The sequence below is a fragment of the Castanea sativa genome, chromosome 10 (genome assembly GCF_040712315.1).
Source record: "Castanea sativa cultivar Marrone di Chiusa Pesio chromosome 10, ASM4071231v1".
NCBI classification, from domain to species: Eukaryota; Viridiplantae; Streptophyta; class Magnoliopsida; order Fagales; family Fagaceae; genus Castanea; species Castanea sativa.
The window spans coordinates 16,852,276-16,919,623 of record NC_134022.1 but is presented as its reverse complement, the minus strand read 5'-3'; the positions used below and the strand labels follow the sequence as shown (position 1 = coordinate 16,919,623).

Genomic DNA, 67,348 nt, shown 5'->3' with positions numbered 1-67,348 from the left:
GCGTGGAGACCAAATAAGGCCACGTCAAATTTGTCAAAGATCTGCGCATCCCCTTCAGCTTATCCCCGTCAGCTTCCTATGCCCGAGATGCAGTCGTCAGCTTCCTGTGTCGTCATCCAAGATGCAGTCGTCAGCTTCGGGGTGGAGCCGTAGACTTTACACTAATGCTGTCTCTCATAAGTGAAGCTGACGACTTTGTTTATGATCGTTGCCTTGTCATGTGTGAATATCAAAATTACCCTTATAAATCAATATCACAAAAAAAAAACACGAAAATACATGAAGTTTTACCATTTTTTCTATTAATAAAGAGAGAAAAAAAAGGATTGATAAGAAATAAAGTGGGGATTGAGAATGTTAAGATGAAAGTAATAAAATAAAAGAATAAAAATGATAATAGAAAATAGAAAGAAAATGGATGATATTTGCTACAACTGTGAGCTGAGTCACAAAAGAAAGTAAATTATTGCCACTACAAAGCTAAAAAAAGCATAACTACCGGCATTATCAAGAAAAACTCATGACTACAATATTTTTCTTGAGAGGCTAGAATTATTTTTGAAGTAATGCTACATCTACAACATTTTTTAAACAAATCATATACAACAATTTGTTCTTAGTGGTTTTAAATGAGATGTCAATATTAGACCCAAATTAGAATTAGTAACTGATTTTTGCTTATCACATAAGATTTGTTATGAAATTATTGTAAAAATGTTGTGAATGTAGCATTATTCTTATTTTTATTGAATTGGAATTCTTGTAATTCTCAAATTAGGGTGATTAATATTCTTATTAGGGTGGTCAAAATAGGTTAGTTTAGTATATATATACATTTTTTGGCAAGTCAGGGTGGTCCTGTGATCACCTTGAGATACATGTAGAGCCGCCCCTACCCACCACCACCAAGCCTTAGTCTCAAATTTTTGGAGTCGACCATCAATACTCAACATATCAATATGGGTCAGCCTCACGTATTTTTTTCTGTCATTTTGTTATATCTGAAGTAATACCCTCCATTACTTACTTTGCACGTCTTTTTTTACTACTCTATCAATGCTAGTTTTTATCCTTCTATACATTTTTTCTTTCCCTCAACGTGAATCAACTCAGTCATTCTCATCAGTGCATTCATCACTCTCATCTAAACATGATTGAACCATCTTAAGTGACTTTCCCTCGCTCATTCTTCCATTAATAAGGAATACTCATATCTTTAAGGGAATTTTAAATTAAATCTTTCCACGTATTTCCACTTATCCACTTTAATATTCTCATTTTAACCACACAAATTTTTTGAATACTTTGCTTCATATTAGCCGAATATTTACTTCTGAATGTGAAAATCAAAATCAAAATAAAATTTTCTTTTTGAAAATTTCAATGTTTTGGATATTTGAATAACCAAACAAACTGAAAATAAACCAAATCAAAAATTGAAAATTACAAATTTCACTATATAAATGAAAGAATTAAATTAGGGACAAAGCGAATAGCTAGCACTCACTTTAGAAATTTTTTTCTCACCCACACAACATGTGTCTTTGGCTTTGTAGATGAAGAACCATGAAAAACAAAGTGTCTTAGGAAGAAATTAAAATTCATTGGAGAGAGACCAATTTTGAAATTCTTTTTGACAAACCACCAATCTTATTTTTTTTTCAAAAACTCACCATCAAACCTCATATTTGAGAGCTTATTCATTAAAATAAATAAATGTTTGAGCTTGACTTATTTAATAATTGGTTCTAAACCAATGCTTGAGTTTGCATATCTACTAAAATATATATATATATATATATATATATATATATATATATATATGCAAACAAACATTTTTTTTGAAACAAGCTCTAGCTATTCATCAATAGCTTTAGTTCAATTATAGCCCTAGATAAATCTTACTAGACTCTTAAGCTCTTGATCCCCAAACCATAATTCTTCCCATACTTATAAAAGAGTTGTCACCAAGGGCTTCAATCACACCGGTATTGTCTAGTCTAACACCGCCGGTGAAGTTAATATCTCCTTCTCCGATTGTGATGTTTGTTTAAAATTATAGGTTCTACATTCGAGAATGGTTGCTCCTTGTTAAATGTCGTGGGTGACGGAGTTTAGGCCAAAAGTTTTGGTCGAGAAAGGAATATTCTGACATTGGTAGTTGAATTTCTTGGTCGTTAGTCCTTGAAATATGTAAGAATTATTTGAGTGAGAGAGATAGGATACTAAACTTTGGTAAAAGAATAATTATTTTGCTATTTTAGAGGTAGAATGAATTATTATATGTATATTAAATAAAAAATAGAGAATAAAAAATTGAATTCTCACTTTTCAAAAAATTAAGATAAAAATCCATTGTTCATTCCAAAATTTTAGTTTATGAGCTATTTTAGTTCTTAAAATTAATTGATCACTTTTAGATGTTAACAACTTTAAAGTAATCACAAATACTTATTAAATTATTGGCAATATACAAGTACTCAGTTTCTCAACAAAAAAAAAAAGTCCTCACCAATGTCAAAATATTTTATTTCAGTTATCAATTCAAAACGAATTTTGATATGGTATTAACAACATTGCTTCAACTGAAAAGGAATCAACTCCATTTGAAATGGATCTCTCATAATTTATTCATATTAAATATTACAATTTAAAAAGTGTACAATATAAAAAGTGTATGGACTTCTACATCAAATAAATTTTTAATTTTGAAATATACTCCCTTCAATTATAATGAAATATGAAGGATCTTATTTGACTTCAACCACTTGAATATGATAGTCTTAAGTAATTGCCCCTGCAAATATTTTCATTTGGGTAATTATTGTTTCTACCTCTTGGAGGTAGAAAGTTTCTTAGAATGGTCATACTTTCATACCAATTATCTACCATTTACATATGATATGAAAGAATGTAGAAATGTTGTGAAAGAGTTTATTGAAATTTCCATCTAGCACTAAACATGTGGCTCCTACACAAAGTGCTTAATGAATTATTGCAAGTGCACAATCAAGTATCTCACACAACTATAATTATTCGAAAACAATACTTTCAACAATATTTATTGAATAGCATGGAGAACTACTTTACCACTAATGTACTTTAGCAAGTACTATAATTTTTTTTTTTTTTTTTGTGAGTAGTTTATTACACACAAATTATTATACATACATTTACTTGCACACACATTAAAATTAGACTGAAAACATGACTTGAAGTCACTCTTTTCAAGTTGGAAATCGTGACTTCAAGTCACGATTCTAGTGCAATTTTTACATGTATGCAAATGCGTATGTAACAAGATGTGTGTATAAATTGCTTCCCTTTCTTTGTCAAACAAATCTTTTGCATATTCTCACCTTCAAACCATGTTTCATGTGAAGAACAATGGAAAAACTCGGTGAAACAGGATGACCTTCAACCATGTGAACATGATAATTCCAAAGGATGGTGCTTGCAATTATTTTCATTTGAATGAAGGTCATATTTTCATTTGAATGAAGGTCATATCCTTACCTAAACAAGTCCTTGGTCCCGCATTAAATGGTATGAACTTGAAAGATGGTACATGCACTATTCTTCCATGCTCTGAAATCCATCTCTCTGGCTTGAATTCCAAGCAATCTTGACCCCATATACTTTCCATCCTTCCCATTGAGTACAAAGAGAGAACCATTTTTGTATTTGGCTTGATAGAGTGACCGCTAGGAAGAATATCAGATTGCAATGAAGTTTTTTGATTGAAAGGTAAAGGTGGAAAAAGGCGTACGGATTCGCAAATCGCTCCGTGGAGATATACTAGCTTACTTAGCTCATCTATGTTCAAATCCTTCAACTTTCCGTTATCCAACAAATGCTCCTTGATTTCTTCTAAAATCTTGGCTTCCACTAATGGGTGTGTTGCAACAAGCCAAAAAAACCATGTGAGTCCAGAACTTACGGTGTCTCTCCCTGCTGCCAAGAGATTAAATGTAGTGTCCCTTAGAAACTTGTTGGATTTTGTAATATTACTGTTCATTTCTCCTTCTTGTTCCTCCATAACTATAGATGTAAACAAGTCCATTTTTAGTTCCTCCTTCTTCAGGGTTTCCTTTCGCTTGGTTGAGATGCATTCGTATACAAATTCATCCAAAACTTTCCAACCATGTAATAGCTTCTTCTCTGATCCAATTTGAAGCTTTCTTTGTAACTTCCACCATCTTTTTGGCACAAAGTGTCGATAAAATGAATATTCCTCCATTTCATTAAACGCTTTTGAATGTGCAACGATAGGGAATTCAATGGAGAGACAATTTGGATCGTGACCTAAAACCGTTAAGCAAACGCTATCAAAGGTGAATCGTTGAAAAACATCTTGTAAATCAACCTCAATTCCCAGACTTGAAACGTGGTCAAGAATTGGGATGAGGCCCTTTTCCACCTTTCCCTTGACAACTTCCTCAAAGAACACCTTATACTTGTTGTCGTTCAACAATGTATGAAATAGCCTCCTTTGATATCCCCACGAGTCATGATCAGAATTGAAAATCCCATCTCCCAAAGATTCAAAAGCCTCTTGAAACTCTGGCGCTTTTGGATAGTTAGAAAAGTTTTTGCTGCAAATGTTGTGGACGTTCATAGGATCGCTAGTGAGCATGAAGTTCATGCTAGTGAACCAAGGACCTTTAAACTCGAGAGTGCCCCATTATGTTTTAGGAGCCATGTAAAATACTCATGAACATTCGATAGATTTTGAAGAAGGCCTGGGAGCATTCCGACAAGAGGCCAATTTGTTATGGTTTGGGCTTTGCTCCATCTCCAATGACAAAGAAAAAGGAAAAATAAAAATATTGATACAAGTATCTCTGGAGTCAAAAGTAGCGTGGCCATTGGAGTTGATAGAAACTTTGTGGTTAATTTCATTAAGTCTTAGGCTGAGTTTGGATACAGCGTTTTGTGGCCACGTCCAGCGATTCTGCGTTTTTTTTTTTTTTTTTTTCAACGTGCATGAACAGTAACCGGTACTGTTCATGCACGGTATTTTACTGTGCGGGAGACCAATTTTACTGTTCACGTACTGTTTACGCACTGTTCATGGGACTCCAAGTACTTTATTCAGAAAAAATATTAAAACTGGGTCCCACAATACTATTCACACATTTAAAAATTATTTTGCTACAGTGTTTTCAGTTTTCAGTTTTCAGCAATAAGCTCTATTCAAAATTAGACTCCCAAAGGTGGATGGCTTTTATAAGCATGCAAATTGCTAAGGGTGGGTGTATTTATTTTACAGCCAACTGTAGGATGGTTAGGCTTGTGGTACGTAGTAGCATTAATTCAAGAATAGAAAACAATCATCCCATAATGGAATGAAAGTCCTCCATTACTTGTAGAAATCAATCAAAGAAGGCAAAAAAAAGGGGAAAGAAAGCAATTAAGGCCTATCAATAACATCACCAGTTATTTAATTAGAATAAGAAAAGGTTGCTTGTGTGAAAAGTTCATAGGTTGTTAGTCAATGATACAAGGGTCAAGCTTCAGTCTAGTGTCCAATAGTAATGGACTTATTGAGATGATGACATGTGTCCACTTTTGAATATGTGTCACCATCTAACCGGGTCCAGTGAACTGGATGCACTAGACCTAAACCAAGTCCATGATACAATGAGCATGTTCGATAGAGTACTAAAAAAAAGTGCCACACGGCAAAATGACATTTTTTTTTAAAAGTCAAATATATAAATAAGTGTAGTTGTTATTAATTTGTTTCGTTGGAAAATCTTCTAGATAATTTTTCACATTTTTCAATGTCAACGAAAAACTATCTTTAGTCAACGGAAAACTTTAATAAAATAAGGCTTATTTTCTATAGGTTGTTTTTCAAAAAAAATGGAAAATAATCTCTCTCTCGTGCGTATCTCCTATAAAAATATTGAGTACAAATTTGGTAAGAATGTTGTGTAAAAGCCTATATTTACAGCTTTCAATTATATACTGCCATGTCAGATTTGCTTAAAAGTAAGAATACAGCCTAAACCACCACCATCGCAGTCTTTTTTTTTTTTTTTTTTTGGCTGAATCCACCATCGCAGTCTTTAAGTCTTAACATATGATACACTCTGAAATCGGAATATTAAAATTAAAAAAAAAAAAAGTCCAGATGGAGCGGATACGACGTGGGCGACTGGGAGAAACCGCAGAGCCGTGGGTGACATCGTACCAAACAAATAACAATAATGGATCTCCTTTCCAAATTAATTCCTTTAATTATGTTATTTCTTCAACTACGTACATCATCAATTTTCTTTTGTGTATGTTTTTGAAAAATTAAAGGGGAAAAATATCTTATACTCCTTAGAATAAGAAGTTTAATTAAAATCATCCTTACGACCAAAACATATATAATTAGGTGGTTTTATTGTCTTTCCTTGACAAAAGAAAGCATTTTTTGCTTGTCTTGTGTTAATTCCGTTTAGAGGAGTACTGTGTTTCACTTTCACTGCATTAACATTAGTAGTTTCAAAACACTCAGTGATCGAGCTGGCCACCATGGATCTGACGGAAAACGAAAAGATTTTGCTTCTGAAGAAATTTCCTTCTGGGTACTCTGGAATGGAACACAAACTCATGCAACAGAGGCCTTGATAATGGTGGCATGGGTTCAGATTTGGTAGTCAACATTCTTGTCCGAAGATTTATTGTCACTTCCCCTCTCTGGCGTTAACTGTTTTTCTTTTCTTTCCTTATTTGTTTGTTTTTGTCTCTTTTTTTTTTTTTTAGATGAGATTGTGACCCAATGTGTTAGACTCTATTATAATCTTTAGACAAATCTGATGTGACAGGAAATTATTGGAGGGCGTAAATATAGGCTTTTATATCGAGTCTCTATTAAATTTAATCTCTAAACATTATCTTTCTTTTTTTTTGCCGTGGGAAACATAAATTTTTTGGCGCTTTCATTCTTTCTCACAGTAAGCTCTCACTTCTTCTCTCTTTCCTTTACTTTTTCTCTTCTCACACCTCACTGTCACTCCCTCTGCCTCGTCTCTCCTCTTCCCACAAATTAGTATCGTCAAAATATATTGATTAGGATGTTGCTATACATGAGAAGTTGCCACCAAAATATTAGGAGTGTGGTCGTCATATTATATTGATTAGAATGCTCCAATGTTGATTAGAATGCTATCAAATTATATTGATTAGAATCTATACTATTAATAATATGATTCTTGGTTTGGTTTTCAACTTTTTATGTACTAAAATACCCTTACACAAAAACTTAAACTCTCTAAATACCTCTATCATTTAGTTAAATAATTTTGAATTAAAAAACATAAGCCGATTAAAAGAATAATTTATTTTTTCTAAGTTTTAGGTTTTTTTTCTTTCTTTTATCTTCTTCATTCAGCCTAAAACTTAAGACACTACCTCTATCTCATTTTTAAACATTATTCCACATTACCTTATCTCTTTCTTAAAAAAAAAAAACAAAAACAAAAACAAAAACAAAATACACGGTTATCTTCTATACTATTAATAAGAGGATTCTCCTGTTTCGTCTTCAATTTTTGGCGTACCAAAATATCCTCATACAAACTCTGAAATAACATACCCTTTAATTTAATATTTTTTTCCTATAAAAAAGCAAAAAAAGTTAAAATAGTAATAGTATCTCACATACAAAAGGGAAAAAAATCGTTATTCTCACCACCTATTTGTATTCAAATTTCTGATTTCTATCTGTATTTGTTAATTTTTTAAATTCAAATACTTCAATTATCTTTATCAAGAAAAAAAAAATTTTTACTTTTTCCAAAAACAAAAAAAAAAACCCACTACCTCACGTAAAAACTACTCATTCTTACCCCGAAATTTCTATGGATTAAAAAAAAAAAAATCTTTAAAACATTCCAAATTTTTTTTTTTATCTAAATTCTATACAGTTATCACTAATCATCATTCATCCATACTAACGTATATCATCTTTCTTTTATTCAAACCTCAAATTTTTTACTTATCACAATTATTATCTCAATCAATAAATTCAAATGTCTCATTGGGTTTCAACTTTTTACGGTTCTCTATCTCATTTTCAAATATTATTTCATGTTACGTTACCTCCTTCTTAAAAAAACATACACAATTATTTATATATAACTTTTAAGTATTATAACACTAAACCAAGAAAATAAATAAATAAAAAGAACATTATTGCACACACAAAGCGTGTGTGATAGTCTAGTCTATATATATAAGTAAAACTGAGAGAAAATTTAATTAGATTTCAAATTGAAATTCAATAGAGTCTAATTTTGCTCCACGTGTTTCATCTAAAATTATTTTTAAAATGTTTGTGCTAAGTGAGTTAATTTAGTGTAAAAATTGGATTTTAATTAAAGTTTAATTTTGCCATATACATCCTATCTAATCTAAAGTTTTTTCAAAAAAAAAAAAATCTCAAGTTTTTAAATTTTTGTGCCAAATGATTTAATTTAGTGTAGAAAACGAGGAATCCAATATAAATAAATTATAAAAACATAATTTTTAAATGATTTTATATTTATGAGTCTTTTTTTGGATAGCTAAAAACAATTCAAGTTCATAAGTTATTTATATAATATACCAGGACTATGTACGGTCCATTACTAACTAAGTAATACACACACACACACACACACACACACACACACACACATATATATATATTAAAAAAACTTTTTTAAACCAAAGTTTTAAGAAAATTTAATTAGAATCAAAATTTGATTTTGTTTTTGTTAGCTTTCCATACAAATTAAATTGTTTAGATTTTTACTATTATTTTTCTCTGAACTAATGTGCATATTTTTTATACTGTTTCTATTCAGATATTTTGTATGCAAAGATATTAAAATTAACAAACTATAATTGAAATGAACAATCTCATGAACCTATTTCCATTCAATTTAGGAGATTCTATTTGACCAATTTATTATTTTATTTTGTGTTATATTTAGTATATTTAAGTATACATTTAATTCATAACTATCATTTGTTTTTTATTTTGGAATGTAGATGGATAACCCATCACTTCCTGCTCCCATAATGTGGGCAGCTACATTTGTCATTGCTCTGGGTTTTATTCTCTTAAAATGGTGTTTATAGTTATTTTGAATTATGAAAAGTATAGATATTTTGAATTATGAGCTTATGGAGCTTATATATATGAGAACTATATAGGTCATATATATATATATATATATATATATATATATATATATATATATATATATTGTATGTTACGGTCCATATCTATTGTGAAAATTTTAATTTGAAAACCAAATTCATACTTTTTTTTTAATGTTGATTACAAAAAGTTGGGTTTACATAAATTTCATATTATACACGTTTTAAATTATACAAGAAATGTTACCAAAAATTTGTGCATACCTAACACCAAAAAACATTCTCAAGCTTTTTTTCAAGGTCATTACCAAACACCAAAAAATGAGATAGTTTTCAAAAAAATGTTCTCCGAAAAATAACCTATTTTTCAGAAAACGTTAATGCTAAAACAAACAAAGCATTATTATCAATGAAAGTAGGGCATGCCTTCATGGGTTGCTACCCTGCCCAGACTACGATTTCTTTCCCTTTCTTTATAATATATTCAATTTGCACTGATCTACTACCATTTGATTCTTCCTTTTGAAGTTTCCTTTTTAATATAAGAAATACTACCCACTAACTAGGTGGATAGATAAATGGTGAAACTACTTCATTGGTCCTTCAATCAACTTCTATTAGTTTTTTTTTTCACCTATGTGTTTAACAGAGCAATGACACGGCATGTTTTAATGAGGGTGGCCACCATTTTATTATAAAAAAAAGTATGCATCACATATTCACAATACAGTGAATATACATGTCAGAAACTGGTCATCCCAAATATTTGGGTCTTTTAACGCATCAAACGCCATTATTAGAAACTAACCACAGAGAGAGAGAGAGAGAGAGAGAGAGAGTTTCATGCTAAAAGACCTTTTATGTGGTATTTGGTACGGGGTAATGTTTTAGGATCCCCAACAATGTTTAAAGATTCTCATGTTTGGTTGCAAATCACGCTAGGGAATCAGATGCCAAGGGAATCTGGATTCTCCCCTTAAATCCCTCTCAGTAGGAATGTCGATTCCCTTTAAAACAGGTGGGAATCTAGATTCCGAAGCTTAATGGAAATTTTATTTTATATAAATTGACAATTTTAATCATTTTTCCTTATCATTTAAGCAATTAAGATAAAATATAAAACAAATCATCAATATCTTTTCTCTTATCTTTATATTTTCCCTCCAAAATAATATAAACAAATAGACAACTATATTGATATATTCTTTAACAAAGTTTTTAGATTTCACGTGTAGAAAAGAAAAAAGTTGTCAGGTTGTTTTGTTATGGATTAAACTCTTTTAAAAATTATTATTAAGAATAAAAATATTGAAGAATTTAAATAGTTATTTTTGTATTGTACTTTTCATTTTGAAATGTTAGACTATAATTTTAATGAATTTGTCATAATTAATAGTTTATATTTGGTTTTTCATTATTTATTTAGAGGAAGATTTTTTTTTTAAAGGACTTGGTAGTTCACATTCAAATCTAAGGATAGAATCGAAAAAATAAATAATTCATTTAAGATTCCTGGGAATAAACCAAATATTATCATCTCACATTCCTAATGAAACCAAACATAGGAATAACTACATTCCTAGAAATCTGAATGCTAGGAGTAATGTGGATTCCCCATACCAAACGCCACATTAATGGGATTGTACTAGAGGTATGTCCATTAACAGGAGCCAAGAACATCTCGTGATCTGTCTCCAAAACAACAAGAATATTGCCATTGTTGCCTTTTCTTTCTTTCATTTGTTTGCTTTCCCGACCAAAAGTGAAAAGTAATAAATTGTAATATGAGATCTATATTGTACTTTGTAATTTGTAAATTGGAAAACAAATGACAATATATAAAAGAATCTTTATAGAGTTGGCAATTATCGTGGCTGAATCTTCAAATTAAGGCTCGAGAGAAAAAAGAACTCCAAGCCCAAGGAGGAAGGTCTTTTAAATTAGGGAATCTGCTTTTTATAAAGGAGAATGGGACCGATTTTCCAAAGGCATGCTTCTTTCTCTAGAAATTTTCATTTTCAATGCATTTCAGCCTTGGATGAAAACGACTAGAATGGGTTTGACAGATAATTTTCCATTTTCACGTCCTTTCGTTTCTTCTTCTTTCTCCTACTAATCTGCTGTGAGGAGATTTGAGCCTAATGCTTCCAGTGCACTGGACTCGGTCGGATGATGACACATTTCACAATCTCAACAAGTCCAATGTCATTGGACATTAGACTAATCCAAATCCATCTACAGTAGTATTTCTTGTGCCAAAAAGCAAAAATAGGGGCAAGCTTTCTGGCTTTAAATTGCAAATTTGGGATTTGATTAGTTTAAGTTGCTGTGATGTGTACCTTTTTTTAATAATAAAATGGTGGCCACTTTACCTTAAAACATGCTATGTCATTGCTCCGTTAGATACACAGGCAAAAAACCAACAGAAATTAAAGTAGGGATTAATAGTGCTTATTTTTTAAACTATAGGGACCAATAGTGCTCATTTTAAATTTTAGGAACCAAAAACGCTTAGTTGGCAAACTTTATGGACCAATAATGTAATTTCACCTGTATAAAACAAATGAATCAATATTCATGCTTATGGGAAAGAGTAAGATATGGGTTTGTTTAGAAAGCATATTGGTTAGAAAGTATATTGTAGGAAAGCATGATTACATCTTGGCTTTTAGGATAAACTAGTAATGGGTCTACGCGATGTATAGATAATGCAATAAGATCCTATGTGAGAAGGTTATATAGAATATTCAAAAAAAATTTAAGTAATAACATCAACAAATGTTGTGATAACATGAAGAAGTTTTTGTTAAGTTAATGATGAAATACAAAATTAAAGGGATGAAGAATTTAGACTATAGAGTAAATTAGAAATTAGTTATTATGTGGTATAATAAGTTTATTTATTTATTTATTATTTTTGTTGAGAAAATGTGGTATAATAAGTTGATTGTTTGTTTAATCATAATTTTTGTTACTTTAATGGATTGGAGTTAGTATAGTTTTTTTTTTATTTTTTTTATATCATATTAATGCTTAATTGTCTTATAGAAATATCATAGAAATTTATGATGTCACATTTATGTTATTGAAGAATAATAGTAGTAGGTTAAACAATTCATGAAAATAGTAATATTATACTAATAGAATTTTATTATAATCCAAACTATGTAAATAAGGTCAGGTGGAAAGCTAATTGAAAAATTACTCTAACAAAGCGCTACATGGTAGAATGACATATTCTCCCACATCATGAAGTCTTTGTTTTCTTATATAATTTTTTTAAACCATATATATATTATTAGAAAAATTTATAGAGCGATAATATGACTAAATGTGAATAACCAATTTCAAAACAAAAATGATTGCTAACTCTTTCTTTTATAGGTAAATACAATCAACAGCTCTGTGATTTGGACTAATGTTAGCAAGGTTTAAGATATTTCAAAATTGATCAACTTGATCCATAAACAGTTACTCATTTTTCTGTTATCTGTCTCGGTGATTAGGGACTGTTGAGGACAAATTTTTCACGCCACATGGTTTTATTTCATTTGCAACCTGCACCACATCAACATTATCATGGATTTTGGGAAAATCTAATTTAAAGCCCAAAAGAGCCCATATTTACACAAAATGGTGTAGAAGCCCATGGTTCAATACCCATGGCATTATTATCTCATCAAAACCCATGGTTCAAGCTCATGGCATATCATCTCATTTTTAGCTCATGATCCAAGCTCATGAGTCTCATCGGGGGAATTTTGGGAGTCGTGGTTTGGAGGGTCAAGAAACATGTTCAGTAAAGCTCCAGTGATTCAAAGTTGATAAAGGAAAACATGTTGCTTGGCATGTCTTCCCCAATTCCTTGAACTCTGACAGGTCAGTGTGCAATAGGTAATATTAGTAAGCCTCTCATATCACATAACACTTAAAATGATAAAATTCCTCATGCTATTTACATAAAAAATTAATGTTCATCATATAATATAAGTTTCAAAATGCAATCATATTATTTCATATAAATTATATTATTATTTTTATTTAAATCAATCCCAAGCACATGGCTAAATCTATATTAATATCTCATATCTAGCATTAAATGCTCTTCTTGCTCTGCAAGATTTGGTCAAAACACAAAGAGACCATAATTACATCTCTAAAACTTCATCAAATATCAACTAACTAGTCTATTGCTTACCAAAATTATATATGGACTAAACTTATAATTTTCCAAAAAAGAAAACTTAGCCAAAAATACCAATAATAGTTCCAGCAGAAACTGCCTTAACTCTGGCAAAAGCGACACCAGCTCTAGCAAAAACTGCAGTAACTCCAGCAGCAACTGCAATAGCTCCAGCAACAACTTAAGTAGTTGACACATGTCCTAAAATGACATCACTTACTCATTAATGGTCAATCCCAGCAACTACATGCTATACCAAAAGAAGTTAGGATCCCTTAAAAACAAATTCCTACCACTTTAAACTTAGATCCTTAGCCTCCAGTTGCAGTACCAGAAATATGAAGGTCCCATAAAGGTTATCTTACCATTTTCAGTCAAACCATAAATTTAATACAAAATATTTTTTTCCAGCAGAAGATATCATTCAGATGACATCATCCAGCAGCTACTGCTGTAGAGCTGACAACTGTGACTAACAGCTGTAACAGCAACTCCAGCAGCATTAAAGTCTCAGAATTTCTTCTTTTAGCTAAAACTAAAAAAACCAACTAAGGAAATCACTTGTTTTGCCAAAAACCTTTTCTTATTTGCTAATTTTTCTCTTCAACTAATTCTAATCTAGTTACATACTTGGCTCTATATGAAGAGAACCAAGACACACACGATCCATCCCTCTCTCACCCCCTCATTTTGAAACTTCATTCACTTTGCTGCCCATATCTCTAAACATTTTCATACTTCTTCATATCTCTTACAAAATTTCTCTTCTTAGATAACAACACAACACACATATAACAATACACCATTATCCATTACCCATCTTTCTCACACTCTATTATTCTGAAATATCATCATTTTGTTGCTCATAAACACATTTCCATCTCTTTCTCTATTTCTCTTACAATACCTCTCTTCTTAGAAAGCAACATAACCCATGACAAAACATAAGAAACCACTCTATCAGCAACTATAAGCTCATGTATTTACTATATTTAACCTTCATATTATCTATCTCATACTTCCATATATTTTACAAACACTTTTCTCACAAACTAAACATACATACTTATCACATATATTTCTAATATATCTTACAAACACCATATCTTACAAAACATATATGTTCCTTACCATCCCCATACATCTTAAAAGATACCAATACCTCTTCCAAGAACTTATTACTAAAAGCCCTTTCTCATGGAAGACATATGAACATTAAAGACTAAAAGTCCTTCTCCTAGAAGGCACAATGATATCATATTAAAGTCATTTTCATAAAAGACATAAATTTCTAATACTAAAAGTCCTTCTTTTAACACTTATATTTGACTAAAAACTAAAAGAGAATTACATGGGAAAAATCATCTAAGTGCATGATAAAGGGGATAAACTTAACTAATCTATGCACACGATTGTACATATTCTCTCTCCCTCCAATTGCACCCATTTTTCCTCTTTAATCATGAAGTCACCATGAATGACTCATACTATCATATTGTACCGTTTGACTCATTTTCTCATGTTGCTGAAATGTAAAGTCCATTGATGTTATACAACTGGAGCCACAAACTATGAAGATAAGTCATTATATCTTTATTTCTACATTTACATTATTGAATATATTTTATTTTATTATCATTGTACTGCTGTACTCATGTTATTATGTCACTGGAATGTTATTAGCTTACTAAAACTATACGGCTAGAGTCACAAATCATATAAAGAACAAAGTGATGTTGTACAGTTGGAGTAAAAAACATACAAGATAAATCAAAATCTCTCTATCTTCAAGATTACATTATTAAGTATACATTAACTCATTACTATTGCACCCTTGGATGCAAGTTACTTTAATATCATCTCACTATTTAATAAAACATGGTCTCACTAATACTTCATTAATGAACATACATATCAATAAATTGATCTACCACCGTTGACATATATTATTTGTACATGAACCATCGCTGGACATATATTATTCAGACATAAACCATCGACGGACATATATTATTTGGACATAAAACATTGCTAGACATACCTTATTTGGACATAGAAGATTGCTGGACATATCTTATTATATTGAACATGAACCATGAACCGCAGCTGGATATGGACTATTTTGGACTCATCCCAATACTGGACATATGACACTTAATTAATTACTTTCTAATATTGAACACCACTTAATAAACATAATAATAACGTTCAACTCACCATCTAATCAAATCTATTATGCTAAATGTATTATTTATTTATTTCAACCATTTTAAGGATTCTAAGACTTTGGGCTTTATCTATTTTGTAGGCTTAAAAATGCACAAAAAGCCATTAGTCTATGTGACTCAATGTCGAGTTCCGGATTGGACTCTCCAAAACAAATCCGGGTCTAGTAAAGTCACACCTCCAATGAAAGACACGTGATTACGAGCAAAAACTGCCCTCGACAGGGACCAAATTAGTTAGTTTTGAGATATCTTGGACTTGGTTAATATTATCCAAATCTAAAGGGTGTTAACTGTATTTTACCTCTTTTTATTGATCATTAATCATTATGATGTAAATAGAATTAAATAATGGACATTAGAATTAAATAATGGACAGAATTTAGCTACAAAACTGGTTGTAGCTTTAGACTACAACCTTACTCAATAAAATAAATATTACTACAAATTTTGAAAATTTAATTGTTGAATTGCATGTTCTTTACATTCTTAATACACATGTCAAATTTTGTGTCAATCGGATATTATTTACTATATGATCTATAAGATTATCTTTTGCGCATAATTTTCAACTACAAAAAGTTGCAATTTAAATAATTTACTGATAACATAGCTATTTATTTTTAATTTTTTAGAAATTTTGCAAGCATGAAGTATATAAGAAGAAGATGTAATCCAATAGTGGATTTGTCAAAATTCACATCTAATAAAAAGATATTAAATAAGATTGTAGCCTAAGGCTATAACCGATTTTATAGCTAAATTTTGTCCTTGAATAATTATGTTTTTTTTTTTTTTTTGTGTTAACACTAGAATACAGCCTTAAATGAAATTCAATAGTTTCTTTTTCTATTGCCCTCTTCCACATGTTGTTGTTGCAAAACTCATTTCCAGCTATTGATCTCACTATCAACAAAAACTGCACCACCATTGGATCGCAGGGTCCATACCAGGGCCGGCCACTTAGGTCATTGCCTAGGGCCCCCCTACTAGAGAAATGCCCCAAATTTAGGGGGGTAAAAACTTTTTTTTTTTTTTTTTGAAATTGGAGATATTAAAAAAAAAATAGTCTACATTTGTTTTTTCACTATTAAGAAGGCCCAAAGAATTAAGTAATGTTAGAGATAGAGATAAGACAAATTTAAATAAATAGGTCATACAAATAGACATGTTACTTTTTTGATACAAGATATAATTCTACTCTAGCCTAATCTAAGTGTATATGTGTGTGAAGCTCCCCCTTGGAGACTCGAATCTCGGTCCTTACCTCCCACACCCCACAAGCACTTATACTTGTGGAGTGACCATCGTACCAAGGGTGTGCGGTGGTATTAGACGTGTTACTAATTACAAGTAATTCAAATAGAAAATTGTTAAAAATACTATAAATTTTATTCCATAACTTTTATAATTTGATGTGACAATGAATATGATAGATGGACTTTAACAAACTATTAAATGCATTTTTGAATGAATTTTTGTGATTGGTGATATATCTTTGTTATTCTTATGTTGTAAATTTTATAATATCTCTAGCATTTTTGTAAGCCTCCTGTCACTGATCACATCCCTTACAATATCAGTTTCTTATAACTTTAGCATTTTCTCAACAAAAAAAATCATATTAAAATGCAAAAAGAATGGATTTTAAAAAATATTATATAAAATGCGTCTTAAATATTTATTTAAGTGATGATATAAAGGCCCCATTGGAAGATTTCGCCTTAGGCCTCCAAAATATTTGGGCCGGCCCTAGTCCATACTCTCACCATAGATGTGAGAAATTAAAATGAGTCAATTTGAGCAAAGCATTAAAATTTTAGAATTTTGTTCATTTATTTTTATTTAAAATAGGAGCTAGACTTACGATCAATGCCAAATTAGATTACATGTAAAACCATGATTCATGAACAAGTATGATTTAATTAATTAAATAACATGGTTTTTTTATTATTAAATTATAAAAATAAGATTCACTAAAATTGTATTGTTAATAATTTTAACTCGAAATTGATTGTTTCTATTATCAATAAATTAAAAATATTAATTACAAACTTTCACAATCCAATCTCAAATTTATTTATGTTTTTATACGTGTACACATATTGCAACAAGAAGAAGAAGCCTTAGTCCTAAATTTTTGGAGTTGGCTATCAATCCTCAACAAATTAGTAAGGGTCAACCACATGTATTCTTTTGCGCAATTTTATTATATCAAAAGTCATACTCTCTATTACTTTCTTGATTGACATGTCATTTTCCATACTCTATTATTGTTGACTTTTATCTTACTCTACATTTTTTTGTTCTCTCAACATGTACCAACTCACTCTTTCTCATCAATGCATTAATCACTCTTCTCTAAATATTACCAAACCAATGCAAGCAACTCTCCTTCATCTTTCTATCAATAGGGAACACATTTATCTTTAAGATGCTTTCCTTATTTTGAATCCCATCTTTCGTGTATTTTCCATTTATCCATTTTAACATTCTCATTTCAACTGCACTCATTTTTTTTATATTGTGCTTATTATTAGCCCAACATTTAGTACCATCGAGCAAAACTAGTCTATGATAATCTTATAAAAGTTACCCTTACTTGAAAGGTATTCCACAATCACACTAGACTTTTGATGTGCTTCTCCACTTCATCCATCATGCTCTTATCTTATGATTCCTCTTCAATCTCTTCATATTTATAAATAGCTCCAAGATATTGAAAATTCTTATTCTTTAGTGCATCTTTTGACCATAAAGTCCTATTGACCCTTGATCTTTGTTTCTGCTTTCACTAAAAATTTTTTTGGTACTCTATTTGAATCCTACTTAATCAAAAGCATATAAATTCTAGAGCAATTCACCAAATTTTAAACTTGGCATTAACTTCATATCTAGTTTCATTCACAAAAATTATATCATATACAAAAAGAATATAGTAAGGGATTTCCTCTTGAATTGAATTAGTAAACCTATCCATCACTAGTGCAAAGAACTATGGACTTAATTCTATTCCTTGATGCAAACCTATAGTGATAGGAAACTCACCTCTGATGCCTTCACTTGTTCTCACACTAGTTATAACTTTGTGATACATATCCTTAATCAACTTAATATACTTTAGATGAACTCATTTCGTTTACAAAACTCACCACATAACCTCTCTAGGGGCCCTATCATATACTTTCTCTAGATCAATAACACCATTTGGAGGACTTTATACGCCTATCTATATTTTTTTATTCGACATCTAAGTATGAAAATAGCTTCTATGCTATATATATCATGGTATAAAATGAAAGTGATTCTTTGATGCTTTTGTTTCATGTTTTAAACTTTTTTTTTAATCACTTTTTTCCAAAGTTTCATAGTGTGACTAATAGGTTTAATTCCATGATAATTTGTATAGTTTTGAATATCCCCTTTGTTCTTGTAAATATTTATTAAAGTACTTCTCAAACCTAAAATTTGTATAGTTTCAACTGCAACCCAAACCCAATATCAAACTTGGCCAACAAGATGGAAGCATGGAAAACCCATTAATGGAAATAAAAAATAAAACCAAAATCAAACTTAGTTAACAACACGAAAAATTCATCAACGAAAAACCCAATTTTCAAACCCATCAACACAAACCCAGTCAACACCACAACGGCCTACCAGTCTTTGAGACCTAAACTGAAACCAATTTGAGACCAACGTTGTTGATGCCAAACCCAAACCTAGTGAAGGTAGAATGTGTCTAAACTTGGCTCCATTGATTTGTCCTTCTTTAACAGCAACAAGCTTTGACGCGCAGAGAGGGAGAGAGAGAGAGAGAGAGAGAGAGATTTCTTCTTTTGCCACAGAGAGACTTGAGAGGAGAGAGAGACCTGAGATGGAATAAAATATAAGTTTTTAATTTTTAAATGTTGCTACAATGTCATAGATAAATTTGAATAGTAATAAAGCACCGGATGTAGGTGTATTTTTGGCGATTTTTTACTACAATATCATCTAAAATATATTTATATGGATTTTACATTTCTCAATGGGAATGCTCTTTCACACATATATTTATTTCTTTAATAGATAGATTTTTAGGAATTATATGGATGGTAGGATTGAAAAATATGTGAGAAAACTAAAAAATGGAAGGATGAAAAAGATTTCATTTTTTTAGTATGTTTAATATGAATTTATTTTGTTTGGTTGAGAAAAAAAATGAGATGATATAAAAATTAATTTTTTTGACTTTACCATGTGCCATTATTATGTCAAAAGACTCAAAACTAGTGTCTCAGTAGTATATAAAAAGTAAAATTTTCTACAATCATTTAAGAAAAAATAAATTTAACAATTATTTTAGTAAAGATAACATCTAATAAAAGTGAATTTATCACACTTACTATATTATTTTATTTTTATTCATCATCCATTATATATACACGGAAAAAAAAAAACTATGTGATTAATTGAATTAGTTAGAGTAACGCATCACAATGATTATACAATTTTACACTACAAGAAATTTTGTTATTTTTAATGGTAGAAACCATTGAAAAACGTACTATAAACCGTTGAAAAATTTATTTTCAACAGTTAAAATGACCATTGAGACCGTCACTCAAAACCGTGTAGAGATTTTTTTTTCTACAACCTATGTGACCGTTGAAAAATGTGTTCTACCTTTATCAAGGGTTATTAAACGTTAAACTATTATTAAAAATTGTTGAAACATATGCATATAAATATTCAGAGTATAGTATGCTTATTATCTTTATCCACATGCACTCAATCGTTGATAAAAGTTGTCTTGAGATCAATTTCAACAGTTTGTAATTGTTTAAATAAGTATTCATTTTAAAAATAAATAAAAATAAATTTTGATGCACTCTTTCGCGTTGATCAAAATTTAATAACCCAATTCAAAATAAAACATAAACACAATTGTTCAATTCCAAATTGAACACCATTCTCATATAAAAACTAAAACTAGTCTAATTCTCAAGTATTCAAATAGTTCCAAGTTTTCAAAAAAAAAAAATTAAAAGAAAGAAAGAAAAAACTAAAACACTAGTTTAATTCTCATATGCTTCCTACTTCTCAACTTGCATTAATACTTGCATGCCTGCAATAAAAAGGAAAGAGCCTATAATTAGACAATTTGTTTACAATAAAGAAATGATGTCTTGAAAATAATGCTAAGAAAGTATACAGCTTCTTTAATTTAAAGAAATAAATATTAATACATATGGGTCCCTAGATAACAATTATAGAAGTTGAATCTGGCAATTATTGACACCCATATCTGTGAGGCTTGTGGATGAATGATTTTCATCCTCTCGGTGGTGGCTTTAAGAAATTTATTTAGAGTGGTCACTAAAAAATTTAAATTATCACAATATTTTTTTTGATACCATTTTTTAAGGAAAAATGAAATTAGAAATTACTTTTATTGAATAGGTTGAACAAGCTACAAATTTTATATTTTTGTTTTATAATAGGTTTTTTGTTGAATAATTTTTTCACTTGTTGTTGTTTGGTTTTGTATTGTTTTTGTTTGGTTTATGTTTGTTGTTATTTGGGCTAATATTTATTGTTGTTATTTAAGCTTTAAAAAAGATGGATTAAGAATTATGTTTGGGGGCAGAATTAATTTGGAGTAATGCTACGTCGACAACATTTTTACAATAAATCTAATGCAAAAAACTGTTATTGGTAGGTAAAAAAATAATATTAATACTTGGCCCAAATTAGAATCAATAACAACTTACCACATTAGATTTGTTATGAAATTATTGTGAAAATGTTGTGAATGTAGTAGCACTACTCTTATTTTTGTTGAACCCAAATTTTTGTAATTCTCAAGTTAGAGTGTTTAAAATTTTATTAGGGTAGTCACAATAAGTTAGTTTAGCATATACTATTTTTTTGGTGAATATATATATATATATATATATATATATATATATATACATTTTTTTGCAAGTCAAGATTGTCCTGTGACCACCTTGGCTTGCATGTAGAGCCACCACTACATCCTCTTGAGTTATATATAAATTGTAAGGACTAGGCTTCGACCCACAGCCCATTAACAATGGATAAGGGCCTGCAAGCCCAACAACAATATATTTTGTAGAGAGTAGATTTTACAAGAGAGCGGCTCGGCAAAACAAATATGGGCCTGGATTGATAGGATTCAAGCCAGAAAGAAAATACAATTTAAGAATCACACTCAGTCAATTCCGAGGATCAAGTGTTCTTATATTCACTCAAGTTTTTCTAAGTACAAGACGTTCTTCCTTTTCTCTTCATTTTCTCCTAGAATACATGCCCCATTTTTTGTGAGGGCCCTTTCCTTATATAGTCCTCTCCCTTTATCTTAGACTTACACTTGTTGATCCTATAGGTGATCTATTGGATGCTTGTCCCATCCAAAACCTCATAGAAGTTTTGTGAATAGTTGTAAACTGAGATATCACTGTTTAGGTGTCATTTTCACATAAATGCGACCAGTTAGTTAGATGCAAAGCATTTAATGTGGTGGTAGTAGCCTTCTTCTCAGATATTTCTTCCTTTATTGTTGGCTTCTTTCCTTAAAGCTTATCCTCCAAAGAATGGTTACCTCTTGTACAATATTCTCTAGGCGGCCGGGCTCCAACCTTCCACAATGCTTTCCCGAGGAAGCTCGGCTCCTTGGGAGATACCACCAGCTCGTAACGCCCTATTAATTGCTTCACACGGCACTCTATCCCCCATGTTCAACGATGTGATGAGAATCCTATGGTGGAGATTATCCATGGGAATTCGAGTGGGAAATTTCCTACTCCCTGTGCCCTCCTATATAAAGAAAATGAGGGGTCCATGTAATCCGAGATTTTTTGGCTTGGTAAACGAGGCGGACCTCACCAGAATTCTTCCTTCCAAGATTTTCTACACACGAATGGACAACTGCACGCCACCCATGTAATCCTTGGGTACAAGCCGATTTCATCCAGTTTTTAATCTCCCAAGAACGTCATCAAGGCAAAGGATCCTCAGCTAAAGCAAATAAACATTGCAGTACCTGGATTCCTCACTAGTCCTCCTCTTGAAGGTATTCACCAAGCTGTGCCGCCCGTTCAACCCATAGCCAAGGAAAAAAGCGACCTCTTCGGGTTCAGTACAAGAAGAGGAAGCGGTCAAAATCATCGAGATGACAGACTCTAAAGAAGACTTTGAAGTCTTTGACCAACTAGACCTTTTAGAGTCTCCGAGCACCTCTTCTAAACCTCTACCCTCCACTCAAATTAGCGCTGACCAAGAGACAACCGACATTTCCAAAGCTATGGTACTCCAACGTAGGAAGGATACCAGTTTCCTTGAGCTACTGGAGTCACATGTAGAAGAGTCCACTCTTGAGGTAGCTATCTAACCTCAGCCCCCAACTCCCCTTCCTACCCACACTTCCCCTTCTGAACAACCCGAAAAGAAAATGAAGAGCGATAAAAAGGGTCAAGAAGTAACCGAGGAAGGTGAAATTTTTCCTTCCAAATGTCCTAAGCTCCAAAAAGGGGAAAAAGTTGCCAAAGTTGTACCGAGAAAAAACATGGCAGAGGGCTCGGGCATGGAGACGGTCTTTAAGCGCCGCCCCAGGGTTCCGATTTATAACCCATCACTTGAGTTGGATGGAGCCCCCCTCCCTTTGGACTCCTCCATTAGAGACTTTTAGAAGGGAAAGGTGGGCTATGTGGCCAACGCTCTGGAGCAGCCCCTGCTCCTGCCACAGGATATGGCCGACCTAAGGACCCTGAAGAAGCACGAGGTCTTCCTAACCCTGAAAAGGGACCTAGCCATGGTATGCGCTTCAACTTATTTTCGATACCACATTTATTATTATTATTATTATCATAAATTTTACTCCTAGGCCATTCCTCACACTATTGCTTTCTTTCAGGCAGTTCAAATGATAAACATTGCTGAGGAATGGGTAGATCGAGCTCATGCCCAGTTGAAAGATGAAGAGGCGTGCCATATATCTATTGTCAAGACTCTAGCCGTGGACGAAAAGAAAATCAAAGACCTTGTCACAAAACTAACTGAGGTAGATAGGGAAAGGAAAAGTGTTGGAGCTGCTTTGGCCGGTGCTGAGAAGCAGGCTGAAGATCAGCGCCATCAACTTCGCAAGGCCGAAAAGAAATTGGCTATTGCTCAGGAGCAAGTTGAAGCTCAGAAAAAAGAGCTAGAGAAGAAAGAGGAGGCCCTTGCTCAAGCCAAGTAGTCTTGGTACGATATTGGAGTGAAGGAAATAGAGGATGCGCTTAAGGCTCAAGTCATAGGAGTCTGTCATGGGTATTGTCTTCCGGTATGAACTAAAGCATTGAACATGGCCGTAGTGGAGGCTTCCTCGGACCTGAGGAAAATGGAGAACATTTTCTACCCTCCTACACTAGGAATTGCAGCCCTGCCAGCCGTCCAAGCATCCACTGCTCCTGAAGCTTCTACAACTGCTCAACTTGCTGCCAAAGCTCTTGCAATTACCCAGCTTGTTGCAAAGGGTCCAGCAACTACTCAACCTGTTGATAAGGGTCCTACAACTACTCAACCTATTGATGCAGGCACCACCAAGGTCTCCTCAGAGCTTCCAAGAGCACCAGTTAAGGAAAAAGGGGTTTCCATGGGGAAAGAGATTGAACATCCCGGACCATCACCAGCAGCAACCAATGACCCCCCCCCACCATCTATTGGAAGCTAGGGCATTATTGCTCCGCACTACTTTTGCTTTGTTTCCTTTATTTTGTTAATTTACATTTTTTCGTTTTATTTTTTTTTATTGTTAGAAGGAAAGCATAGATGTACTCCCTTTGTTTTATCAAGGCATAATTCAATGAACAGTTTCAGTTTCTTCCAAGTATGTGCTGCTTAAGCATAATCTATATTGTTAGCATTTTACTTTTGGATATGGCTAAGTTTTAAATCACGAAACAGAACCATAAGCTCCCATAGATTAAAACGGGCACAACACTACTCCAACACATTTATATAAACCCAAGCAATTAGCAAGCCAACACTTAATTAAATAAACGATATAAATGTACCGTAGATATACAATTTGAGGAGTCATGTATAGTTGAGGTCTCGTTTAATGCTTGAAGAAATGAATAATATTAACTTACCCAAGGCATGTGGTCCAAGGAACCAGGCATAACTGAGGTTCTGTGTAACACTTAGAGAAAGAAATAGTATTAATTTACCCAAGACATGTGGCCAAATGAGCCAGGCATGGCCGAGATTCTATTTAACACTTAGAAAAATAACTAGTATTAATTCACCCAAGGCATGTGGCCAAAGGAGCCAGGCATGACCTAGGATCTATTTAACACTCAGAAAAAAAATAGTATTAAGATACCCAAGGCATGTGGTATGAGAAGCCAGACATGGCTGATGTTCTATTTAACACTTAGAGGAATAAATAGTATTAATTTATCCAAGGCATGTGGTTTGAGGAGCCAGACATGGTCGAGGTTCTGTTTAACACTTAGAAGAATAAATAGTACTAATTTACCCAAGGCATGTGGTTCGAGGAGCCAGACATGACCGATGTTCTGTTTAATACTTAGATGAATAAATAGTATTAATTTGCCCAAGGCATGTAGTCCGAGGAGCCAGACATGGCTGAAGTTCTGTTTAACACTTAGTCAGGTAGTAAGAATTCTCAATAATAATGGCTTAAACAAAAGATGGCAACACTGCCTTTCATTAATAATAATATCTTCGAATATTGTTTACATTCCATGGATGTGGTATAACATTTCCATCCAAATCTTCCAAAAAATAAGCACTTATTCCTGCTACCAAGGTGATGCGATAGGGCCCTTCCTAGTTAGGGCCTAATTTCCCCCATGATGGGTTCCTTGCAGTTCCTACCACTTTTCTCAATACCAAATCTCTTGGCACTAACAGTTTGACCTTTACTCCCATATCATATCCTTGCTTTAGCTTTTGTTGATAATGCGCCAATTGGACCATGACCACCTCTCTCCATTCATCAATTAAATCCAAACTTTCTCGAAGTAACTGATCATTCCCATTAAGGTCGAATAGATTTGTTCGAATAAACTTGTTCGTAGGGTTGGAAATCCTGTCTTTAAAGGGATTACTGCTTCGGAGCCATAGGTCATAGAAAACAAGGTTTCTCTAGTTGATCGACGAGGAGTAGTTCGATCTGTCCAAAGAATGTGTGGGAGCTCATCGACCCACCTGCCCTTAGCTACATCTAACCTCTTCTTCAATCCATTAATTATGACCTTGTTAATTGCCTCAGCCTACCCATTCCCTTGTGGATAGACCAGGGTTGAGTACCTATTCCTAATGCCCAACTCACTGCAATACCTCTTAAAGGTCTTGCTATCAAATTGGAGCTCATTGTCTGAGATAAGGGTATGCTGGTAACAATATTCTTCCACACAAACTTTTTTGCATCAACATCCCTGATATTAGACAATGGTTCTGCCTCAACCCACTCTGTGAAGTAATCTATTCCAACAAGGAGCCATATTCGATTTCCCACTGCTCTGGGAAATGGCTGGGAAATGGTCCTATAATATCCAAGCCCCATTGTGCAAATGGCCACCGACTAGAAAGGGGATTTAACACGCCCCCGGGTTGATGAATGCTCAGGGAAAACCTCTGGCATTGATCGCACTTCTTAACATAATCCTGAGCTTCTTTCTGCATACTCGGCCACCAATAGCCTTGAGTAAGGGCCCTGTGTGATAACAACCTTCCCCTTGTGCGACTATCACAGATTCCCTCATGCAACTCCTCCAGTAATGGTTCCACCACCTCAAGATGAATGCAAAGCAAATATGGCCCCGAAAAAGAGCGCTTATACGACTTTTGCTCCTCGGACAACAAAAAACAGGAGCTTTTCTTCGTATTTTCTCTACTTCTCCCTTGTCATCAGGCAATGCTTCATCCTTCAAAAATGCAGCTATGGGGTCCATCCAACTATGTCCAACCCTTATTTGGTGCACTCCAACCATTGTTTGTGCCTGTTCAGTAGGCATGAATAAGTCCTTAATGAGGATGACCTGAGGAAGAACATGTTCCAAGGGGGTAGCCAAAGTTGCTAGAGAATCTGCATGAGTATTTTCACTCCTCGGAACTTATCAAATGAAGAAGGATTTAAAACCAAATTGCAATTGTAGAACTTCATTGAGATACCCTTGCATCCATGGATCTCTGGCTGCCAGCTCACCATTAACTTAACCAACAACCAATCTTGAGTCTGAAAAAATTTCTACAGCTTTACCTCCCAGTTTCCTGACCATAGCCACCCTGGTCAACAAGGCTTCATACTCGGCCTCGTTGTTTGTGGTTGAGAATCTTATCCTTAAAGATTTTTCGATAGTGATACCTTTTGGGGATACCAAAACTATCCCAACCTCAGATCCTCTTTAGTTAGCAGCCCCGTCCACAGAAAGCTTCCAAATTGGTTGATCGGGGATAGTAATTGCTGAAATTTGTTCCCCCACGGATTCATCCTTCTCGGCAACAACCCCTCCTAGGCACTCAATAAATTCTGCCACTAATTCAGCTAATATCTGCCCTTTAATAGCTGTACGAGGCATATATTTTATGTCAAATGCTCCTAAAATTGTCCCCCACTTGGCTATCCTCCCTGTGCAATTAGACCTCCTAAGTAACGACTACAATGGAAGTTAAGTGAGAACCACCACCGTGTGTGACTGGAAGTAATGAGGGAGCTTCCTCATAGCATGCACTATGGCCAAAATGGCTTTCTCCAGTGGCAAGTAGCGGAACTCTGCCTCTTGCAAAGCTTTACTCACATAATAGATTGGTTTCTATACCCCATCATCGATCCTTATCAACACCAGGCTAACAGCATGACATACGACCGCAAGGTAAGCAAAAAGGACTTCCTCTTTTTCTTGTTTAGAAAGAATAAGTGGACGAGATAGGTACTTCTTTAGTTCCTCGAAAGTTAGGTTGTAGTCTTTAGTCCACTCAAATCCCTTTTGCTTGTGAAGAAGTTGAAAAAATGGTTTACAGCTGTTTGTTGATCGAGAGATAAATCTATTTAGTGCCGCAATTGTTCTAGTCAACCTTTGGACTTCCTTAGGGTACTGAGGAGGTTGTAAAGCATTTATAGCCTTAATTTGATCGAGATTGAACTCCCTGATGTGTGATCATATATCCCAAAAATTTACCAGAATTGATGCCAAAGGAACATTTCGAAGCGTTAAGACGCAGCTTATGTTTCCTCAATATTTCGAACACACTTCCCAGATCGCTCACATGCTCGACTACTTCCTTACTCTTTACAACCATGTCGTTAATATACACTTCTATATTCTTTCCAAGTTGAGATCCAAATATTCGAGTCATCATCCTTTGGTAGGTAGACCCAGCATTCTTCAATCTAAATAGCATTACTCGGTAGTGATAATTCCCAGTAGGAGTTAAGAAGGCAGTCTTCTCATGGTCGGCCAAAGCTAATGGTATCTAATGATATCCCTGAAAAGCATCCAAAAAACTCATTTGAGAATGACCGACCGTAGCATCCACCAATTGGTCAATCCGAGGAATCGGAAAATGATCCTTAGGGCAAGCCTTGTTCAAATTGGAAAAATCCACGCATACTCTCCACTTCCCTGACTTTTTCTTCACACAATTGTATTAGCCAACCACTCCGAATAAACTTCCTTAATTGCCCCTGCACACTTAAGTTTTATTACTTCTTCCTTGACAGCCTTGGCATGTTCTTTAGAGGAGCACTAAGGTGGTTGTTTCTTAGGGATAACTATTGGATTAACATTCAGATGGTGTCAAATGAAATTTGGATCAACCCCGGGAGCTTCATAGGCACTCTAGGCAAACACATCAACATTATTCCTAAGAAAGCCAACAACTCCTCCTTCTCTTGAGGAGGCAGCTAAATTCGAACCTAGAAATACTTCTCAGCATCAGCATCAGCATCAATAATAATCTTTTCCAATTCCTCACACATTAATCCCCCCTCCATGACATCCGAAGACTCCACTCCTTCAGTTGATTGCTATAAGGCCCTTTCTAGAATGTCTGAGGCTTCACCCTCGGACTGATGTCTGATAGCGACAACCAAGCATTGCCTTGCCATGACCCGATTTCCAACCAACTCCCCAACTTGCCCTTTTGAAGTGTACTTCACCTTTAAATGCAACATTGAAGAGATGGCACCCATGGTGTGGAGCCAGGGTCTCGCCAGAATAGCAATATAGGGTGAATGAGAATCCACCATAATGAAATTAACTTTAACAACCTTTGACCCTGTCTGAACAGGCAATTTAATCAGGCCCTTAGGAATGACTACTTTCCCATCAAACCCCACCAGAAGGGAATCATAACCCGTTCAATCTTCAAGCTTTAAATTAAGCCCACGGCAGAGGTTAAGGTACATGATCTCTACTACACAGTCCTGATTAGGGGTGTTCGCGGTGCGGTTTTGGGTCATTTTTAGCACTGCACTTTGCGGTGCGGTTTAACTAAAACCATAACTGCACCGCACCTTATTTTTGCGGTCACATGTGCGATGCGGTGTGGTGCGGTGTGGTTTAAAGTTTAGCCAAAACCATTAACGCACTGCACCTCATTTTTGCGGTCACATATATGGTGCGGTAAATAAGATGCAGTTTGAATGATTTGAAGTTGATATATTTTTCGAATTTTGGGTTTTTCTACCCAGCCCAAAACTAATTTTTCCCTTTGTTTTAGTCTAAGTTTTAAACTATTGAGCTAGTTTTTCTTTATTTTGGGCTGGCTTTCCTAATTAACACTTGCTAGAATTATGAAACTTTTTTTTTTTTTTTTTTAAACTAGGGTTATTAAACTATTAATAATATATTTACTATTAAAAATATCAATATATAGAGAGGGTGCGGTATGGTGCGGTTTGTGGGGTTTTCTTATTATAAAACCGCAAACCGCACTACACCATGCGGTGTGGTGTGGTGCGGTTATGTCATTTTGCGGGCGGTTTTGGTGCGGTTTTTGCGGTTTATGCGGTTTGGTGAACACCTCTAGTCCTGATCTACCAATACCATTTTGACATCATACCCTCCAATCCTAAGGGTTACCACTAAGGCATCATTATGTGGTTGATAAGTTCCAACCTCACCCTCTTCCGAAAAGGTCAAAGTTAGTCGGACCTCCAATCACCCTCGCTTAGGCTTAGGGACCGAGCACTCAGTATCTGGCCTTGCTATAGACATAACTCCATAAGGGGATCCCTTGGTACGACCTGGGGCTTCAAAAATTACATTGATTGTTCCAAGGGACGATATAGAGATAGACTCCCTCTGGTAAGCTGACCCAGCTTGACTTCCTGCCCTGAAGGCTGATGCATAAACTGTCTTAACTTCCCCACTTTAACCAATTGCTCCAAATAATCGCGAAGAGTTCTACAATCCTTGGTTGTATGCCCGCGATCTTGATGATAATGGCAATAAAGACTCTAATTACGTTTGGTAGGGTCAACCCTCATTTTGTTTGGCCATTTGAAGTACGACTCAAGCTTTATCTTTTCCAAGATTTGATGGACGGGTTCCTTGACCATTGAACTAACCACATACGCACCAGGATTACTAGTATGCCCAGCAAAATCCCTCCTAGGACAGTTGTTATTATATCTCTTGGACCTAATATCTCTTCGGTCATAGGGAAAAATCTTTGCCTTCCCCTTGCCTTGCTGTTGATCCTCCTCGACCCTTTTGTGCTCGTCGATTCGATCCATAAGTTGGCGCATACTCCGCGCGAGCTACATTGTCAAGGATTTTCTCAATTCATTTTCGGTGGGGAGGCCGACCATAAATGTCCTTATTGCGACATCTTCAAAATCTCCATCTATTTCATTAAACATTTCCCAGTATCTATCTGAGCAGGTTTTTAGAGTTTCACCTTCTCTCATTACCATAAATAACAGGAAATCTACGGGGCGAGGAACCCTGCTGCATGTACCAAATTGAGCACCAAAAGCCCTTGTGAGCTCTTGAAAAGAGCTGATTGAACCTTTTTCAAGCCCATCAAACCACTGCATCGCAACAGGTCCCAGGCTAGATGGAAAAACCTTGCACATTAAAACTTCATTCCTAGAATGAACAGCCATCCTCTGATTAAAATGACTAACATGCTCAACTGGGTCGATCCTCCCATTGTAAATCGTAAAAGTGGGTTGCCCAAACCGATGAGAAAGCTTAGCCTTATCAATCCTACGAGTAAATGGCGATTTGGAATTCTGTCATAAAGCCTTACTCATTGCATCATTCCCTATGCTTTTGTCCATTTCCCGGTAGTATCATTCCTCCCTATCAAACCACAAAGATAAAGAAATGGATTCGCTGGGGGGTGTTCTAGACCTTGGTCTATAACTGCTATCTTCCCTTGAGTCAGACCTTGTGCTTGAGGGAGATGCCTCTCGTTGTTTACCACGCAGTTTTCTGTGCAAATGGTCTATCTCCAACCTGAGATTCCTAGTTTCTTCTCCATGTGAGATATGACTTCCAGTTCTAGAATGACTCCTACTAGTATGGGTGGTATGCACGCTAACTTCACGATCCTTTCTCCTTTCAAGGTTAACAAAGTGGTCCTCATGTTGAGATCCCACGGATTCTTCTCGATTTGGACTAAAACCAACAGTGGTTGATTTAAACTGTAAGCACTTCTCTTATTTTCACACAGACAGCGCCAATTGTAAGGACTAGGCTTCGACCCACGGCTCACTAACAATGGATGAGGGCCTAGCAAGCCCAACAACAATATATTTTGTAGAGAGTGGATTTTACAAGAGAGCGGCTCAGCAAAACAAATACAGGCCTGGATTGACAGGATTCAAGCTAGTAAGAAAATACAATTTAAGAATTACACTCCTCGGTCCAGTTCGAGGATCAAGTGTTCTTATATTCACTCAAGTTTTTCTAAGTACAAGGTGTTCTTCCTTTTCTCCTAGATTACATGCCCCATTTTTTGTGAAGGCCCTTTCCTTATATAGTCATCTCCCTTTATCTCAACCTTACACTTTTTGATCTTATAGGTGATCTATTGGATGCTTATCCCATCCAAAACCTCCTGGAAACTTTGTGAATAGCTCTAAACTGAGATATCACTGTTCATGTGTCATTTCCACATGAATGCGGTCAATTAGTTAGGTGCAGAGCATTTAATGTGGTGGTAGTAGCCTTCTTCTCAAATATTTTTTCCTTTATTGTTGGCTTCTTTCCCTAAAACTTATCCTCTAAAGAATGGTTACCTCTTGCACAGTATTCTCTAGGCGGCCGGGCTCCAACCTTCCACAATGCTTTTCCGAGGAAGCTCGGCTCCTTAGGAGATACCACTAGCTCGTTATTATCTTAATGTATCCTTGGCTCATTGACCCCAACACTTTTTAATCCTTTTGATCGTCTTCGGGCTCCTATATATCCTCGCGCAAGGCCCAAGGCTCAACACTCTTGCTCGGCTTAATTATCCTCACATAAATTATTATGAATTTTTCATGAGGCTTCCTAGGTATCTCGTGTAGGGATTAGTTAAAAGCTGAGACACACCTTCCTTATATCATTAAACAAAAAAGGAATATTATGTTAGTAAAACTTGAGTGTTTACATTTATACACTTAAGTGTTTACATTTATAATAACTTCAAGGGGAGTGTCATTTCATAAAACGTGTGTAGAAGAATGTCATTTTGTAAAATCTCAAGTGAGGTTGCTATAATTTAACCTTATCAAATTTTAGTTGAATTTCAGCCCCTTACCCTTCTTTACTACAACTCTAAAATGTAAATCTTAGATTTGATTTATATTGACTCTGATCCCAGCCCAAGCACACGATAAACAGATTTCCCTACTACAAGTTTAAAGTTAATTTTCTTTTAGTTTCAATTGGCTAATATTTTTACTAAGACGTCATTAATACATTTCTGTTACTAATATCATATGAGGTTGAAGTTTTCAACTTTCACGCCCTCATGTTATCATGAGCTTGTTTTTCGCCAAGCACGTGGTTGTTTTCTGAGAGATTTCATTGAACGAATGGTCTAGGTCAATGTAAAGTGGAAGGTGAGATCTTTGGGTTCAAAATTCATGGGTGTGTGTATAATTGATGATGCACTTGGAGTTTAACGCTATGCAAAAAAAAAAGGGAAAAAAATCACGTTAAAAGGACACAGAAAGCACCATTAAATCACGTTTTGAAATTGCAAACATATATTTTTTTTTAAATATCCAAAATGTGACAACCAAACGGGTACTAAATGGATCATTTTCTCACAATTTCATGATGTATAAATATAAAATATAACATTGTACATTATAATGATATTGCAAGGGACACATTTAAATTTGTAGTAATTTTTTTTAAATACAGATACATTAAAATTACAATTTATTACATCCACTTCATGATAATTGCTCTTTATTATCTTATTCAATGACAAAAAGCTTGGATTACCAAACAACTATTGGTTTCATGAGAGCTTGTTGGTTAGACACACCCAAATCCACAATAAGCTTAGGTGTCAACTTGTAATTAGTTCACCTAATCCCTCTCCCCCCCCCCGGCGCGCAGGGGCCGCCAAAGAGCAAGTACCTGTCATGATTCTGTGTAAGTGATGAAAGTCAATCATAAATTAATGCCCAAACATGTTATGATAGCTGCGGGCGGTGGATTCACAGATATTTTTCTGAAAATTCCCCTGTTGAAGGGGCAGAGGAAATGAGGTTGAGGCTTGTGTGTGTATGCATGTGCATATAGAGCTTAGTTTAGAAATTTATATAATTACTAATATACCCCACCCCGTGTCTCAAACCAGAGATTGGACATTTTATTTTGAGGTAGACAAAGTTCATTTCCGGAACCGAGGGCTTGATACCAAGTATAAAGTGGGTTTTGATCTTTTCCCCATTTTGCCTTCGAATTATGATTATGCCAGTGACTTCTCAAGTCTCCACTACCTGGCTAAGCTGTTCTTTCTCAGAATCTTGTAAAAAATCATATATTCAGGGCAGATGAGAAATTAGTATGCTTGAATACAAGTCATTGTATAATTGCACTAAGAAAAAAAAAACTTCTACAAGAACTGCTCCCATGCCTCACACGGGTCAACCACTAGTTTCTTATGTACAAGAAATTCATCATTCACAGAGCTTGCTATTTCCCCACCTTGCTACAAACATCGCGGCATAAACTTAACTAAATTAAGAATGATACATGAGCTAAGCAAAACTTATTTTTTTGGTAAGTTACACAAACTAAACTTCCCTATAAGGAACATGAGTTGGTCATGAGTTAGTGCTTCTACTTCTGACTGCCACAAAACATCATACTTGATATTCTGCATAGAAAGGTTCAGCAACCAAAAAAATTACCTTCAGTATATATTCTGCATTCTACAATAACACAACCACAATGAACTCTGCATTCTACGTTTTTTATTTTTTATTCTACAATAACACAACCATTTAAAATTTGTATAGCTTGTATCAAAAAAAAAAAAAAAAGTTTGTATAGCTATAAAGTTACTTTCCATATATTATAACTTACAATATTTTTATTCAATATATATATATATATATATATAGAGAGAGAGAGAGAGAGAGAGAGAGAGAGGTGTATTCTGCATTCTACATTTTTTTAAGTTCTTTTGCTTCCGGACTCTTAGATTCATAGTTCTGATGCCTTTAATTTTCGGGGCCTTTTAGACTGAGCTGGCGATGATGGAGCTTCTGATAACCTTCCAGGTGCCTTAAAGTTACAATCAAAAAGAAAGATTCTATTACATTCAGCAAAGAATGCAGAGAAGCAAAAATGGGGGGGGGGGGGGGGGGGGGGTGCGACCATTAAACAACAGGATGTAGACAACTGTGTACCTTGCGTTTCTGGTCCCTTTTGCCGACTCTTTCCCCTGATATACCAATAATACATGATTCTGAGTATTACTATAAAAATGACTTACCTCAATAGGAAAACAAAAAACCATGCAGTCTAGCATTTATAATGCAAAGATGAGAGATACAATGTCCAATATTACCTCCAAAACTCATGTCAGGAACAAAGGTCCTATCCTGATCCCCACCACGGTTTGGACGCTGTTAGCAATTGAGAATCAAAATCTCAAGATTTGGAAACAAAACCATAAGGAATGAAGAAAAGACAATTTACTACCTTAGGCGTGCTTGGTGTATCAGCATATGAGCCATCACGAAAAGATGAACCTTCTGCCTCCTTATATTGCAACTGATTATCAAACATTCAAAAGATAAAATGTCAAAGAAGACCAATAATTGAGGAATGCGAAACACTTCTCTGTATTGTCATGCTTAAATATTTACAAAAAAAGTGCGAGATACTAGGTTGAGAGAATACATTCAGGTTGACAGAGTATATGACAAAATATTTGTCGTACCCTTCCCAAGTAGTTCTATATCCCTAGCATAAGCCACTTGCTTATATCTCTCTTTTCTTTTTCTTTTTTTTGGATAAGTGACTTGCTTATATTTCAGGAATTCATAAATTCATGTTAAAATAAGAAACTATATAACCCAAACATCTAGCTTTCCCTCCTTGTGTGAATGACTGAGCAGCAACTGGAAAAGTACATTTATCATGGAATGCTTATTTATTTATTAATTTTTTGATAATCTGCAATGGAATTAAACAAAGGAAACGAAACAAGGGGGATAATCTTCCTCACAAATCGACTTAATAGCACTTGGAAGATTACCCTTATTAAAACAGACAGCCAAACAGGAATTTAAAGCAAACTTAGCAGTTGTGTGAGCAGCAGAATTGCATTTTCTGTTGACCCAAACAAAAGAACTCAAAAAAGACTTAGCTAGAATTTTTTTTTTTTTTTTTTGTTGCTAATCCTTAGCTAGAATCTTAACGTCACTAATGTTAGAACATATAGCCCAGTCAGGGGTGATATTGGAAGATAAAGGATCGTAGCATGCTTTAGCATCCCCTTCAAAGATAAGACAGTCCCAATGCTCTTTGGCAGCAAGCTCTACTGCCCAGAGAATGGCAGATACTTCGGCCTGAATGGGGGGGGGGGGGGGGGGGAGGCATAAATGCAACAGTTTGGTCCACACTTTAATCACTTCATCATGGAATGTTAATTGAAACTGGATATTGAGCCATCAATTCAGTAAGAATATGACTGCCCAAAACATGAAAAATAACCAGGGCCAACTGCCCCCAAAAGGATGCAGTTGGTTCGGAGGCATTGCTATCCAGATGGACATGCGCCTCAGTTTCCAAAAGTAGTTTTCAATTCACATCCTTAAATCAGCAAATCACTTCCTGAATGATGAATAACCCACATTATGCCTGAAATTTAAAGGATCTGGTAAAGTCATTTAGGGTGTTTGTTTGGAGGTAAAATAAGGTGAATGGAAAATTTTGGAGAGAAAATAGGAAAAAAAACTTTTTTGAGTGTGTTTGGTTAGGTGAGGAAGAAAAATAAATAGTGGAGCTTATGTGTTTTCTCCCCAGGCCTACTAATAAGTTTTCTCCCCAAAATGGAGGAAAAACTGAGTGGGGATGAATTTTTTCTTAATTGACAAAAATGTCTGTGTGCACATTCTTCAAGTTGCCTTTATTTTTATTATTATTATTATTTTTTTTTATCTTTTCCCCTAGGCAGTATGTTGCCCTTTTCTTTTTTTTTTTTTTTTTTTTTTTTTTTTTTTTTTTTTTTTTCACTGGGCAGTACCGTTGCCCTTTTTTTGTTTTTTGTTTTTTGTTTTTTTTTTCTGGGCTGTTGCCCCTTTTTTTTCTATTCTTTTTGTTTTTTTTTTATTTTTTTTATTTTTTTTTTTCCTGGCAGTAACATTACCTCTTCATTTTTTGGGGATATTATTTTTAACTTTTTAATAAATTTGGATGATTGCTCTTTTTTTTTGTGGTTATTTGTCACTTTTATTGTTTTAATTAAGCATCATTCTTTAACAAGGGTATATGAGTAAATTTATTCAAACTGATTTTTTTCATCCTTCCACTTTTCCACTCTCAATCAAACAAAAAGGAGAGAAAATAAAATATTTTCTATCCTCTCACTTTCTCATCCTCTCACTATTTTCTATCCTCCCACTTTTCCACCCCTTTAACCAAACGGACTCTTAGTAAATTGTAGAACCTTAACAAACCAAGCAATAATAGTAAGCAGAGATAAACTTGATATATATATATATAAAGAAGCAAGGTGCCACAATTACTACAGATTTGTCTTAATGAAAAGAAAAATAAGAGGGCAAATGAACTTGATAAAGATGCTTGTCCAGAACACTAAAAAATTCAAATTGGACAAAATAGCAAGATTTCAATTCATTTGATGAGGAAGAAATGCATAAACATGTGCACATAACCAATGTAAGAGAGGAACGTTTGCTACCTTAAAACAAATTAAATACAGAGAAGACGATGTCGACAGAAGAAATTATTTTAAATGTAAAGAATAAACATTTGTGATACCTGTTTCTGAAGATTCAGCAGAGTCAATATTTCTTTTCTTAATTCGAGATGCTCTGCACAAACTGATTTAGTTGGAACTCTTGGTTTTAGATTGACCTGTAAAAGATAAGGACAAAGTATTATACCCTTTTGTGTAATATTAAGGGGGGAAAAAAAGATACAGGAGTATTGCTCATAGAGTGAAACAACGATTTAGCAATTCAAAAAGCATCTAACCATAAGAAATCTTCCTGTAAATTAAGGATAGAGTCTGGTTGCTCTTAGACATACTTAAAATGAATACCAAATATTAAAAAGAAAAAAAGATGAATATATATGGTAGTCCTTGGATTTTTTCTGGGTCTTTATAAATATCAAGATAAATATTGTTTGTTTTATTGCGCATTTTCAAAATAATTTCTTAAAAGATAATATCAATTGCATGAACATGTTATTTTTAGGAGATATCTATGATAAACCCGCAATAACAATATTACACAAACACAAATGAAGAAAAGGAATTAACTTTAATGGGATAAAATCTCAATCTTGCCGGTCACATGGATATTATACTATCCACCAACTCATGATATGACAAGGAATGAGTATATCTACAGCAATAATAGTTCAGGGAGCAGAAACAAACCCCAAGTTCTTGTAAAGTTTGCTCAACCCGCTTTATTGTCCGAAGTCCAGCAGATGAGCTTGCAGCTTGCACCATTTGGTCAAGTGCATACGTTCTCAAATACACTCGAAGCTGAAAATTTTCACAATCAGTGAGAGCATGTTTTCAAGTACAGATGAATTTGGCAATAGACTCAAGGTGAACAAATTTCTGGAAAGAAAACATTTTCAGGTGAGGCACATTAAACTCAAAATTTTTTATTGGCAGAAAATAAAAGAGAAAGAGAAGCAATTACAAAAGAGTTAATTTAAATAATATCAGAAACAAAAAGTTGAACTATAAGTAAATTGAGAGGTATTGACATGATTGTGCACAAACATGCCAACACACGTGCATGCACACATACACACACAGCACATAACTGACAAACAGACTATTAATTGTACCATGCGAAGAGAAGCTAGAGTAGAGGCATTGTCCGCTGTTAATGCTGAAGATGCAACTGTTGCAGAGGGAAGCTGAACATTGGATGAAGGTGATACAGTATCACCCGGAAAACTAGCTCTCTCAGCACTTTCTGGACCAGCATTTGATGGAACAGGCAACTCAGACTCTTCAGCTACCTGAAAACACATAAATGAAGCAAATAAACTAACCTGTAGAACACATACACAATGACACGTGCAATACACAGTAACTCATGCCTTCCTTTATGATATCATAATATAAATTATAATCTCACAACATGATAGCTAACAACCCATTAATAACCATTCATGATACTTCTATTATCAATGACAACAAAGATGATTAAGCAAATGGATGCTGTATTCCATGAATAGTTTGTGGCAGAAGTGTGGAGTGCAGGTTCCAAAGATGAGGAAGTACAATTGAAACATTTTAAAATGATAGCCTCTGAAAAAGAAAAGGCGTATAGACTGAAGAAGGCATTGATGGTACAGCTTTAAAGCCAGCTTCTTTAGAACTTACAAGCACAGAGATACCAACTTCTCACCCAACATGGGAGCTTCAAGTAAACACCTTCAGTTTGATACCAAATTAGGGTTGATGCAAAATTAAAAAGATTAGAATTAATCCTTAGAGCCAGCTAAGTTTAAATAAGTATCCTCTTTCATGCATAACTTTGAATGTCACCAGTTACTAAAAAGGAACGAAATGGCATAAAAAATCAACACCTTACCTTTGCAGCCATCCGTGACTCAGTTATTTTTTTTGCTTCAGCAAGAACCTGGGGAAAGGGAGAGTGGATATCCAACAAACAAGTTACTAAAACAATTCAATTACTCAAAAATGCATAGGTAGAATGTTAGAAATGCATTTATTGGCTTAGACCTCAGCATCTTTTCGCTCTTGATGTTTTGTTTGAGAGAGGACCATGGATAATGCTCGCTTGCGTTCTATCTCTTGTGAAACATTGTAAGGTTCCTACATCAACAACGAATCAGATATTAAAACAGAAGAATATTGAAATACAGGCATATAGCAGACATCAAATTTATATAACAATATACAGTCAACTAAAGAAAATAATAATTTATGATCAACATGGGAACCTAACCTAAAAGACAAATATTCAAGTGTATATTGCATTAACAAGCTATCAAACCTTAACAAGAGGGTTCCCAGAAATGTCTCCAAGAGCTGGAGCTCTAGCAACCACTATGGCTCGACAAACTACACAGAAAATGCCACAGTTATGAAGAAAAGCAGTCAGATGTGTGTGTGTGTGTGTGTGTGTGTGTGTGTGTGTGTGTTATATGTATGTGTATATAGATCATTAAGTCACATACATAACCAGTGGGTCTTGAACCCATGAACTCTTCCTCCATCCCATATTTATGTGAGGAGGAAGCATCAATTGAGCTATAGCTCATTGGTATAATACTCAATGAATTTGAACCACAAAATCAGCAGCATAACGTAACAGAGATTGATCAATACCACTGTAATAACGATCCTTCAATTCCTCCACGGTCCGAGATGATGAGAACCTGTCAGCTATCACAATAAAGCGGAGATCAAATTGTTGGCACAAGTCAAACAACTGATCTGTCTCCTCCTTGGTCCATCCCTGACAAAGATGAAATATGAAAGAGATTTAGGTACTTAATCCAAAACATAATGCCACAAGATACAAACACTTTGACAGGATATTCCTACATCAACACAATATCAGTCCTGTGAAACATAAAATACATACTGACTTCTTTAATAAATAATAAACATATAAGAAAAAATCACAAAAAGGGTACACCATCCTAGCACACCAGAGGTATAAATGAAAATAAAGACATCTAAAGTTTAGCAGCTCTACAAAATCTCACAGAAGAAAAAGCTAGACAATAGTTGCAGTTATCCAATCATCTTTTTTTTCTAAGAAACAAAACCTTGATGTCTTAAACTGCAATTTCTCATCCTAAATTTTTTTTGAGAATTTTAGTCATGCCAAATACAACACATAAGCCAATGGCACAATATTAATCATAGATTTTTTGTGTTTCCCCAATTGACCTCCCCAACAAGCCAACAAGTCTACCAGAGAATGGCATGTCCCAGATGACACCAAAATAGAGAAAGCAGAAGACCAAAAGTCTCTTCTTATGGAGCAATGGAATTGTCAATGATTCACAGTCTCACTGCCTTTTTTTTACATACAACAGCAATGTACTATAATCATACTTCCCTCAGATTGTCAATTGTTAAAAAAATTTGCAATGCTACCACCTGAGTGAAAGATGCAACTCTAAGCAGTGGTTTCACCTGCCAGATTCTCTACCAAGGAAAAGATAGTTCCTAGTCTACTTTTCTCAAAACACTGTAATATGACCTAACCATGATTCCTTTGTTCTAGAAGCGAACCATATTATCCTGACCTAAGGAATCTAGATGACCAAGTAACATGCCAAGGAGAATAACCTATATCATCTGCCACTGTTGCATTCCTATCAGCTGCAATATGAAATAATACATGCTGATACCTAGTCACAAATCAATATGAAGCACAACTACAATCAAGAGATGATATTGTGAACGAAAATGTATGAAAAATGGTGTATAACTGGAACATTATATCCAAATACTGCAATTTTAACAAAATTTTGCAAATGAATGAAATACTTTTATAACGCTTAAAACTAAAATCATGACATGCCCAACGATATATATGTATTTGCCTTTTCAGCCTAATTAAAAGATGTCTTGCTATTAAGTAAAGGAAAAGACAATTAAAATGATGCAACCTTAACTTGATACCTACAGGATCATTCAAGTACTTCTCATACTCCTCATCCGTGTATTTGACAATGTCAACAGACTGCACCACATCACATAAATTAAATATATCAATCAAATGAAGAGAATGGCGTTAATGGTACATGTATAGCAGGAAAACTAATGGAAGGGTAAAAAACAACAAAAGAGCAGAGTAAACTCTTTTTAGCTTAGCTGCACAAAGATAAGAGTGTATGCTTGTATACCTTGTTATACTTGGCAAAGGAATAGTCCCCTGTTGGTGGAACACCATTTACAACCCTGACCTGCCAAGTAAAAGAGACAGGAAAATATCTTTAATACTCCCCTAATAACAATGCACTAGACAAATATCCAGACACACACAAACCTACCCAGTGATAAAGCTGCAAAGTATCTTTTCGAGCAGAATTTGTAAAAGGAAGCCACTGCCAAGTGATCTGAAGGCAGAATCCCAAATTTGTTAGGAATCATATCATATATTATAAACTCAATGAACTAAAACCATGTATATCATAAAATTTACCAACTTTAATATATCAACAGACGATCAACCCAAAGTAAACGAATAATATCAGAATGGAAAGCCATAACAAGTGGGAAACATTCTTGTACATCTATTATCAATTGACAAGAGCAGAGAACCAATATGCAATTGTTGAATTACACTTATCGTTATCAATCTGAAAGATAAGACAGCATCACCTTCTAGTTATGAATGTACAACTAAGCAACCCGGACACAAAAAAATAAGCTCAGTCTCTACAAAGTAACGACTAACAGCTAAAACCAAAGTCATTATCACCCAAGCTTCCATTACAAATTTTCCCATGAACATGCTAACTTAAACATCACATCAGACTCATAAGCTGCTCTAGCAAACCTCAACTCTAGATCAAAATTTAACACCACCAACAACCAAAAGTAAAATCTTAAAACCCGGTACATTAAAAAAGAAGACGAAAAATAACCTATCCAACAATGTAGCAATTAATAAGCAACAAAAACCTAACTTTAAAGCAAGAAATACCTCAACTTTGACAAAAAAGCATATTCAAGCTCATCCCAACGCATTATCTTCAACATAACTACCAAAACCTAAAGAAAAATTACACAAACAACAGAAAAGTTTACCTTCTCGTCCTTTGGAGGCTGCTTTTTCAATTGCGAAGAATCGATAGCGGGCATTAGAGGCGCCAAACCACCGGTTAGTGCATACACCTACATTTCCAAAACACCCCAACACAAAATCTAATCTAAATTCAACAAATTTAAGCGAAGAAAACCAGAATTCACATTCACACACACAGATAGAGATAGAGATACCTCGCGAGAAATGCCATCGGGCTTTCGCTGAGAGTCCTTTGGGGGTCTAGATTTTTTCTCTTGAGGAATAGGGAGAGAGTTCTTGGGCAAGCCAAGGATGTCTTTGGCATCCATTGTTGAAGAAAAACCCCAACCCCAAAAAAAAAAATTAGGGTTTTTCTTCTTCTTCTTCTTCTTCTTCGCTAGCTCTCTATTTTCAGTGAGAGGCTTGGAATTTCACAGTGCATGAGGAGGAGCGGAATTAGGGGAATTTATTTATTTTTGAGAGATTAGGGTTTTTGATTCGATCAATGAATTGCTCTTCGGTTCGAGCGCCAAAGTTTGGATCAGATTCAGGTTCAGAGCGATGACGATGCACTGGGTTTGCGGTTTGCTTCGTTTACATGCGGGATTGCGGGTGACTAACCGCACCGCTCCGATCCATGATCATATTATTCAAGGGCCCAACAACAATCCTATCAAAAAAAAAAAAAAAAGGGCCCAACAACAATAATTTTTTAATTTATTATAGAATAAACAACAACAATGAGTTTAGTTTTAAGTTTAACCAAGTCCCTTGTTAAGGCAGAGTTTATTTCAATGGAAATATATATATATATATATATATATATATATATATATATATATATATATATATATATATATATATATATATATTCTTCGATGGGCTCCACCAGAAGTTTTCCCCAGATAAAAGTCTACAAATAATCGTGAAAAAATTTAATGAACACTCTACTATGCTCACTGATGTCCTAGGGTCGCCTAGATTATTTTTTTATTCTTGGAACAGGCCTGAGTAAGGAGTTGTAAATATAAATTGCAATGCGGCGGTGGGCCTGGACCATTCATTCATTGCCATTGTGGCGAGAGATTGGAGAGGTGACTTGATTTTCTCCTTGTCTAAACGGGTGGAAACCAACCTCCCTCTCCAAGCAGAGGCTGAAGCCATTAATTTGGCGACTCATGTAGCTGTTAATCGTGGTTTTGAGAACGTTGTGGTTGAGAGCGATGCCAAAGCTTGCATTGAAGCTCTTAAAGCCCCCACTGATGCCGTGCCTTGGAGAATCTCAACCATAACTGCCGATACTCTTTTGTGGATATCATGACCAACAATTTGTTTTTAGGTGGGGTTTGAGAGAATCAAATAAAGCAGCCCATGTTTTAGCTTCTTGGTGCTTTGGGAAAAATATGTCTGGGTGTTTTGGTCAGGGTTATACTCCTAGCCCTTTTATGGATGTAATTAATTCAGAACATCTCAATGTTGTAGTTGTTGTTTAGTCCTTGTTCTTTGTGTTTGGTAATAAAAGTTTCTGATCATCAAAAAAAAATATATATATATATATATTCTTCAATTTTAGGTGTTTGTAATGGTTGAAAATGCTAGTTAATTTGAAAATAATTTTAAGTTTTTATTTTATAAAAGATAAAAACTCTATTCTAGTATAATTTAAGTATATATGTGCATAAAACTCCCTCCTAAAAACTTGAAACCTGGCCACAAATACTTATACTTGTAGAATAACCATCGCACCAACCAAGAGGTGTGCGATGGTTTGAAAATGGTTTATATTTTATACATGAGGTTGGGCATAAAATAGTTTATGCATATTATCTCCACAACTCGAGCCCCTTCCCACCCTAAGCCTCAACCTCCTTTGCATGTTGCCCCCACTCGCCTTCATAGATTAGGACCATCAACAATGAGATTAGACCATTGACAATGAGATCATACCACCGCAACCGAAACAAACACAACCTAAATGCAAAATGAATTTACAAAATAAGCTAGTTGAAACTCATTAGGTAACTTTGAGTGTAATGAGTGATATTAAGAATACTATAAGTTTTACTGCATAAGTTTAATAAATTGACGTGTCACTAATTACAAAAATTAATTTAAGTATTTATTTATTACTATGTTGTTTAAGTGGTACCAATCATATTTTTATCACAAAATTTGTAGGCGCTTAAACTAAAATTTGTAATAATTTTAGTATTTTCCAAAATGGAATACATATATCAAACATCAGTATCGATTATTATGATTAAGACTTCAACTTACCACTCTTTAAATTCTTAATATATTAAATATTAGTGTTCGCTACATCCTATGAAACTATTTTTAAAAAGGCTAAAATGCAAAACTTATCATCTATGTTTTACCAAAATTCATTTTAGTCCTCTAAGTTTCAAGTTTATTCAATTAAATTTTTTTCATCAACTTTTGTTATAAGTTGTTAATTTTCCAATTTTTAAAAATTTTCTTCAAAATTAGCGTTTGCTATATCCTATGAAACTAGTTTTAAAAAGGCGAAAATGCAAAACTCATCTTCTATGTTTCACCAAAATTCATTTCAGTCCTCTAAATTTCAAGTTTATTCAATTAAACTTTTTCCATCAACTTTTGTTATATATTGTTATTCTTCCAATTTTTTAAAATTTTCTTCAAAATTAGTGTTCGCTATATCCTATGAAACTGGTTTTAAAAAGGCTAAAATGCAGAACTCATCTTCTATGTTTCACCAAAATTCATTTTAGTCCTCTAAGTTTCAAGTTTATTTAATTAAAGTTTTTCCATAAACTTTTGTTATATGTTGTTAATTTACCAATTTTTTAAAATTTTCTTCAAAATTTTTAAATTAAAAAAAATCAATTAATGAGTGAAAGATATTTTCTAGATTTTTTTTTTCAAAAAATTTTAGCAAAAGTTGACAAAAAGACCTTAATTGAATAAATTTAAAACTTAGAGGACTAAAATAAACGAAAGTAAAGTTAGAGAACTGAAATGAATTTTAGAGAAATTTAGAAAGTGAACTTTGCATTTTAGCCTTTTAAAAATATAGAGAATTTATTGTGGGGAGAAAAAACCGTCCACATGTTCATTACGATGAGACATGGTATGGTAAGGAATATCAACTAGCTTTAGGTGTGATTTAATTTGTTACCATCTAATTAAGTGGAAAATGTGCGAGATTGAAATTCCCAACTTCTCCATTAGAATATTAATTATTTTTTGATAAAAATCTATATTTACTTACATCATGGATCCTATAACTTTAACATATTATGGGCCTGGGTTTTATTGCAATCGGGTCCACATGGCAGCAGATCTAATGGGTCCTTCCCTTGAAAAAGCCTTTGGTACTTACTCTCATAATCCTCACTTGCTAACTGTGCTCCCAGAACTGTCTCAGAAAATATTTACTTCACATAGCAAGAGAGCAATAGCTGAAGTTTCTTCCTCAAGGTATAACAGTTAAATTTTGTGACACACTACTACTAGCTAGAGTCAGTGTGAGAAAGTGTTACACACACTTTCCATTGAACTTATTTGTTTGTCAGCTTTTGACTTTGTTCCTCAAGTAATTTTATTTGCAGGTTGTACGTTGTTTCATTCATTAGTCGAATTGCTAGCTAGCTATGAAAATGCATGGGATTATCACCAATTAATAATACCTCTTGAGAACATCTCTCTCTCTTACGACTGGTGAGTTTTCTCTCCCACTACTGGTGAGGCTTCTTCCTTCTCACTATAGGTGAGTCCGTGTTTTTCTTTTCTTAACTAGCTCAGACCTCAGTAATCAATTTTTCTCTTGTCTTGGACAATCAAACTCTCTTCCCTGGTAGCATGGATTCGGATTTTATTGAGCGGATACAGAATATCACGTTGACTAAGGAAGAAGGGGAGGTGATTAAGGTTGGAGGAACACACAGAGACAAAATACTTGAGGAATGCTCACTCTGTCTACTTGGACATTTCCTTACAACACGTTCTTACAACCAAGGTGCTGCTAAATCTTTAATTAGGTTGGTGTGGAAGATGGGATCCGATCTGAAGATTGTGGACGTGGGAAGTGGTCTGTTCCAATTCAAGTTTGCGCTGGAAAGTCAGCTGAAGTGGGTTATCCACAATGGCCAGGGGAGTTTTGAAAATCACCCTCTAGTCCTACGGAGATGGGAGAGGGGCATGACGGCCAGTACAGTTACTTTCAACTCTATCACACTATGGGTTCAGGTGTGGGGCTTGCCATTTGATTTAATGTCTGAGGAAGCTTGTAGGGACATCGGTGGTGGACTGGGGAAAGTTGTGGAGATAGACAACAAGGCTTTTTCATCCGAACAGGCCCGCTTTGTTAAGGTGAGGGTCGAACTGCCCCTTGATAAACCACTACGACGTAGTGGAGTGGTAGCTAACCCCGAGGGAGATAAGGTTCGTGTCGGCTTCAAGTATGAGCGCTTGGTTCGGTTCTGCTATTAGTGTGGGAAAATAGGCCATGAAGCAAAAGAATGCTCCTGCCTGAGGGACCAAAACTAGCGTGGATACCCTTATGGAGAGTTGCCGAAGGCAGGTTTCAAGTGACCCACAAGAAACTCAGAGAGAAGGGACGAGCAACCACCATACAGAGACTCTATGGATGAGGGAGATCACGTCATCAGGTCTCCGTCTCGCACCACACAACCACCCATAACTGACGTAGTTAGTGATCAAGCTGGCACCGAGTTTACTTAGGGATACGTTACAAATCTTTAAAAACCGTTGGGGGCGATAATTATGGACAAGGATAATCATGCGGCCACAACAGTTTTAATGGACACATTAATCTCGGGATTTACCTCACCCCAAAAGGAAATCGGTCTCTCAAATAATGAAGGAGACGTGAGCACGACAAAATTTATTCAAGAAATGGATGCGGTGAAAATGACACAGCCATGTGAAACGGATAACTTGATTAGTGTAACTGTGGATTACGTATTTGTGGATTTGAATCAGAGCAGAAACATTAAACAATCACGTGGGGCAACACATGAGACACGAGAAACACTAGTAGGGCAAACGTGGAAAAGAACAACATGTAACCCTAACTTCTCCACACCTGTTTCTTCTCGGGTTCAGTGGCTGTGGGTTCAAAGAGGACGTACAAGGAAACTGTATCAGATAAGGATGAGATTTTGGTGGAGGGATGTTGCAAGAGTATCAAGCGTGGCAAAATTGTGGGAGATAACCATGATAGCAATATTCCAACGGCGGAGGCTGATGAATAGTACTGCCAAGCCCAATGAATCTGTTAAGTTGGAACTGTCGTAGGCTTGGGAACTAAACGACAGTTAACGTCCTCTCTCATTTAGTGAGGGAAAAAGCTCTTAGTGTTTTGTTTCTGATGGAGACAAAACAATCCGTGGAAGAGATGCGAAGGGTGCAGGCTGATTTACCCTATTGATGTATGGTGGTTGTTCCAAGTATTCATAGAAGGGGTGGATTGGTGCTTTTATGGAAGGAAGACGTTGATTTGCATGTACAAACTTATTCACCACATCATATTGATGCGTTGATTAGGGATGAAAATTCTGTTTGGAGATTTACCGGATTCTACAGGTGGCCTGAAGAACAAAGAAAGCGTGATTCATGGCAGTTGCTCAAGCACCTTTATGCTAGGAATTTGCATCCATGGTTATGTTGTGGGGATTTCAACGAAATTCTAAGCATGGAGGAAAAGCAGGGCAGACTCCCTAGGCCTCTAAGGTCGATGCTAGACTTTAGGGAGGAACTCTTGTTTTGTGGACTAGCAGACTTGGGTTATCGAGGTAATATCTTTACTTGGGATAATGGAAGGTTGGGCAAGGACTTGGTGCAAGAGAGGTTTGACAGGGCGTGTGCAAACATTGAGTGGAAAGCCCTTTTTCCCCATGTCAAGGTTAGTCATCTCCAGGTGTCATATTCTGATCATGTGCATATTCTAATATCAACTGTTGAACCTGTCAATCCTAGGGGGAACAGGAGGCTGCCAAGGCGTTTTGAAGAGAAGTGGGTTGCTCATCCAGATTGTGAAAGGGTGATCCGTGAGGCTTGGGAACTACCTGTCTGAAATGGGAGCCCAATGTTTAAACTTTTTGAAAAAATCAAGCAATGCCGACATGCTTTGGTGGACTGGAGCAGAATTACTTTGGGGAATTCTAAAACAAAATTAAATGAAAAAAAATGCAGCACTTGAAGAGCTATCAAGGGAGAACAAGGCTGACTACATGCAAAGAATTAGAACATTGAAATCAGAAATTAAGACCATTCTACACCAAGACAAACTCTTTTAGAGGCAAAGGTCTCAGTCCATTTGGTTACCTGTAGGAGACAAAAATACTAAATTTTTCCACCAACAAGCTAGTCAGCAGCGTCGTAAAAATCACATATCAGGTATCTAGGATGTAAATGGTAGCTGGAAAACATCTGAGGATCAGATTACACAGGTTGCTAAAAACTATTTCTAGAATCTCTTCACTTCAGAAAATCCCACGGATATGGGGAGTGTACTAGATGTGGTGGACAAGAGGTTTACATCAGAGATGAATGCTTCCCTATTACAGTGGTACACAGCTGAAGAAGTCAGACAGGCCCTTTTCCAAATGCACCCATCAAAATCCCCTGGCCCTGATGGTATGTCCCCTTTTTTCTTTCAGAAATTTTGGAATATTGTGGGGGATGATGTAATTAAGGCTATTCTTTCAGTATTAAATTCTGGACATATGCTGTGTAAAATGAATTTTACTTATATAGTTCTTATTCCAAAAAAGAATGATCCTTTGGTGATGGCTGACTATAGGCCTATAAGATTGACTAATGTTGTATCTAGAATTTTATCTAAGGTGATGACAAACAGATTAAAGCTTGTGCTGCCAAATGTTCTTTTTGAGGCCTAAAGTGCTTTTGTTCTGAATCGTTTGATCATTGACAACACCACTGTGGCTTATGAAATACTACACGGGATGAGGAATAAATAGAAAGGCAAAGTGGGACAAATGGCAATAAGCTGGATATTAGCAAGGCATATGATCAAGTGGAATAGGGTTTTTTGCGAAGTATAATGCTAAAGCTTGGCTTAGACCGTAGATGGGTAAATATGGCCACGGAGACAATTACTACAGCATCCTATTTAGTACTTATCAATGGGGAACCGAAGGGTTTTATTACTCCCACAAGGGGAATAAAACAAGGAGACCTGCTCTCACCATATTTGTACCTATTATGCACGGAAGGGTTGTCTGCTTTATTGAGGAAAGCTGAAGAGAGTCGAGCACTTAAGGGTGTATTGTCTAGCCAACAGGGGACGTATCTCCCATCTTTTATTTGTTGATGATACTATGTTATTTTGCCAAGCCATGGTTGAAGAATGTCAAAGACTGCTAGATCTCTTGGGCAAATATGAAGTGGCATCTGGTCAAGCAATAAATAGGCAGAAAACATTATTATTCTTTAGCAAGAATACAAGGTGGGAGGTAAAAAGTGACATCCAACAAATGTTGGGGGCTAGAATAATGTTAGAATGTGAGAAGTATCTCGACCTCCCAATGCCTAAGAGCAGTCTTCACTTCTTCCTCTATGTATGTGTGGGTCAAGGATTGGGCCATTTCCTCGGTCACCACCTGATCCACTGATTTGATCACCTTTTCCACATCCATTGAATTGGAAGAAGTATATAGTTGCTTGTAGTACTCCTTTACTATGTTGGCTATTTTATCCTCCTTGGTTTGCCACACTCCAAACCTATCATACAACCCCACAATGTTGTTCTTCCTTCTTCTTTGGCTCGCCCTTTGGTGGAAGAATTTTGTGTTTTTATCTCCTGTCGGTAACCATATGGAGCACGATCGTTGTCTCCAAATTAGCTACCTTTGTTATTATTTTAAAGAGAAATCAGCAATTAGTAATTTCTCTCCTTACCTAACTCAACATCTCCTTCTCTGTCTACACTAAAAAATCCTTATTAAAAACCAAATGGAAGTGTTTGTAAGTTGAACTTCGTGCGATAAGTGCGACTTTATTTTTTTATTTTTTATGAATGAAATAAAGTATAATTTTGGATAGACTAAAATGATTAAAAAAAATACATATAGTCAATCCTAATTACTATGTTAAGAATTCACAATTGAATAAATTTTGAGACTAAATTTTTGTGGTCGTCGTGTTAAACATTATATTTTCTCTCGGGTTATAATTTATATATATATATATATATATATATATATAATTTTTATATAGAGAATATGTAATCGAAATAGTAAAAATATTTATGGTTGCAGTACGCAATTGTTACCGATCGAGCATTTGATATTGGTTGTAGACTTGTGAATGCGTACAGAAATGCAGGCACCAAGGCTTAGAGGTGTGCATGGGCCGGGTTGGGTCTGGTTAAGGGGATTTTTTGACCCTACCCACCATGGTGGGTCAAAAAAAATTCAACCTAACCCAACCCAACCCACATGGGTCGGGTTGAACCCATGGATTGGACAAATTATTATTATTATTATTATTATTATTATTAAATTGAGTAAAAAAAAATATAAATATAAATATATTTAAAAATCCCAAAGATTAGTATCAATGTAACTCCTTAAAGGCAAACAACACTAGTGACTAAACAACAATAGTAATTTACTAGGGTTTGTGTGAATTAATTGACTTTTATATAGGATAGGCAGAGCTAGTTATTTTAAAAAATTTATTAATTATATAATATATTTTAAATATATATATATATATATATTAAATATATGGGTGGGTTGGGTCGGGTTTGGCGGGTTTTGAATTTTATGACCCAAACCCAACCCAACCCAACCCGCTATAAAAATTTTTTTTGTAACCCAACCAACTAAGTCTTGAAAACCGACCCAACCCAGTAGATTGGGTCGAGTCTGGTCGGTTTTGACGAGTTTGCTGCACACTCGTACCAAGGCTTATTATCCGGCTTTGAGAAACCTTTTGATACAATTAATATACAACTGGAAGAGGCCATAACTGTTCTTTCGGGTCTGTAAAGTAAAGTAAAGTAAAGTAAATGGGATATCCTTGTGACTGCTAGGCTGGAAGCTAGAGTATACGGTACTTGTATGTTGTATCTTTTTTTATTAAATTAATTTGCTCTATTCTTTACTGATTCTCTTTTCTTTAACTTTGGTAAGAATGCCTGACAAGTTGGTGGATATGAATATGAAGCTTTGGTATTTTTGCCTCATTACCGATAACCAAAACAGATAGAATTAGACATGGCAAAATGGGTGGGTTGGGCTGGGTGCGGGTTGGGTCAATTAGGTTGTGGATCAAATGGGTTGCGGATAAAAAGGGTTATTTTAAGCGGGTTAAAAACAGGTTCGGGTCAATCAGGTTGCGGGTCAGGTCGGATTTATCCATATTTTTCACATAAACTTTTTTTTTTTATAAAGAAAAAAAAAATCATGTATTTGCTATTTGGAAAGTCATGTGCAACAAATTACTTGATGTAGAATGCATTACTTTGAATTTACCACTTATATCAAGAATGAATTTAGTTAAACTTATTAATACTTATTCAATAATTTTAAAATTATACAAATCCTAACATTGCTATTTAAAACAAAATAACACAAAGATAAATAAAACAAATACACAAGTTTTATTTCTACACAATATCAACATCCCAAAATATAAAACAAAATTACAGATGATTTATTGGATAACTCATTTGACACAAAATAAAAACATATAAGAAATTTACAATCTTGAAAATTAATTTTATAATCTATTACAATTGTTTCCTTAAAGCTCACAACAAACAATTAAACTAATATTATCTTTATTTTTTTTTACCAAAAAAAATTTTCTAAAAAATTGTTTGGGTTCGAGTCGAGTTGACCCGTAAAAAACAAGGGTTGGGTCACGGGTCAACCAGTTTTTGTTTTGGGTCAAAAAAATCGGGTTTGGGTCGAGTATTTTTCGGGTAAAATTGAGACAGAAAATTTTGACCCATTTTGCCATGTCTAGATAGAACCAATATATATTAAAAAAAAAGAGTATTTTTTTTTATAAACAAAAAAAAGTTATACTTTTATAAAAGATTCTAATAAAGAATAGCTAATAAAGATTTGAATAAATGAAACTGAATCCATCGTTCTAGGCCTAACTAGCGTAATTCATTTGCCTGTCAAGCATGAGTGGCCATCATAAAAAAAATAAATTTAAAATTGACTTAATTTGATGCAATTACTTTCTAAAAAGAATATGGAAAAAATTGAGAGAGATTTTTTTTTTTAGAAATTAAATTCTATAAGGGTGTGGTGTAAAATTCAAGTTTTACCCTTCCAATTTCAACATGTCACATCATAATATTACATATTAAAAATTAAGTACAACCACACTCAATCAATTCTAATACCCATTTGAAAATCCAACTTAATTGTGAGTTTATTGATATGTTATTATGTGTGATATAATGTATTGAGTTTTAAGTAAAAAGCTAATGTGATAATCTCTTATTAGATAATGTAAAACATGGGTTTTACACCCATCCTTACCCAATTCGAACTTCTTCTTCTTCTTCTTCTTATTATTATTATTATTATTATTATTATTATTATTATTATTATTATTATTATTATTTCTGTGATAAAGAAAGAGAGATTTTATTATTATTATTATTATTATTATTATTTTATGTGATAAAGAAAAGAGAGAGTTTTAGAATAGCTTAGGTGGATGATATATTGAGATACAAATGGTTGAATTAGATTAGCAAAGTTAGTTAACATTTAGTTACAATGGAATAAACAATAGTGAGTTCGTTAGTAGTCTATCACATATAACATTACTCACTTTTTTTTTAGAAGAACGTTAATCATATTAGTAAGGGCATGTTTAGCTTGGAAAGCCCAAAATTGAAAAGGATTAAGGCCCAAAGAGCCCTAAAAAATGAATTTGTAGAGAATGGGCTAGAAACTGAACTCCAAGGCATTGGACAGTAATCACAGTAGGCTAAATGATATTTGAAAGTATGAATAAACAGTTTAATGCAAAGAAAATCCTCCTCGGCAAAGTCCGAGGATGATAGTTCTTATATATTTCTCTTAGACTTAACACAATTACAATTCTTCAGTATATAGTTTCTTTTCTCCAGATTATCCAATCTCCCTCTGTAATGGGGTTTTTCTTCTTTATATTCCCCTGTTTTACTTCATCTCAGCCCTCCACGTGTAAATCAAATTGCTGGTGTTGATTCATATCCCATCACCACCTTCCTGAAGTCTTTGTGAGTTGCTGTAAGGCTGAATGTCTCTGCTCAAGTATCACTTTCACATTAATGCAGCTAGAGAGTTAGCTGCAGAGCATTCAATGCGGTGGTAGTAACTTTCTCCTAGATATTTCCCAACTTTCCTTTTTCTTATTCCCTTTTGATGCTTATCTTTACTAGTATGATCGTCTGGTGTGTTGTTCTTGATGAAATGTCAAACCTTTAACCCCTACTCTACTTAGTTGAGGAAGTATTTCTACTCAGACTACACTTCCAATCCTTTACGATTCCATAGCTTACTACTTTGTACGTCCTTATTAATGTCTACCTGTCCTCGGATGACTTAATGTCCTTGGACACGGCCCAATATCCTTTTCTGGGCCCTTTATCCCTATAATAGCTCCTTGAAATTCCACCCTTTTGCTCCTCGGGAAAAAGGGGGATTTTGATATTCTAGTAATTATTCTACTCTGCTCTTACGTCATCTCGTTCTGTGCAGGTGTCTTTTCAACTGCCCAAAAGCACGCTCCTGACGCTTTGGCATCTAGGGCACGTTTGCATTTATTTCTTACGGCGTCATGTTCCCCACGTTTTACGATTCGATGGATATCCTACGGTGGAAAATTTTACAGGGACTTGGGTGGGAATTGTCCCGCTTACTTTTTCCCTTCCTATATATGTTGCTTGAAGCTTTCAGTTGCTTTACTTTTTGCATTTTTAACTCTCAAGAATTAGTCTGAGGAACTCTTTTTCTCTTCTGTAAGTTACCCTTGGCCTCTCTTTCTTTAAATTTAGAACCTTTTCCTCCTCGGCCTTTCTAACTCTACCTCGTCTTCCCAATACCTTTAACTATCTTTCAAATGGGTAGATTTGCTCATCTAGTAGACACCCTTGAGGGTATAGAGAGCTTTAAAGCTCACTATCGTATCAATGTGTGTGTGGTATTGAATCTCCTCTCGTTGAATTTGGAAATGAAGAGGGTGAAGGTAGATGATTACAATGAATTTTAGAATGTAAAAATTACATGTAAATTTGGCAAGGAATACGCTGATATACAAAGATCTTAACAATTTGTGTGAATTTTAAAATTGAAATTTTTTTTGAATGTTTTATAAATAAAATAATTATTGATTTTATTTTATAAATATTTTGTACAGATGAGAAAGGTAAAGAATGTAAGTGAAAAATTTGATAATACGTTACAATATCAACACAGTTATAGTTACTTGAAACTAATTCATTTAAATATTTTTTAATCATAGATATTGATGGTACTGACGAATATGTAACTGACGAGGATAAATATAGACGAATCTGCCTTCACGGACGAACATGACTAGTAGCCGCGTCATCAAAAAGAATTAATGCCATTCAATGCTGCCAATAAAGCTCCAAACGTTACAAGACCAGCCGGACGAACCGATGGGAACGCATTAAAGTCCATAACTTCACCAGAGACGTTATCAGGGAGTCGTTAACACTCCAACGGCTACAATCCCCAAGGGTATATAAAACCCTCACAACACCAATACAAGGTACATAGAAACAACATCACACCTGAATCATTTTTTTTGGTATTTCAATTATTATCTTCTTCGATACTGACTTTATCATCGGAGGAGTTGCGGCAGGCACCACACCGGTGACCACTTGAGTAAATTCCTGCTCCCGCAGGCTCGTCAGAGTACTTCCAGGAGCCATCTGGACGAATCCAAGCAAATCAACGAGATACTGCTTCATCAGTTTGGCGCCGTCTGTGGGAACGACTTTCTCATACAACGAGAACGCAGTTCCTACCAGCTCCAGATGGAATCCAACCAGGACTCAGCGGACTTGGCACAGCAAGTCCGAAATCTCGCAGCCACCGTTGAAGAGCTCACAAGACAGAATCAAGAGATGAGACAGAGGTTACAGCAAGAAGAGAACCGGTCAAGAGCTGTTCAAGAAGACGAAGGGGATAGCCATGGAAGGAGTGACCGACGGAGAACGGTAACCCCAGAAGAGCAGCATTCTGACATCCTCCAAGAGATGAGGAAGGAGATGGATGAATTACGAAACGCCATCAAAGAGAAGACTGATCGAAGCCTGGACAAAATGGTCAGAGCGACGGACTCCCCTTTTACCATAGCAGTCCTGGAACGACCGGTACCAGCGAAATTTCGGCTACCTCAGCTTGAGCCTTTTGACGGGCTCAAGGACCCCCAAGATCACCTTAACACCTTTAAGACGACCTTAGGTCTTCAACAGCCCCCTGACGAGATCATGTGTCGTTCATTCCCCACTACGCTGAAGGGAGCTGGACGAGAATGGTTCACGAGATTGCCCACCTCGTCCATCGACAACTTTGAGCAGTTAAGTAGTGCTTTCCTGCGCCATTTCGTCGGGGGGCAACGTCCCAAAAGACCAGCGGATCACCTACTCACTATTAAGCAAGGAGAGAGGGAGACCTTGCGATCGTATGTAAAACGCTTCACTCGGGAGACTCTAGAGGTGGACGATGCAGACGATAAGGTCCAGCTGACGACATTTAAAGCAGGGCTTAAGTCCAGAGAATTCGTCGTCTCGTTAGCAAAAAATCCGCCCCGGACGATGGCAGAGATGTTGTTGAAAGCTCAAAAGTACATGAACGCTGAGGACGCACTGGCAGCCATCGTAGACGAGGGGAAGCTAAAGACGGAAGGAAGGAAGGAAGACGAACGCAAGGGACAAAAGAGGGAGCGTCCGAGCCGTCGGGGAGGTGACACCGACAGACGAAAAGACGAGAAAGCTCCACGACCGGTAAAATTCACACCCCTAATTATGCCTGTTGACAAAATTTTGACACAGATCCAGGATCAACACCACCTAAGGTGGCCAAGACCCTTGCATTCGTCACCAAGTGTACGGGACAAGAGCAAATACTGCCAATTCCACAAGGACCACGGCCATTACACAGAAGATTGCAGAGATCTGAAGGGACAGATAGAAGAACTGATACAGAAAGGAAAACTTCAGAAGTTTGTCAAGAAGGGGGACTCCAGCAGGTTCAGAGAGGGCGACGCGAGCCAACAAGAGCCCTCGTCCAAAAACGAGAGCCGCCGATCTCAACCACAAGAAGTAATCGGGGAGATAAGCACGATAGCAGGAGGACCTTTCATGGGGGGATCGTACAGGTCCCTCAAGAAAGCATACCAGAGACAAGTAAACAGTGTCCATATGGAACCCCCGTTGAAACACAGACGGACGAACCAAGATATATTCTTCAGCGAAGAGGACGCGAGGGGAGTCAGGCAGCCCCATAACGACCCTCTGGTGATAGCACTCACAATTGAAGGGTTCAATACTAAAAGGATCCTCGTCGACAACGGTAGCTCTGCAGACATTATGTACCTATCGGCCTTCCAACAATTGAAACTAGGTCCTGGTAGATTGCGTCCGTTTGAGTCCCCCCTCGTCAGCTTTAGCGGTGACCGGGTATACCCCAAGGGCATTGTGACACTAAAAGTCACGATAGGCGCCTACCCGAAGCAGCAGACCCGTCATCTGGACTTCCTGGTTGTAGACTGCCCCTCTTCGTACAATGTGATCATTGGGAGGCCCACGCTCAACCAATGGAGGGCAGCAACGTCCACCTACTGCCTAAAGATAAAATTCCCAACTGAGGACGGAGTCGGTGAGGTAAAAGGAGACCAAGTCTTAGCTAGAGAATGCTACCAAGCCGTGTTGGCTGCAGGAGAAAACCACACGTGGACGATTGAAAGAGAAAAAGAAGACAACATGGAAGCCCTAGAAACGGTGGAACTCGTTGAGGGGGAAAGCTCGAAGGTGACAAGGATAGGTACAACTATAAACCCCGAGATGAGGAATGAACTCGTCCGTTTCCTTAAAGGAAATTTGGACGTATTTGCATGGAGTCACGAAGATATGCCGGGCATACCATGCCAGGTAATCCAGCACGAGTTGAAGACAGATCCTGAGAAGAAACCCGTCCAGCAGAAACGACGGGTCTTTGCCCCCGAACGAAACCAAGCAATCATGGAAGAAGTTAACAGATTGTTGCAGGCAGACTTCATCCGAGAAGTTTATTATCCCGAATGGCTGGCCAACGTCGTGTTAGTGAAGAAAGCGAATGGAAAATGGAGAATGTGTGTAGACTTCACGGACCTAAACAAAGCCTGCCCGAAAGATAGTTTTCCACTGCCGAGGATAGATCAGTTGGTAGACTCTACGGCTGGACATAAATTACTAACATTCATGGATGCATTTTCAGGTTACAACCAGATAAAGATGGCTGAGGAAGATCAGGAAAAAACCGCATTCATCACAAGCCAAGGACTCTACTGCTATAAGGTAATGCCCTTCGGACTGAAGAACGCAGGGGCAACGTACCAAAGATTGGTGAACAAGATGTTCAGCAAGCAAATTGGAAGAAATATGGAAGTGTATGTGGACGATATGCTCGTCAAGAGCAAAGAAGAGTTGACTCACCTGGACGACCTGGGAGAAACCTTTAATACCCTCCGAAAATACCAGATGAAGCTCAATCCTAGTAAGTGTGTTTTTGGGGTAGCTTCGGGAAAATTCTTAGGGTTCATGGTATCCCAAAGGGGAATAGAAGCAAATCCGGAGAAGGTGCAAGCGATACTCGACATGGCATCCCCCAAAACCATCAAAGAAGTCCAAAAGCTCACGGGAAGAATAGCTGCACTGAATAGGTTCGTCTCTAAAGCGACGGACAAATGTCTCCCATTTTTCAAAACGTTGAAACAAGCGTTCGCCTGGACTGACGAGTGTGAGGCAGCTTTTCAAGAACTCAAGCGCTACCTAGGCAGCCCGCCCGTCTTGAGTCCCTCAAAGGCAGGAGAGAGCCTTTATTTATACCTGGCAGCCTCATCCACAGCCGTCAGTGCGGCCTTAATCCGAGAAGAAGACAAGAAGCAGCTCCCAGTTTATTATGTCAGTCAAGCCTTCCAAGGAGCAGAGGCAAAATACCCCAGGATTGAGAAGATTGTCTTCGCCCTAATAGTGGCTTCGCGAAAGCTACGACCATACTTCGAAGCACACCCTATCCTTGTAATGACGGATCAGCCCATCAGGAAATCCATGAACAAGCCTGAAGCAGCTGGGAGATTGGTCCAGTGGGCAATCGAACTCAGCCAGTTCGACATCGAATACCATCCCAGAACGGCCATCAAGGCACAAGCTCTAGCGGACTTCATAGCAGAATTCACCCTCCCAGACGATGGTAACGGCATGGACGAGGCGGAATGGTGGACGATTCAGACTGACGGATCGTCAGCCCAAAAGAGGGGAGGAGTAGGGGTCATTATAAACACCCCCAATGGAGAAAAACTCCAATATGGAGTCCAATTAAAATTCCCGGCAACCAACAACGAAGCTGAATACGAAGGAATACCGACGGGACTAAGACTTGGCAATGCTCTCGGGATTAAGAACTTGCTCATTCAGAGTGACTCGAAACTAGCGATAGGGCAGATCAGGGAAGAGTATGAGGCGAAGGAAGAAAGGATGCAGAAGTACCTCAAGTTGGTCAGACATCTAGCTCGTGGGTTCGACAAGCTGAATTTCGTCAGGATCCCGAGAAGCCAGAATGCAGAGGCAGACGAGGTCGCCAAGATGGCCTCGTCTATAGAGGAACCAACGAACAAGGAGATTCTCATGGAGATTCAGAAATACCCTAGCATCGAGGAAGTCCCGGTATTCCCCATCCAGAACATAGGTGGTTGGATGGCACCGATCGTCTCATATCTTCAAGACGGACATCTCCCTCATGACTCAATGAAGGCCAGGAAGATTAAAGCAAGGGCGGCCAGGTTCACAATTTTGAATGATACCTTATACAAAAGAGGGTTCTCCTTGCCTTATTTGAAGTGTATCAACGAGGAAGAAGTGTATCAACGAGGAAGAAGCTAAGTACGTCCTCCACGAGATCCACGAAGGGATTTGCGGGGACCACGCCGGGCCCAGATCCTTGGTAAGTAAGGTTATTAGAGCAGGGTATTTCTGGCCAACTATGCAGGCAGACGCTATGGAGCTCGTCAAGAGGTGCGATAAGTGCCAGAGGTTCGAGAGCGTCCAGAGGCTGCCAGCAGAGAAGATGACAACGATTACCTCCCCCTGGCCATTCGCACAATGGGGGATCGATATCGTCGGCCCGTTACCCCTGGGAAAAGGACAGGTACGATTCTTGCTCGTCGCTATCGACTACTTCACTAAATGGGTTGAAGCAGAAGCAATAGCAACGATCACAGAGGCGAGAATCCGTAGCTTCGTGTGGAGAAATATAATTTGCAGGTTTGGAATTTCGCATACGATCATTTCAGACAATGGCCGACAGTTCGACAGCCAGGGATTTAGAGACTTTTGCTCGGGGCTTGGTATCAAGAATAAGTTCTCGTCGCCTGGGCACCCACAGTCTAACGGGCAAACGGAGGTAACTAATCGAACATTGCTCAGGATCATAAAAGCACGACTAGACGATGCTAAGGGCGCGTGGCCAGAAGAATTGCCCCATGTTTTGTGGGCCTACAGGACGACAGCAAGAACCCCCATGGGAGAGACGCCTTTCAGGCTCACTTATGGCACTGAAGCAGTAATCCCAGTCGAGGTAGGTATGGCCAGCACCAGGCGAGAAGTTTTCCGCGAAGAGAACAACGACGACCAGCTTCGAATCAATCTGGATTGCTTAGACGAGGTGAGGGACAAAGCCTCGAACAGGACGATGAAGTACCAGCAGAAGATGACTGAATACTACAACAAAAGGGTCAGGCTCAGAAGACTAGAAATTGGCGATCTCGTCTTACGTAAGGTGACGACTGCAACTAGAGACTCTGCCCACGGGAAACTTGGCCCCACATGGGAAGGACCTTACAAGGTCGTGCACTACTCCCGACAAGGCAGCTATCACTTGGAGACCCTGGACGGACAAAAACTCCCGCGACCTTGGAACATAGAAAACTTGAAGAAGTACCACCAACAGAGATAGATCAAGAATGTACTAATTACTCAAAATTAATGAAATGATGGTTCAAATGATGTGTTCATACAAGTATCAAGTATCGGAGAGTTAAAAAAAAAAAAAATGCCTAAGTAATAAGATTCCGCATCGACGGATGTACATTACTGACGAATACAAAAGCAAAGAACTTTTGTCTAAGTAATAAGATTCCGCATCGATGGATGTACATTACTGACGAAGACAAAAGCAAAGAACTTTTGTCTAAGTAATAAGATTCCGAATCGACGGATGTACATTACTGACGAATACAAAAGCAAAGAACTTTTGTCTAAGTAATAAGATTCCGCATCGACGGATGTACATTACTGACGAAGACAAAAGCAAAGAACTTTTGTCTAAGTAATAAGATTCCGCATCGACGGATGTACATTACTGACGAAGACAAAAGCAAAGAACTTTTGTCTAAGTAATAAGATTCCGCATCGACGGATGTACATTACTGACGAATAAAAAAAAAGCAAAGAACTTTTGTCTAAGTAATAAGATTCCGCATCGACGGATGTACATTACTGACGAAGACAAAAGCAAAGAACTTTTGTCTAAGTAATAAGATTCCGCATCGACGGATGTACATTACTGACGAATAAAAAAAAAGCAAAGAATTTTTGTCTAAGTAAAAAGGTTCTGCATCGACGGAAGTATATTACTGACGAAGACAAAAGCAAAGAACTTTTGTCTACGTAATAAAGTTCCGCATAGACGGAAGTATATTACTGACGAATACAAAAGCCAAGAACTTTTGTCTAAGTAATGAGGTTCCGCATAGACGGAGGCACATCACTGACGAAGACAAAAAAAAAAAAAAAAAAAAAAAAAAAACGCCTATGTACAGGAGAAGGCTTAAGTGATAACGTTCCCATCAATTGGGCAAACATTACTGACGGATACAAAAAATTTTTTCATAGCAGAATATGTCCAAGTAGATGTGATATTATAAAAGCCTAAAACCAAAGGCCATTGTTCCAAAAAAAAAAAAAAAAAAAAACCCATAAACACTGGGCTAAAAATACACATGAAAATTTCTAGTTGTCCAGGAAATTGAGCCTGAAAAACATGTCAGGCACCTCAAAAAAAAAAAATAATAAAAACTTCTTAATTTCAGGTTCAGACATCCGAATCGGCATCGTCTTCAGCTGGGGCATCGAGGGCAGGGGCATCGATGACGCGAGCATCAAGAACGTCCCCCGGAGCTTCGGCGGCGGCGGCTAGGGCAGCCTCGTCAGCAGAGATCTCCTTGTCGACCTCCTCCATATCCAGCGCCACCAAATCCACCTCGGAAGGATGCTTGATGCAATACCTCCTCAAGAGCTCAAACCCCTTAAAGTACCAGCTGAAGAGCACGGAGTTGTACTCTTTAGTCTGCTGGAAGCCCTCTTTAGTCTGTTGTATTGGTGAACATCCTCCATCGCGGTTGTCAGTTCCCTCTTCAGCCTCGAGTTCTCCATCTCCAGGACTTTGATCCGAGAAAGCGAAGACTCGACCTTGGCCTCCTGAGCTTGATACTCCGCTGAAAAATGGACGGCTTCCCCCAACACCTAAAAAGAAAAAAAGAAAAAAAAGAAGAGGGGCATGCAAAAGAATAAATAAGAAAGAGAGGGGCATATATGTAAAGGCGTCATGAGAAACAAACGATTTACCTGGACGAGTTTATGGATATGACGACCCATCAACTCAGCTGGAGTCGAACCTGAAAGCACCTTCAGGTCCTCAGCATTCACGACCCCATGAGCCCGATCCTTCGCCAACCTCTCGTCATCCCAAATAGTGGACGAGCTTGCGGCCTCCTTTTCTTTATCCGATGTGCGAGGCCTCTTGGAAGCAGGTGTCGGAATTTCTTCTACTGAAGTGGCCGGAGAAGCCGTCCTTGTCGTCTCGGCACCCGAAACCACGAGCGTGGTCGAGACCGTCGGAGTAACGGAAGCAACCTTGCCTTTCACTCGAACCACCTTCTTCCCGAGGTTCGACAAGGGTTCGTCTTTCTTGGACCTCATTTTTTCATACATGCCCTTGTTGAATTTCGTCGTCATCTCTGCAAAAGGGAAAAATTTGTAAGAGAAAGAGTAAATTAAACAAGTATAGCCTCGGGGTCGAGATCGACGAACTCAGAAGCTTACTCTTCTTTCCCTCGATATCAAGGCTCCGTAAGACGTAGGGAGACGGATCGGGGCCGAGGTTGTAGAAAGCGAGTGTCCTCGGGTCTACCAAGTCGTCCCAATTGTCAATGGATTGGGAATAAGTGATGGCCGCCTCAACACGCTCCTTGTACCTGCTTTTCAACTTCGGTCTTCGTTTAGCTGCACGAGGACGAAGGAAATTAGCACCGATCACCCAAAAATATATATATACATAAAAAAAAGGAGCAAAGAAACGTACGGGGAGGATGCTTAGAGGAGAAGAACTGGAGTTTGGAAGGAAATGAAAAAGTAAAGTGCAGAGAAATGAGTTTAAAAGCCAAATAGAAGTGAAAACCGAAAATCGGCGGGAAACCCAAGGGTCAGTCCCTCTCCAACCACATCACGCCACGTGGCCACGACCCACGTAACGCTGCCATAACGCATTCAATGCGGCACGAAATCCTAAAAAAAAAAAAAAAAAAACTGTTCGGCTTCCACGATCGTCACTGACGACCATAAAGCCCGGGGGCATCTAATGGTACTGACGAATATGTAACTGACGAGGATAAATATAGACGAATCTGCCTTCACGGACGAACATGACTAGTAGCCGCGTCATCAAAAAGAATTAATGCCATTCAATGCTGCCAATAAAGCTCCAAACGTTACAAGACCAGCCGGACGAACCGATGGGAACGCATTAAAGTCCATAACTCCACCAGAGACGTTATCAGGGAGTCGTTAACACTCCAACGGCTACAATCCCCAAGGGTATATAAAACCCTCACAACACCAATACAAGGTACATAGAAACAACATCACACCTGAATCATTTTTTTTGGTATTTCAATTATTATCTTCTTCGATACTGACTTTATCATCGGAGGTGTTGTGGCAGGCACCACACCGGTGACCACTTGAGTAAATTCCTGCTCCCGCAGGCTCGTCAGAGTACTTCCAGGAGCCATCTGGACGAATCCAAGCAAATCAACGAGATACTGCTTCATCAGATATTTTAACAAAAACTATGAGACCTTCACGTTATTACAAAAAATGATGAAAAATGCTGATGCGGTAATCTGAAGGTAAAATTAGATATTTTAAAAATGAGAAGCGTTATTTCCACAATATTTTTATAATATTTTCAAAATAAATCTTAAATAGTAAGTTGTTTTTAGTTTTAATTTAAAATTTATTACTGAAATTACTTTTTATCTGCTAGTCACATACTCACATCAAATAACAATCTATTACTTAAAATTTGTTATAAAAATATTATGAAAAGATTGTCAATATATCATTTCTCTTCACATATTATTGCAAAAAATAGTGACGTGGTAAAGTGAAAAATAAATTAGATATGAGACCTTTTCATCCGTCATTACGAAAAAAAATAATAATGGCGTTGCAAAGTGGAGATAAAAAAGCTAATAAAAATTGGCTATGATTTTCTTGATCCCACTCTATTTTTTTTTTGTCCATGTGCAAACCACGAACACCACAAAACCCTCCCCATCTGGCCATCTCTTTTGTCTGTAACACGTAAGTTAATTGGGAAGGTGGTGGTGAATTTTAACAAAGTGTTGAAATCAGGTGATTCAAATTTTGACGGTGGCCCTCCTACCGCCATTTTTTTTGTACCGTGGAATCTTTTATTTTTACCAGAATAAAGTACCATGGATGGATGGATACAAGTACTTTTAGGTTAGTGTCAAGCACATGAAAACCCATCATTTCAAAAACGGCATTTCTTTCTTTTAGGTAACATACTAACATGGGGCTATTAATTTATTGCAAAGGGGGGTCAATATGTAGTAAGATGTTGGCTTCCTCTATTTGACAAAAAGGTTGCAAATTAATGACACTCAGCTAAGAAGCATCCTAGCTGGCCTCTTTATTATTATTATTATTATTATTATTATTATTATTATTATTATGGGAAGCAGTAAAATATATACCCTAGCTAGATATTGATATTATTATTATTATTATTATTATTATTATTATTATTTATGGGAAGCAGTAAAATATACACCCTAGTTAGATATCATCAATATCGTGTGAATATCGTATGTTTGTTTTTGGGACAAATTTTGTTCGGTGTATTAACACATTGGACATATTAAGATATGGAAACATGTTTGTGCATTGAGTAGAAGTTGAAGCCATGTTTATGAGTCTTGTCAATAATGACGACTTATATCAATGGATAGTACCCCTTTAGAAGCCTAACTCATGTGTGCTTAATTAAAATGCATGATCATTTGTGGATTTCAATAAATTCAATTGTTTGAATTCAATTTTTTATTTTTTATTTTTAGAATTGAATCTTACCTATATAAAAAATTAATTAATGTTTTAGCCTAATAATAAAATGTACTTATTATGGAATAGACGCTATAACTTGAAATTCTATCTATTTATCAAAAAAAGATGTATGCTGTTCTTTTGAACATTAATAATACTCTACTGCTAACATTTTAATCTTAGATTGATGATCCCAACTGCAATTTTATTTCAATTTTAAAATAAAAAATTATTATTAGATGCACTAACATGTTGAAGGGTTAAAGAATCATGGATGCCCCGTTACATATACTACAGCATTTTGTAATTATGAACATTTATGCATAGAGGAATTGACATACTAATTAGAAGGCCAGAGAAGAATGCAACTCTAAGAATCGGATAATCCTTTTATTTAGGTCAGAGACTAAGAACATTTGGATTGTTAAGACTTCAGAGTGAGGAGCTGAGGGAATATATCATCTTTTTGTTTACTCCAGAATGGCTTTGAGATTGCCTTTTGGTTTCATTTTTTTTATGCCGTTATTGATTGAGAGTGGGCTTCATTATCTAAACCTGATCTGAAGTGTGAACCAATCCCACCTTTTTTTTTTTTTTTGGGCTCTTCTTGAACCACTATATTGCTGGGCCAGATAATGCCGATACCAGAAGTGGGTTATCATGGATTTCTTGTGTGTTTTGTTAATTTTTAGTTGGAACTTTTTTGCTTTTGTTTTTTTTAATAGAGAGAGAAGTTGGAGCATATATAATTTATTTGCTTATATAATTTTTTTTTTAAAAGCATCACTTTTTCTGTGTACAAATAAATAACAATTTGGTTAAAGATACAAAATTTTTTCCCATAATTTGTTGATCTATTAAGCTGTAATTGGTATACAATAAGTCTAAAATCACTTGCACATTAATCCATCATTATCACTACTTTTACTTTTGTTAACTACCAACTTACCTTCCCCTCAAAAAAAAAAAACACGACTTACCTTCTCACCAAATAATATATATTAAAAAAAGAAAAAAGAAAAACTGTCACCATAAACTTATTGGTACAGGAAACATAGTTCTCCATTGTGACAACAGCGAGATCTCCCATATCCATTATACAACTTTTACATCTTATCACTGCTCGTACATTTACATAAAAGACACAAAGAAGATCACCTTCTGTCGGTGATTCAGTCTTTGGCGGGATCAATAGATTGTATATGTCGCACAACCTAGGACAGAGAACCAAGAAATGACATAAAATGATAAATCAGCAAGAAATTAAGTTTCAACCGTCTGTTTCTAAAAATTAAAAAAAAACCTATATATGTCATATTATAGATATATATATATATATATATATGTGTGCGCGCGTGCGCACACGTTGCATAACTCGTTTACTGCTTTTCCCTACTTGAAGACATATGTGATCTTAGTATTTTCTACACACATATATATACACATAAACAAACGAATAAAAACATTTCTCAACTGGTTATTATTTATTCAATAATCAATGATCAAAACTCATTTGGTTTCGAGCCATTTTTGTCCCCAAAAGAAGATCCATTGTAAGTACTACACCAGAATGAATAATGTAAGTTTTCATGTTTTTGCGATTCTTTTTTGTTCATATCTCCAGTGTCCATTTGCCATTTGACATTAACTGAGTGGTACTACACTTTTGTTGTAGTAGTAGTAGTATTTTAAATAATAATGAGGGTATCTATATGTCTCTTGTGGGGGGGTAAAAAGATCCTGATGGGAATGTGGGCCTTTTGGGCCGTGTTAAGGAAGGCCGACCTGCTCCTGGGTTTAGAATTTGTTAGTACTATGGGTCGGCCCATACGCTGAGGATCCGAGGATCCAGCTGAGGATCCGAGGATCCAGCCGAGGGTGAGCTTACCCTCGGATGAACACCGAAGAACTCGGGATTTCATAGTAAAGATTAGGGGATGACACGGTTAAGGCCAATGGTTAAGAGGGGTGAACCCTAGAACGCCCCAGAAGCACCGGTGTTGAAGAAATGTCAAAGATAAAGGCTGCTACCTCCACATTAAAGACCCTGCACCTACCACCCTGGCCGCATTTATGGGGAAGTGACACCTAAACAGTGGAAGAGAAACTTCTGGTTACTATTCAAAGGCACTGAGAAAAGAAATATCTAGGCTAAGGGGGAGGTGAGGCAACACGTGTACAAAGTATTCAAAAAAGTAGTATTTAAAGAGCAATCTAAGACAGAAAAACGGACGGACTTTTTGTAACCTAAAAAGAAAAAGAAACAAAGACAAAGATATAATATAAGAACAACTCTCGGTTTACATCCGAGGAAGCTGATTGACGATATTCTTTGTTGTTTCCAATTACTTGCAATCTTTTGTTTGTCATTTAATCCTCACACGCTTCTAACCTGGGTTTCAAGCCCACATTCTACAAATTCATATTGTTTAAGGCATATTGGGCCTGAGCCCATAACTGTTCTTGGGACCAGGTGCAATTGTGCACTTACATCTCTGACTCTTCTACTTACTTTGGTATATAAAGTCCATTTGGTTGTTGATGGAATGGTAGACACAGAATGGGTTAGTACTTAGCACTTAGCAATAATGACATTCTACTAACTCAAGTCAAGTGGATGATAACCTGAAAATGAAAGATAACTG

At 36.1% G+C, this 67,348-nt stretch overlaps 4 protein-coding genes and 1 pseudogene across 5 annotated transcripts; 2 read left to right on the top strand and 3 right to left on the bottom strand.

Moving 5' to 3' along the window:
* Window positions 1-3,332: 3,332 nt before the first annotated feature.
* LOC142613061 (alkane hydroxylase MAH1-like) lies at window positions 3,333-4,869 on the bottom strand (annotated as a pseudogene).
* Window positions 4,870-30,328: 25,459 nt separating this feature from the next.
* On the bottom strand, window positions 30,329-30,676 carry LOC142612118 (uncharacterized). Its single transcript, XM_075784242.1, has one exon. The coding sequence runs from the start codon at window positions 30,674-30,676 to the stop codon at window positions 30,329-30,331; it is 348 nt and encodes a 115-aa protein (XP_075640357.1).
* A 2,869-nt stretch (window positions 30,677-33,545) lies between these two features.
* Window positions 33,546-42,604, bottom strand: LOC142613062 (SWR1-complex protein 4). 2 transcript variants are annotated; one of them, XM_075785246.1, is made up of 17 exons: window positions 42,235-42,604; window positions 42,043-42,129; window positions 41,283-41,348; window positions 41,136-41,195; window positions 40,916-40,972; window positions 39,601-39,730; window positions 39,266-39,333; window positions 38,992-39,084; window positions 38,840-38,887; window positions 38,085-38,261; window positions 37,660-37,770; window positions 37,035-37,130; window positions 34,728-34,799; window positions 34,594-34,651; window positions 34,433-34,467; window positions 34,191-34,307; window positions 33,546-33,897 (listed from the first exon to the last, which is right to left on the bottom strand). In XM_075785246.1, the coding sequence occupies exons 1-16, from the start codon at window positions 42,346-42,348 to the stop codon at window positions 34,227-34,229; spliced, it is 1,353 nt and encodes a 450-aa protein (XP_075641361.1). In that variant the 5' UTR covers window positions 42,349-42,604; the 3' UTR covers window positions 33,546-33,897; window positions 34,191-34,226. The 2 variants fall into 2 exon arrangements, with proteins under 2 accessions (XP_075641361.1, XP_075641362.1); XM_075785247.1 differs by having other exon boundaries at window positions 34,594-34,627.
* Window positions 42,605-45,862: 3,258 nt separating this feature from the next.
* On the top strand, window positions 45,863-46,492 carry LOC142612117 (uncharacterized protein At4g02000-like). The gene has a single exon (XM_075784241.1). It carries the CDS (start codon window positions 45,863-45,865, stop codon window positions 46,490-46,492), a length of 630 nt encoding a protein of 209 aa, XP_075640356.1.
* A 964-nt stretch (window positions 46,493-47,456) lies between these two features.
* LOC142612116 (uncharacterized) lies at window positions 47,457-48,098 on the top strand. The gene has a single exon (XM_075784240.1). It carries the CDS (start codon window positions 47,457-47,459, stop codon window positions 48,096-48,098), a length of 642 nt encoding a protein of 213 aa, XP_075640355.1.
* Window positions 48,099-67,348: the final 19,250 nt, after the last annotated feature.

What these genes read in the sequence shown, in the direction of transcription:
- LOC142612118 (XM_075784242.1), bottom strand. Translation starts at nt 30,676, where the DNA reads ATGGCTGTTCATTCTAGGAATGAAGTTTTAATGTGCAAGGTTTTTCCA.
- LOC142613062 (XM_075785246.1), bottom strand. Translation starts at nt 42,348, where the DNA reads ATGGATGCCAAAGACATCCTTGGCTTGCCCAAGAACTCTCTCCCTATT. An exon ending in AAGAGCGAAAAGATGCTGAG is followed by an intron (nt 38,888 to 38,991) that starts GTCTAAGCCAAT and finishes CCCTTTCCCCAG; the next exon opens with GTTCTTGCTGAAGCAAAAAA. An exon ending in AAAGGGACCAGAAACGCAAG is followed by an intron (nt 34,308 to 34,432) that starts GTACACAGTTGT and finishes TGTAACTTTAAG; the next exon opens with GCACCTGGAAGGTTATCAGA.
- LOC142612117 (XM_075784241.1), top strand. Translation starts at nt 45,863, where the DNA reads ATGGATTCGGATTTTATTGAGCGGATACAGAATATCACGTTGACTAAG.
- LOC142612116 (XM_075784240.1), top strand. Translation starts at nt 47,457, where the DNA reads ATGGTGGTTGTTCCAAGTATTCATAGAAGGGGTGGATTGGTGCTTTTA.